This window comes from Bidens hawaiensis, unplaced genomic scaffold, assembly GCF_021521415.1.
Source record: "Bidens hawaiensis isolate Kalapana, Puna unplaced genomic scaffold, B.hawaiensis_p1.1 tig00000978_1, whole genome shotgun sequence".
Taxonomy (NCBI): domain Eukaryota; kingdom Viridiplantae; phylum Streptophyta; class Magnoliopsida; order Asterales; family Asteraceae; genus Bidens; species Bidens hawaiensis.
The window spans coordinates 757,623-829,711 of record NW_027491058.1 but is presented as its reverse complement, the minus strand read 5'-3'; the positions used below and the strand labels follow the sequence as shown (position 1 = coordinate 829,711).

General features: G+C 34.5%; 4 protein-coding genes and 3 long non-coding RNA genes across 8 annotated transcripts; 5 read left to right on the top strand and 2 right to left on the bottom strand.

Moving 5' to 3' along the window:
• The first annotated feature begins 20,275 nt into the window (after window positions 1-20,275).
• On the top strand, window positions 20,276-22,551 carry LOC143550178 (uncharacterized). The gene is made up of 4 exons (XR_013138280.1): window positions 20,276-20,322; window positions 20,408-20,473; window positions 20,613-20,738; window positions 22,476-22,551. It is a non-coding gene; the product is annotated as an uncharacterized LOC143550178 (long non-coding RNA).
• LOC143550168 (G-type lectin S-receptor-like serine/threonine-protein kinase SD1-1) lies at window positions 22,331-25,419 on the bottom strand. Its single transcript, XM_077040872.1, has 7 exons — window positions 24,534-25,419; window positions 24,165-24,302; window positions 23,916-24,073; window positions 23,494-23,701; window positions 23,162-23,399; window positions 22,923-23,073; window positions 22,331-22,755 (listed from the first exon to the last, which is right to left on the bottom strand). The coding sequence occupies exons 1-7, from the start codon at window positions 24,703-24,705 to the stop codon at window positions 22,450-22,452; spliced, it is 1,371 nt and encodes a 456-aa protein (XP_076896987.1). The 5' UTR covers window positions 24,706-25,419; the 3' UTR covers window positions 22,331-22,449.
• LOC143550184 (uncharacterized) lies at window positions 22,707-23,126 on the top strand. Its single transcript, XR_013138281.1, has 2 exons — window positions 22,707-22,792; window positions 22,908-23,126. It is a non-coding gene; the product is annotated as an uncharacterized LOC143550184 (long non-coding RNA).
• Window positions 25,420-28,522: 3,103 nt separating the features above from the next.
• Window positions 28,523-61,996, top strand: LOC143550258 (G-type lectin S-receptor-like serine/threonine-protein kinase At4g27290). The gene is made up of 8 exons (XM_077040945.1): window positions 28,523-28,548; window positions 57,832-59,549; window positions 60,088-60,258; window positions 60,350-60,501; window positions 60,577-60,784; window positions 60,898-61,135; window positions 61,222-61,375; window positions 61,451-61,996. The coding sequence occupies exons 2-8, from the start codon at window positions 58,250-58,252 to the stop codon at window positions 61,742-61,744; spliced, it is 2,517 nt and encodes an 838-aa protein (XP_076897060.1). The 5' UTR covers window positions 28,523-28,548; window positions 57,832-58,249; the 3' UTR covers window positions 61,745-61,996.
• LOC143549724 (G-type lectin S-receptor-like serine/threonine-protein kinase At4g27290) lies at window positions 28,834-32,624 on the top strand. Its single transcript, XM_077040562.1, has 7 exons — window positions 28,834-30,217; window positions 30,756-30,926; window positions 31,018-31,169; window positions 31,245-31,452; window positions 31,566-31,803; window positions 31,890-32,043; window positions 32,119-32,624. Exons 1-7 carry the CDS (start codon window positions 28,918-28,920, stop codon window positions 32,410-32,412), a joined length of 2,517 nt encoding a protein of 838 aa, XP_076896677.1. The 5' UTR covers window positions 28,834-28,917; the 3' UTR covers window positions 32,413-32,624.
• LOC143550241 (uncharacterized) lies at window positions 44,338-51,796 on the top strand. Of its 2 annotated transcripts, none has more exons than XR_013138293.1 (5): window positions 44,338-44,424; window positions 46,447-46,552; window positions 46,625-46,697; window positions 46,785-46,850; window positions 46,972-47,370. It is a non-coding gene; the product is annotated as an uncharacterized LOC143550241 (long non-coding RNA). The 2 variants fall into 2 exon arrangements; XR_013138290.1 differs by lacking the exons at window positions 44,338-44,424; window positions 46,972-47,370 and adding exons at window positions 49,491-49,616; window positions 51,355-51,796.
• Window positions 52,010-54,746, bottom strand: LOC143549158 (G-type lectin S-receptor-like serine/threonine-protein kinase At4g27290). The gene is made up of 6 exons (XM_077040134.1): window positions 53,855-54,746; window positions 53,043-53,180; window positions 52,794-52,951; window positions 52,372-52,579; window positions 52,051-52,277; window positions 52,010-52,018 (listed from the first exon to the last, which is right to left on the bottom strand). The coding sequence occupies exons 1-6, from the start codon at window positions 54,711-54,713 to the stop codon at window positions 52,010-52,012; spliced, it is 1,599 nt and encodes a 532-aa protein (XP_076896249.1). The 5' UTR covers window positions 54,714-54,746.
• Window positions 61,997-72,089: the final 10,093 nt, after the last annotated feature.

Below are 72,089 nucleotides of genomic sequence, written 5' to 3'. Positions count from 1 at the left end.
TCAAGGTTGTGTCCCTTTATGGGGCATTCCATACAGAGGTGAACATTCACCTACGAAGCCTTAAGGACTCCACCTATACCTCGGACAACATGTGGGAAAGGATCATGCCCTCTCGGACTCCAGAAGAGAATCTGGTGGATGTATATCAGATATGAATCTGATGGTAGGAATTAGCTGGTAATAATTTGTAATTAGTTTTTTTATATACTAATGTAATATAAATTAATAATTAACTATAAATATATTTAATATATTTTGGTTATTCTATTAATTGTGTTGATGATGTTGTATTTTATATTTGTTGCTTTTTTGGTTTCAGCATTGCACTTGATGTTTGAATGTGTGTATTAATTAATTAGTTAATGTTTGTTTGAACTTAACCAAATGAAATAGACTAGGGGTGCAAACGAGCCGAGCTGCTCGCGAGGTACTTGAGATCGGCACGTGAAAAAGCTCGATCGAGCCGAGCTTAAACAAGCCTGATACCGAGCTCGAGCCTAAAAGAAAGCTCGTTTAATAAACAAGCCCGAGCCCGATCTTTAGTTATCGAGCACGAGCCGGATCGCGAGCCTAAACGAGCATGTCATTATATATATATATATATACATATATATATATATATATATATACATATATATACATATATACATATATATACATATATACATATATATATATATATAAAGATCCTACGTGCCGCGATGTAGTCGCTCCCCCTTTTTAGGAGTCACCAGATTTGCTTGATTTTTAAATGGAGGCTTCTCATTAATTTGATCCGAATTCACGAGTATGGGTCTCACCAAATCCAGATATTCCTTAAACGAGTTATAACATCTCATTAAATTAAAAACTATGCTCACGAAATTATTTATGTGAAAATCCTATAAAATAGGATATACTAAAATTATTATATGATTTTTTTAAGAAAAGACATTATTTATAAGAAACAATTTTATAGTAAAAAGAATAAGCGGGTCTTAGATCTCAACAAACCCAGATAACTTTTAAACCGGGTTATAACATCTTAGTTATTTGTGAACCCCTTTTATCATCAAATTTCAAGTATATTATAAATTTCTTTACAATAAATAAATAAAATTAAACTCTAAAAAATATATTAATATTAAAAACGAATAATATAAAACAGCCCCGTAATACACGGGATAAAAACTAGTATATATATAAACGACAGCATAAAAATCTTACGTGTCGCGATGTGGTCGCCCCCCACCCCCCTTTTGACGTCACCAGATTTGCTTGATTTTTAAATTGAGGTTTCTCATGCATTTGACTCGAATTCACTGGTATGGGTCTCACCAAACCTAGATAATTCTTAAACGAGTTATGACATCTCATTAAAATTAAAAACTAGTCTCACCAAATATTTTATATAAAAATCCTATAAAGTGGGGATATACTAAAAATTAATATATGATTTATTTAAAAAAAGATATAAATTATTTATAATTACAAACCAATTTTATAGTAAAAAAATAAATGGGTTTTGGGTCTTATCAAACCCATATAGTTTTTAAACCGGGTTATAAAATCTCATTTATTTGTGATACAATTTATCATCAAACCATAAGTATATTATTAACTTTCATACAAAAAAAATTCAAAAAATAAATAAATATTAAAAACAAATAATATAAAACAACCCTCACAATACAGGGGATAAACACTAGTATATATATATATATGTATGTATATGTATATGTATATAGTTTTATGGAAAATAATAACTAAATAACATATATTATTGTATATATAAATTGATTATGAAAATAAATATACAAATATAATCATAAATTTATATGTTACACATAATCGTCATGTTCACAGATTTCTTATGAAACGGGGCAGCTGCAACCCTTGGTATTTTACTGTTGTTAAAACTTTTAAACATTGGGTACTCGAGATTGGCTCGTGAAAAAGCTCGATCGAGCCGAGCTTAAATGAGCCCGAGCCCGAGCTCGAGCCTAAAAGAAAACTTGTTTAATAAACGAGCCCGAGCCTGAGTTTCAGTTATCGAGCTCGAGCCGGTTCGAGAACCTAAACGAGGCTGTCATTTATATATATATATATATATATCATTTTATGGAAAAAAATAAGCAAATAACATATATTATTTTATATATAAATTTATTATGAAAATAAATACACAAATATAATTATAAATATATATGTTACACATAATCGTTATGAAACGGGTCAGCTGCAACCTTTGGTATAAGTTAAACGAGTTTAGCTCGGGCTTGACTCGGCTCGTTTGCACACCTAAAATAAACATGCACTTCTATTTGAACAAACCGGCATATATAAGTAGTAATAGTGTTAAAAACAACCAGTATTTCGTTACTTAATAAATAAGTACAAAGTAAAGATTGGTGATATCATGTATCACTACTAAATTTAAACATTATTGACATCTAACTAGGCAAACAAACTACCGCGTCAATACACACATTAATGCTCATGTTTGAAAATAAATGCTTGTCAACAACCCCGACATCGGTGTCCATCGCCATAATTTGTCTTCTGGAACCCTCAGTTATTGTAAACCAGCAGTTCTTTGCAGGTGCTCTCTGATGATCAACGACCTCACCAGCAAATCTGTAACAGTAGACAGAACTGCTGGTTTTGAATCAGCAGTACTATGCAGGGTTTAATCTCCATTACGAATAGTTGTAGGCTTTTCCTTGGGCCTCCAGTAATCATCTGGGGACTCATTACGAAGCAGTTGATTTGGTTGTACACGTGACAATCTATTACCCTCATGAGAGAAAGTTACTGTACTAAATTCCTCATCGACCTCGTCATATGAATGTCTATAATTCTTGGGTGGAGTCATGAGGACAACATGCTTTTTTCTATCAAGCTTATCTTGAACATAAAACACCTAGTGTGACATTCGTCAAATTTGAGTCTTGTTTTATATTCATTTTGTAATCTGTAACATGTATATTTTTTTCGCGTTTTATTTAATAAAGTATCCTTCGTAGTTATGGTTAAGCTTGTAAAACCGAACCAGCATTTTGTCAAATTATTGATGTTATAACTCTAGCGTGTGTGGGATTTGTCAGTATACAGTTATTTGTAATTTATGAGCTCGGTTAAGTAAACGTTAGGGACTAAAGTGGATTTCTTTAAAGCTATACAATTTTTAAATCAGTTTTAACTAAATATCAAACATGAGGGCCAGAGTTAAACATTTATAAACTACCTATATAAACAAAAAAAAACCTAACCCTAACCATTTATAAACCGAGCCGCCACCTGCCGTTTTCCGGTGAACTTGATGTTCCGGCAAGAAGCCGGCGACGCCAAACACCACCGACGCGCGCCACCGACCTCCGACCCACTCACCCTAACCCCTTAATCCAGCCCCGTCCCTCCTTTTCTTCCGTTTTTTCTGCGACGCCACCACCATCTCGGCCGTCTTCCTCCCCTTCTTCCGACATCGGCCACTCCCTATCCTCTCCGCACGATTTTCCGGCACCACCTCCCTTCCCCCGTTTTTCCGGCGACCGGAAAAACCCGGCCCTCTCTATGCTCCGTCACTCTCTCTCTCTCTCTGTTCTCTCTTCGTCACTCTCTCCCTCTCTGTACTCTCTCCGTCTCTCACCCCCCCTTCTCTCTCCCCGTCTCTCTCTCACTCTCTGTTTTGTTTTTCCGGCGCGGCTCCGGTGACACGGTATAAAGCACGGTGGTGGTGACCCACCACGTCTCTGGCAGCCTTCATCTCCCACGACTCGTGAACATCTAATAGGTAAATAAATTAAGGCTTCGGTTTGTTTTGTTAACAAAATTATCCAAGTTAATAGTATTATTATTAATATCATATTTATTATCTAAATTATATTATTATTATTATTATTATTTTTAACTATTTGTACTACTAATGTCATATTTATTAATTGATTTTTAATATGGTGAACTCGTTTAGAAACCGAACCAAAATTTAGTATGGTATCATTATTATTGTCAATACTACTTAATAATGTTATTATTAACAATTAATAAAGCAAATTAATATTATTATTATTAATCCCTATGAATATTATTACTTTTGGATACACATATTATCTACTTGTTTTATTGAACCGAAATCCATGTCGGGCCTAGTTACCATTTAACGTCATCGTTACTCGAGTTATATTTTTATAACTAATACTATTATTATTAAAATGTTATAAGTAAGTTACTATCATTAATATGGCATATATAATTATAATAATAATAATTATTATTAGTAAGATTCATAAATCTATTAATAATGTATTCAACAACAAAAGTAATTACTATTATATTTATTATTATTATTATTATTATTATTATTATTATTATTATTATTATTATTATTAGTTTTTAACAACAATTCTCGATTGGTATTATATTTATATATTATTATCATAATTATTTTTTATATATATATAACATATTTTTTTTAAAGTCATTATTATCCTTACTATCCTTATCATTAACAACATTATTATAAGCTTTATTACCAAATTTATTTTTATAAAACCGAACTCTTGATTTAAACCCGTCTTGTTTTTAGTTAATATTGGGTTAGCTATTTAAAAGCCCAATAAAATAATATTTTATTATCAATTAAGTACGAGTCCCTAATCGTTAATGAATCAACCGGTAACCCGATTAACAATCGAACTTTCTCGTTCAATGTTTCAAATGTAGTTTCAACTAAAAGTTCAAGATCATTAATAAGATCATTAATATTTTATTTATTCATTTTTAATTAGCTTTCAAGTTGGATTCGTTCGTTTCGTTCACAAGCTTTCTATATGTCGATCACTTATTAGTTCTCAATTCGTCAATAGAGGTGAGTACTTTCATACTCCGTTTTCCATCTTTCGTTTTGGGGTGACATTTCTTACTTATCAAACTAAATTCTTTATTTACTTTAATCTTAAACCCACAAAACGTGATTGTATACCTTACTTAAATAATTGCTCGATTTGGTGTTCTATGCTTACATGCTTATGTGTTTATCGTTTTTGGATGGTGGAACTATAAATCCTAGACCATTTGGCAACCCCTCATGGCAAGGTGTCGTTAACGTAATGCAATTAACGATAACTATAAAATCCTAGACTACTTGGCAACCCCTTATAGCTAGGTGGCGCTAATGTGTTTAGCGATTGTCTATTTATCCAAATCTAGTGCTTTTATCTATTGTTTTGTATACAAGGTTTGTGGCTTTTCTTACTATATACTATTGTTGCTCAAACTTATGAATTGCTCACCAACCTTTGTGTTGACAAACTTTATTTTATGAAATGTTACAGGTTTGACTTTTGTTGACTCGAGGACTTGACGAAAAACGTTACCAAGACAATTAGGGTATTAGTAAAACCAACAATATAAATGTTACTTGTATTCAATTTGTTTGTGTGAACGATATGTGTTGATTGTTGATTTATGAAATAAATGAGATGATTAAATATTGTCAGTTTAAATAGTATCTTGTATTTTTGGGCAATCCGTTGCACCCCGGCATGTTTCGCCGCCTTTGGTTGGGGTGTGACACCTGGCGTGCTTGCGAGGCCAATATGAATGGATCATCCTTGGGGCAAAATTTGTTTAGGTCGACTGACGTGTAACCAAGAATATCATGTTTGACATGTTTACGGTCAACTTATCGGCACATGAAGACCGGAATTCTTTTAGTATGATAATCTAGGACCCATATCGCTTGCAAAACCCCAAAATAAAAGTTTTATCCATAGGTCACCATCTCTTTTTTTATGTGCATGTCATCCGCCTCTACACCAACCCCGCTATTCTGGAAAACTCTACCATCATGAGATTTTGTACGAAATGCAAAACCGTTGATGTTGTTTGTATACGTTGCGGTGTACTCTGTGTGCAATCCACTTTATGGTTTCCGATATAGAACCTTGGGAGACCACTAGCTCTCTTTGAACCTGAATTTCATTACAAGGATTAGATTCACCTATATTGCAGAAACTTTAAAAGATTTTTAAAAATTATAGAAGACTTAATAAATTGATCTACCTTGCCGTGTAACCAGTCACCAAACTTTAAGGTATGCTCCTTCTCCAGCAATGCTTGTCATTTACCAGGCATTTGGTTTTTCAAAGAGGTCTTGTGTTGTCTGCAAGTAGGAGTATAATATATTAATAATTTAAAGTATATATGTTAGTAATACTTACTCGATATACGACGCTATTTCTGACATATTCTGCAGCACATAGAAATGTGCTCTCTTGAAGAGATCGAGAGAAATTTCAACTGTTTTAGTGCCTGTGACAGGAATTGTCTCCCCATTATCATCATGCTTATCATGTGGAATACCAACAGTACTCTTGATGTTTTTTTGGTATTCGCTGAGAAACTCGATTGTTTCTTCCGCAATGTTCTCCTCAGCAATGCGCCCTTTTGTAAAAGTTTTGTTTCGTACATGCCCTTTGATAACCTTCATACACCTTTCAAAGGGATAAATCCAACGAAAGCATGGTGGCCCACTGTAACACCGCGTCTTTTACCCTCTTTAATTTAAGCCTAAATCTACTAACTTAGAAAGTATAGAGACCAAAAGTGTAAATTCTGAAAATGTTGTCCTATCGCGGTACGCTACGGGGTAACACTCAATCCATTGCGTAGCGCGACGGGCTTGGTGAGTCAACTGACACGTGCCCAACACCGTGTCAACACATGGCACAATATGACAGGCCACGTGTCACCATCGCATAAGGCGGCATAAAATTGCGGCGCCGCGGTACGCGACAGGTCCCAAAGAACCGGTCGTGTACCGCGACGGGGCCCAATTTTGGCTATAAAAGGGGGGTGACGGGCATGAGCTCCATTCATCCTAAAATACACCTCTCTTTACACACACATAGCATTGGAAAGCGTGCCCCATTGCCGTAACAAGCCGACGTGTTGTTTTCTCGTATTTCGTGCAAGAAACGAAGTTATAATCAAGTAGCAATCACTTAAGCGGGTAGATCAAGATCCTACCTTTTTCTTATTATCAATCTAAGCATCCGAATTAAGGTAGGAGTTATGTTTAAGTTATTTGAATTATAGCTTAGACTATCAATCGAGGCTATGACCTTTAATCTTGATCGTATTTTACAAATCATTCACAATCATGTTTTAATAAACGTTACCTCATGATGAAGTAATGTTAAACAAAAGAGATATTTTGACGGGCATGTAGTAACTGGAAGGGGGATATCATTAGCAGTAAGTTTCTTGCCTAAGGAAAAGTAATTCGCATAAATCCCAATCAACCGAGGGACCCGTTTACTTACCTGGAGAAACTTACCAACGTGATAGAACCTATTTGGCCAAAGCATGCTATATCAAACGTCACATAAAACAAGTGTTTTCATTCACAATCAAAGATAAACGATTTCAAGGTTAAGTTTACCATCGTAGCTTAACATTATTCAAAACATTCATACAAACCTATTTATGTATAGGTTAAGTATCATTCACAATCAATCAATCAATCAAGGTTTCCAAACACCGACGGTACAGGTGAATACGTTAACCTTTTCAATCAGTCAAAACATATTTATACTTGATAAGATGAACGGGAGTTTGTCTTAAACAAGTCAATCAAATGCCTACATGAGATAATGTGATCTCTAAAACGTTATAATACAAAGTAGAGAATAAAATCAACTCAGACCGAATACGCATGTGTATGGATCCAAACATAACTGTTAAGCCCAATCAATCAGTCAATGGCCAGGTAGGTCGTAAGGGCTAAACGGTCATGACCAGTTCTCTGTTCAGGGCTGTGTGGCTCGGAGAATACCGTTGTGTGTGTAGGGCAGTGGTACATATACCGGAAGTAGTAAGGCTTCCGCTGAGTTTGTCGAGAAAACTATGTTTGTATTGTAATGTCATTCAAAATGTTTTATCGAGTCATACGTGTTCACCAGCATATAGCTGACGTATTTTTCCAACCCATTGCAGGTAATTAAGCATAAGTAGCATTAACAAGGATTGGAGTCTTATTGAAGATAGAAGCGCGTACAAGATGGCTCCGTTTTTGATATAAAATCCTTGTAATATGAAAACATATCATTTTGTAAATCAATACTCGGGTATTTAATTCCCGAGTAAATTTTCAATGTAAATTAATATTATATTCACTTAAAGTCTTCCGCTAAAATTTACCCATAAACTCTGATATATTTACAAAACAGGTACCAACTTGCGGTCACACGCCTAGGCCCTAAATCGGGGTGTGACACCCACATAATTTTATCTCTTTGACAAAGTGCACGGTGAAATTATGACTATTGGTGACGTAATTGGTACTTTTGTTGTTTGGCAATAAAACCTAATCTCATGTGACTAAGAGGTTTGTTCCCTTTTATTTCTATTCAAGTACAAATAGTCAAATATCACAAGAAGCATATCTTTTGTGACACGAATGTTTGTTCCTATTTTGTTCTATTCAATTACAAAATATGACATTAATTATACATATTTGTTTTTCATATTTTGTTGTTCCAGCTACCACCACTCCCATCCTAAAAAAACCCAGAGAGCTAGCAAGAAGTCAAAGGTAAAGTACACAACGATAGACATGGTGAACAAACAGAAGACAATGAGTTGTGCCAAGAAAGCCGACGCCTTAGCTAGTATATAAGCTGGTCGTTATTATGTAAATATAGATTTGCTTATATAGATTTCCTTAAGTGAATATTATTGTTAATATAATTTGTTTGTTATTTTGTTTTTCATGCTTGTTTACAACTGTTTTATACTATTGCGCAAAAAATAAAAATAATTATATATTGCCTAATTACACAGTATTGGGCACATAGAAACACATTAAATAGGTATGGCCAAAATTAAGACAATAGCCACACTTCAAATTACAAAAATTCGAGTCTATAAATAACCATTAGCCACAACACAAACATTGTTGTGTGACGGAATGATAACAAAGTTGATTGAGATAACAAGTTATGTGTGGCTAAAAGTGTGACATGTCCACACCGAAAACACAAAAATTTGTGTGGCTATAAATAACCATTACCCACACCATGCTTGCTTTGTTTTTTGTGTGTATGACGAAATCATATCAAACGTCATATAAAAAAATCATTAAGGGTATGTTTGGTTGAAAGGAATGGAATAAAGGGGGAATGGAATGGACAAATGAATGAAATGGATCATTACCATTCCTTTGTCTTGTTTGGTTAACATATGGGAATGAAATGAATAATTACTTTATGTTGTTTGGTATCCGAAAAAAATTTTAGGAATGAAATAGAAATAATAAAAATATTCTTATCCTAATATATATATTTTTTTAGAAAATAAAAACTGAAATGGCGACGGTGGAGGTAGCTCTGGAGATGAAAATGGTGGTGGCGGTGGCGACGGTGGTGGTGGCGATCAGGCGGCGGGGGTGGTGGTTGTGGTGGTGGTGGTTAAGCGATGGTAGCATTAGTAGTGATGGCGGTGGTAGGGTGGTGATGACGGTTGTGGTGGCCAGGCAGTGATAGTGGTGGTGACGGTTATAGTCGGGTGGCGATGGTGAAAATGGTTGTCGTGGTTATGACGACGATGGTGGCGGTGGTAGCTTTGGTGTTAAGGTGGTAGTGGTTGTGGAGGTGGTGATGGCGACGGTGGCAGTCAGGTGGTGGTGGCGGCGACAGTGGTGGCGGCGGAGGTGGTGGTGACGGTGGCGGTGGTGGCCAGATGATGGTGGTGGCTATGGTAGTGGTGGTGGTGGCGATGGTTGTTGTTAGATGATGGTGTAGTTGAGAAAGTAGGTTGAAGGAGGAATGGAATGAAAAAAAAGAAGGAGGATGGGAAGGAATGGTTTTGATGGAATGGGATTCCATGTGTAATGGATGATTCCATTTCATTGTGCAACCAAACACCTCTTATTTCATTCCCACGTAATGAATCATTCCATTCCGCCTGTCATTACTGCATAACAAACGCTACCTAAGTGTGACTAAATGGCATAAAATAACCACTCTACATATTTTCGTGTGTCCATCACTAGCCATTGGCCACATTTTCATCACTTGGTTTTTGTTTGTGTGGCGGAACGAGATGAAATGTTATTGGAAAAATCACTATGTGTGACCAAAAGTATGATAATAGCCACACTTTATATTACAAAAACATTATATGTGACAAACGGTAAGACAATGGCCACACCACAAACTACAAAAGACTGTTTGAGTGGCAAGTTCACATTTTTAGCCACATTGACGATAACCTTCAGTGTCTATATGATATGATTAGCCACACAATACATCACTATGTGTGACGAAAAGTTTGACAATAGGCACACTTTAAATTACGAAAAGCATTATGTGTGGCAAACGGTAAGACAATAGCCACACTATAATCTACAAATGAGTGTTTAGTGGCAAGTAAACATTTTTAGCCACATTTAATGTAACATCCAGTGTCTATATGATATAATTAGTCACACTATTATTAAATTCAAGTTGCTATTGCTTTGCTATAGCCACACAGTATAGGTCACAATGCTCGCTTACCACAACCCTATTGACCACATTATTATAAAATTCATGTGGCTTTATATATGCAATGGTCACACCTAGTAAATAGTCATGTGACCATTTCTACCGTTTAGCCACACTTATCGGAGAGGCTTCTTGATGGCCAGCAACTAATGCTGGTACCCTTTAGCCACATTTCTAACAACATAAGGCCACTAAAAACTGTGTGTGGCCATATCGATGTCACGACCTTTGGTCACACATGACCTGAACCAGACGTGTGTAGCTAAAGGCCTACGACCACACTTTTTTCGTGTGACCAAAAGTCATTTTTCACGTAGTGGAATGTAAGATGAAGCTCATAGCTTTCAGGTGTATTGGCGAGCCTCCTTGAACCTAAGTTGAAGTCCATACATTAGCGATCAGGTTTCTCAACTCCTTGAAAAACCTCGTGAGCCGTGACCTTAAAATGTACATGTAAATTTACTTGCAACATTCACTAAAATCGTATCACACTCCCCTATTGAAATCGGAATTAATATTTTATTCATGTATAGATAAGCACAATAAAAGATACAATCATCAAAATCGTGAAGGCCTAATGGTGCGTTTGTTTCACGGAATAAATGGAATTGGAATTGGAATTTGCAGAGGAATTGGAATTTAAAGAAATTTGAATTGGAATTTAAACATTCCCATAACCAATTCCATCTAACGTGTTTGGTTGGCCAATGAGTCGGAGGCAATCACTTTGACCCACTCTACCGACGACCCACAACGTTTTTTGACGATCCGGCCCGCTGATGATCCGAACTGCCTCCACCCGACACGACCCGGCCCGCTTTCGTTTTTTTTGTTTCATTATTTTTTCCAGTTTCATTTCGGTTCATTTTTTTTGCTTCAGTTGGTTAGTTTACTGGGTTTTGTTCGGCTCGGTTTCGATTTTTTTGGTTCATTTAGGTTGGTTTTTCATTTTCTGTTTTCTTCGAGTTTGTTTTTTTTTTTTTTGTTCAGTTTTTTGGGTTTCGGTCCGTTTCGGTTTTTTTGTTCATTTAAGTCGTTTTTTTCTATTTCTGTTTGGTCCAAGTTCTCTTTTTTTTTTGCTTATTTTCTTCATTTTTTTGGGTTTCGGCCCGTTTTAGTTTTTTTGGTTCGTTTATGACGTTTTTTTTCGGTTTATGTCTGGTTCAAGTTCGTTTTTTGCTTATTTTATTCAGTTTTTTTGGTTTCGGCCTGTTTCGGTTTTTTTGGTTCGTTTATGTCTTTTTTTTGTTTGTTTCCGTTCGGGTTTAATTTCCCTTTTTTTGTTTCATTTAGTCGGTTTACTCGGTTCAGTTTAACTTTTATTTTGGTTAGTTTTTTTTGTTCGGTTTATGTTTTTTTTCTTTTTCGTTTTGGTTAGTTCGGTTTTGTTTCATTTTCGTTTCTATTCTTTGTTTCGTTTTGGTCCATGAAATGGCCGAGGCGTCGGCGGACCGGGTCGGGTTGAGCCGAACTGACCCTGCGTCAAACCGAACGCAAACTGACGCGGGGCGCCGAACTGAATGCGAGCTGACCCGGGGCGTTGACCCAAACACGACCCGACCCGGAGCACTGAGCTGAAAGCGCTAAGACTCAGTGTGTCGACCTGAATGTGAACACACCCGAAATGTCGACCCGAACGTGACCATGTTAGTCGCCCAATTGAAGATTCCATCAAACTTACTTGAATTCATTCACATGATGGAAGGATTTAGAATCCCTTTGTTTAAAGAAATTTGAAGGAATTGAATTCCAATTTCAATTCCTTGTCAACCGAACACACCAAAATGGAATTAAGATTCCAATTCCAACGAAACGAACACGCCATGTCATGGGATTTTAATTCCAATTCCTTTGAATTCCCACGAATTATGTGAAACAAACGCGCCCATAGTTTTCTCCAAAATTCAAATTAGCATTATATTCATATATCAATTAAAAGATACCATCAACAAAATCATGAAAGCCTAATATTTTTCTCCATGTTGATTTTTCTTCCAGGTTCATTGGCATGTTATATGCCATATCAGGGTAAAGTTAAAATACAAAGGACAACAAAAATGAAAAGGGTGAGAAGAAATCCAATCCATTGATCTTAGATTTGAATGGCTGAGGTTAATTTAATAAATAAAAATTGATGGAAAGGGCATGAAGGTAATAACACACCTTTGTTGACTTTCTCTCTCTACATGCAAGGCACATGTCAATTCCCCCATCATTTTAAAATGTCCATAACTTTTTCATACGACATTATTTTTTTAAATTATCATAATAATAAGCGTTTTTTTATCTTTAATATGAGTATCATATTGTTATATAAAAATAAAAAAAAATTAATGGGTTTTGTTAATTGTGTACTTTTGTTGTTCATTGTGTCTTTTAGTTGAGTTTTCATATGAATTGTATTATAGATTTTGAACATTATATTTTTCAATTGGTACTCATATTAAAGACAAAAATTAAAACAAATATTACGTCATTGTGTCGTTTTGTTCGTCACTAAATTTTAGTCATTGTGTAATACGTTCATTGTCTTTTATTCGGATTGACATATGACAAATTCATTTAATTTGAGAAAAATAGTATTGCGTTCATTGTATATTACGTTCAAGTCATTGTGTAATATGTTGTTTCCATTGTGTTTTACATTTCAAGTCATTGTGTTATATATATTCACCATTGTGCCTTACGTTTTAGGTCATTGTGTTATACGTATTCACCATTGTGTCTTATGTTTTAAATCATTGTGTTATACGTATTCACCATTGTGTTTTACGTTTCAAGTTATTGTGTAACATGTATTAATCATTGTGTTTTATGTATTAGATAATTTGTTGTTATTTTATCATTATTTTTACATATTATTATTACACAACAGTGTTATTAGTATTTAAAAAAAACATAATGATGAGTTGAAATACACAATGAAGAAAAAACACAATGACGAAAAAAGACACAATGATAAGCGAAAAGACACAATGGTGTGCGAAAAGACACAACGACGAAATAAGACACAATGATAAGCGAAAGACACAATGGTGTGCGAAAAGACACAATGACGAAAAAAGACACAACGATAAGCGAAAAGACACAATGGTGTGCGAAAAGACACAATGATGAAAAAGACACAATGATGTGTGAAAAAACACAATGACGTGATTTTTGTTTTAAATTTTATATAACAAAAATCATGCTCATTAATGATAAAAAAACGCTTGTTATATTGATGATTTTTTTAAAAAAAAAATATCATACGAAAAAGTTATAAACGTTCTAAAATGATGGGGGTATTAACATGTGCATTACATGTGGAGAGAGAAAATGTGTACAATTACCTCTATACCCTTTTTCTTTTGGTCCCCACTTGACACATGTCAATTATTTATGGCTTCTCACACTTCTCATTTTTGTTACCCTTTGTAGAATAACTTGACCCTCCCATATAGATGCCAAATAGGCTCTATTTTCGTGGGACTAGGTAAAATACGATAAGAACTGCAAAAATTCAATACCCAAACATGAAAAAAAAAACAAAATATCATGTCAAACATATGAACTCAAACACAAAACAAATATATACGAGTTTTGCAAAAAAAAAATGACCACTATTGTTTACTTAGTAATACTTAAAATTACAATAAAAAGGATACTAATTTATATAAAACAATATTTTTTAGAACGACGACTTTCTTGTGTTTAGGCCATCACATTTCTTAAATTTGGTGAGTTATATTCCCACTCTGGCCAGACTATGTTATCTTAACTAGACCCACGTTGTCTTCAGAGTTTGGCTTGGCGTCCTATGGGAAATCATACCGCCGGCTACCACTTGACAGTTGTTGTGCCACCACAAAGACTGAACTATCTAACGTAACACACGATACACGATGAGGCGAAAACTAGGACGTTCGAGATTCAGACCGACAACCTTACATAAGGCTTTACTCAAATATTTTATTATCTTAATCCTCCAAAAGTGATGATTCAACTTGAATATCTAGTTCACCTCTGGAAAAACTGTTATGCCTTCTACTTGTAGGTTGCAATTTATTTCAGTCAAAGGGTAAAGTTAAAATACAAAAAAAAGACAAAAATGAGAAGTGCGAGAAGGATTTGTGACACATAAAAAACCCCTTAAAAATAAATTAAAAAAATAATAAAAAATCATAACTTAAAATATAAAAAAAACGAAAAATTTATAAAGATTAAAATGTTTCCCTCGTCATTTGCGTTAAAAAATCGACGAAAAAACACAATGACGAAAATGAACAAAACGCACAATTATAACTAAAACAATACACAATAGGTCACAAAATTTAACACAATGCCGAACAAAATATAACACAATGTTGAGTAATATAATACAATATTAAGAAAAAATACACAATCAATGACGAAAATAAACACAATGATATACAAAAAGACACAATCATCTTTTTCACTCACAATTGTTTTTTTTAGAACAAGAAAGACGATTGAAACATTTTTGTGCTTTTACTTTTTTAGTTTTTTTAATTAAATTTTGAGTTATGATTTTAAAACTTTTTTTAAGGGGTTTTTTTATGCGGCTACAAATCCTTCTTATTCTTCTCAGTTTTGTTCCTTTTATTGAATAACTTGACCATTCAGTTAAATGCTATGCTATTTATATTATAACTATTAATTCTTAACATAAAAGTTATTTTTTTAACTGTAAACTTTTATAAATAAAGCGACAACAGCCGCACCACACCCGCCACAACACGGAGGGAGTAGCCCACCGAACAACAAACTACATGAACTAAAACTTACACCAATTCTCCCACTCTATGCTTTTACAATTAGAATGGTTTTTAAACCAACGAAAACCTAAAGATTTAATATCTCCTACAATCTCTTCAATCTTCACTTCCTTACCACCATGCATTTTGTCATTTCTCGCTTTCCATAGTCTCCAACAAGCTATAATAATGATACCGTGAAAAACCTCCTTCTCACCCGTCTCAAGTTAACGGTACTAGATAGCTCAAGAAAGTCTCTAACCTTAAAATCAAAAGTTGGAGGCCTTAAAATCAAAAGTTGGAGGAACCTTACACCATCGACTTATAAACTCCCAAACGACCGCCGCAATTGCGCAACCCGTAAAAATTGATCCGCCATCTCCCTTCTCACCTCACACAAAATGCATGAATTGTTATCAATCGAGATTTGTCTTTTTTCTAACTCCATCTTGGTCGGAATCCTATTCATCTCTGCCAATGTTGCATTTCATTGGAACTCATTTTCTCCACTTCACAATGTAATTATTACTATTATCAACACCTTGAACAAGCAAACTCTTAACAGCTGGAAGCACTTCCATTCCTCCCTTTCATTTAATGATCTAGGAGATCTCCACCACCCCTTACTTAACATAAAAGTTATATCTTAATTTTTCTACTTAAAATAAAACATATTTTTTTTAAATTAAAATAAATAAAAAGAACATATATAAGGGTAAAGTTAATATACAAAGGACAACAAAAATGAAAAGGTTGAGAAGAAATCTAATCAATTGGTCTTAGATTTAAATGGTGGAGATTGATTTAAAAATAAAAATTGATGAAAAAGACATGGAGCTAATAACCCACTTATGATGACACTCTCTCTCTCTCCACATGCAATGCACATGTCAATTCCTCTATCATTTTAAAACATCTATAACGTTTTCATACAACATTTTTTTAGAATTTTTTTTTACCATAATAACAAGCATTTTTATCTTTAATATGAATATCATATTGTTATATAAAAATAAAAAAAAGGTTGGTGGGTTTTTTTATATTATGTTATTTAGTTGTCAATTGCGTTTTTTTATTGGGTTTTCTCTATGCATTGTGTTATATATTTTGGTCATTGTGTTTTTCAATTGATACTCATATTAAAGATAAAAATTAAAACAAAGATTACGTCATTGTGTCTTTCGTTTGTCATTGTGTCTTTGTGCTCAGCATTTGCTTTATACTTGTCTTTGTGTTTTAGTCATTATGCTCAATATTCACTTAATTTGAAAAAAAAATTACTATTATGTTGATTGTGTATTACGTTCAAGCCATTGTGTAATATGTAGATTCCTTTGTGTTTTACGTTTCAGGTCATTGTGTTATATGTATTTACCATTGTGTCTTACGTTTCAGGCCATTGTGTTGTTATATGTATTCATTATTGTGTTTACGTTTCAGGTTATTGTGAAATATGCATTTATCATTGTATTTTATGAATTAGATAATTTGTTGGTATTTTTCATATTATATATATATATATATTATTACACAACGGTGTTATTAGTTTAAAAAAACACAATGATCAGTTGAAAGACACAATGACGAAAAAACACAATAACAAACAGAAAGATACAATGATAGGCAAAAAGACACATGAGGTAAATTATTTTTATTCTTTTATAACAAAATTATACTCATATTAAATGTAAAAAAACGTTTGTTATTATGATGAAGTTTATTTTAAAAAAACATATCATATGAAAAAGTTATAGACATTTAAAAAATGATTGAAGAATTAACATGTAACTTCATGTGAATGGAGAAAATATACAATATTACTTTTATCCCTTTTTCTCTTTTTCTTTAATCTCTACTTATTAATTATTATGGCTTTTCAGCCTCTTCATTTTTGTTTGACTTGTATATATACAGGCTAAACATGTTAATCCGTGAACAATTGGGTTAACATTACACCTTGTATATTATTACTAGCTGGGATTGCTTATTTTACTTCCTTATGACTTATAATTTTCATAAAAAAGTCATATGGTGTTTGACAAAATTGAAAGTTATAAGAGAAATAGATTATAAATTACACTTTTGTAACTTATAACTTATGAGAATAAGTTACAAGGAGGTGGAAATAAGGAATCCCAAACACCCATGTTTTGCGTTTTGACCTGATTATACCTGTTCTTGGGTTCGTCTCATGTCTGTCTCTTGTATTCTCAATTCTACAGTCGCTACCAACGTCAATCATCAGGTTAATTATCTTTCTTTCTTTTCAATTAAGTTCAATTGTTTTGAATCATGATTTGAATCATTTACTAATCCTATTGACTCCAATTTTATGTGATCTTAATTGATGATAAAATTATTTAGCTTCTTTACAACTTTCACCTATTGACATTGTGTGTATTTGGTGCGTTGTTTCTGTTTCAATTCTAACCAACAATACTGGTTTTGATTAATTGTTTGCTTTCTTAAAGTAATTACCACTAAATTAATAAGTTGAACAAAACTAGATAATAGGTAGGAGCATAAACTGAAATATTCTGGAGCTACAAAGATAGTTATTAAATCGTTAGCACCGCATAAAAACATTCCTCCTATAGTAGTTGTTAATACGAATAAGAGAAACTCTGTTATAGCCATTTCTATACATTCATTGTACTCTACGGATAGAGGAATACATAGAGTTGAACATAGTAAAATAAGAAATTGAAAGATTTCGTTGAAATTGTTCGTTTGGAATAACTGGGGGATGCACTGCAAATACTAACTTGGGTCATTATTGCCGAGATAATGGCCTACTTCTTCACATCCACCGTGCAATGCATGCAGTTATTGATAGACAGAAGAATCACGGTATGCACTTCCGTGTACTAGCTAAAGCGTTACGTATGTCTGGTGGAGATCACATTCATTCCGGTACCGTAGTAGGTAAACTTGAAGGGGAAAGAGACATCACTTTGGGGTTTGTTGATTTACTACGTGATGATTTTATTGAAAAAGATAGAAGTCGCGGTATTTATTTCACCCAAGATTGGGTCTCTCTACCAGGTGCTCTGCCTGTAGCTTCGGGGAAACTACAAGATCTAAAAGAATATCCCAATCCTAAGGATCCATAGGATTCATTGTGGATCCAATACAAAAATAGAAAGATTTGAGTTGTTTAGTCTTCGAGTTTTTATTTGAAATTTTCTATATCTATATAAGTATGTAAAATATATGCATGTTGGATTCGGCCCAATCTTTTTAGTAAAGATTGGGCCGAATTTCATTGAAATTCAATTAAGAGAACGAACGTTATATCTTCTTATCCTTATCCAAAGTATCCGTTGCTTGGAATTTAATCAATAGTATCCACTACATCGAATTCAAATTTGATCTCCTTCCATACTTCACAAGCAGCAGCTAGTTCAGGACTCCATTTGGTAGCCTCACGGATAATTTCATTACCCTCAATAGCAAGATCGCGTCCTTCATTACAAGCTTGTACACATGCTTCTAGAGCTACTCGATTAGCTACAGCACCAGGTGCATTTCCCCAAGGGTGCCCTAAAGTTCCTCCACCGAACTGTAGTACGGAATCATCCCCAGATATCTCGGTCAAAGCAGGCATATGGGATGGTGAGAAGATATATTTTACATCCGGGGGGGGCTATAATTGGAGATACCATTGTTTTTGGTACAGAAGTTCCTATAAAAATGGGAAATGCCCTACCTTTGAGTGCGGTTTGAACTATTGATTTACGTAATTGGAAGTAACCAATTAGGTTTACGACGAAACCTGAAAATCGATCACTGATCCAATTTGAGAACCTCTACAGGATAGACCTCAACAGAAAACTGAAGAGTAACGGCAGCAAGTGATTGAGTGTTTTTTATGTTTATGGAAACCGATTGCAATGGTCAATTAATTTATTTTCAATTAAATAAGCCTCTGTTTAATTTATATTTTATTAGATTAGTTTTAAGGTTGAATCAGTTAGTTTATATGCTTATCCTAAAAGATATGCATTATTTTTAAGTTTGTTTTGAATGATCTGTTAAAAATATAATTTTTAACTAATTTACTATCCTAATTACCTTTTTAACATCTTGAAGGTTGTTTATGTGGTTTAATTTGACCATTTGGTATACAATTTGTAATTTTTAAAGTCTGATAGCTAAACTTGCAATAGACTATGATTCAAATTTCTGTTTTTTAAAGTTGTTAGTGTTCTGTCACATAAGCTTCTTACGACTGTAAAGTTGTTAGCTAAACTTCATTATTCTTTCAGAACCTGCAATCGTTAGGTGGTGTTAACATTCTTGAACCATGCATGCATAAGAAAGGATGAGAAAACACAATGAAATAAATATTAAAATGTTTCCCTCGTTATTTCCGTTAAAAAAAATCGATGAAAAAACACAATGATGAGATTAAAGACAAAATAACGAAAATGGACAAAATACACAATTATAACTAAAAAAAACACAATAGGTCACAAAATCTAACGCAATGCGAATAAAATATAATACAATGCTGAGTAATATAACACAATATAAAAAAAGACACAATCAATGACAAAAATAAACACAAAACAAAATGATAAACAAAAAGAAATAGTGATCTTTTTCACTCACAATTGTTTTTTTTTTTTTTTTGAGAACGAGAAAGACGATGGAAACATTTTTGTGCCTTACTTTTTTAGTTTTTTTACTTAAATTTTGAGTTATGATTTTTAAAATTTTTTAAGGGGTTTTTTTTATGTAACTACAAATCCTTCTTATTCTTCTCATTTTGTTCCTTTTATAGAATAATTGACAGCTGGCTAAGATTGGTGACGCATTATTTTGGTATAACAAAGAGTATCTTTAAAAAAAAATGGATTCTAAACACACTGGAGAGATACTAAGGTAATGTTTTCTGAATTTCTTTCTTCCTTGTGTTATTAGCATTATTACATGATATTTATCTTTTATGTGTAGACACTTGGAGAAGCAGGATGAACTCTTTATGGATATTGGATGTGTATAGATCAATGTCACATGAATTACATAAACTTCAAGTAATACTTCTGCTACATGTTTTGTTTTAATTTATTTTTATCATTTTTTTTGTCAACTATTAATGGTTTTTTAACCTCTCTTTAGGTCGAAGAAGAAATGTTAATGCGCGCGTTTTATGATCTCATGGAGGCTCAAGGTCTGACCAAGAAGGTAGGGTTATACATTACTGCACTTAATCATACATATATATATATATGTATATATATATTATTTTTTCATGTTAATTGCATAACTTGTCATGTTCGGATTTTTAATGAACTTTGAGTATATCATTTTATATTTATTGCAGAAACAAAATAGAACTGATGTTTCAGAAAAAAGTGAGCCGCCCCAATCAAAAGTGTTGGTTAGTGTGGATAGCTTAGAAAAATAGTGAGGATGTCAAATACGGTTATGGCCATGTACTTTTTAAGAGGTAAATCTGGCTTGAAGTTCGGTTTTGGATAGCTACTTATTTTTATCAACATGTATAGAAAGCGTGGCTTGAAATGAGTTTTCAACTTTAGATTTTGACCCCAAAATGTTAACATATTGTTAGGACTTGAGTTATATATATAGGTGGTAAGATGAGTGGGTCGGGTAACGGGTCTAAACGTGGTGTGCTAATACAACTTACAAGTCATTTCAACGGGTCAGGGGCCTGGTTTGATATATGTTGATTTAAGATTGGACCAAAGAGTGTAAATGTCATACAATAATGTACTTGTCTGTGATTTTGTTTTAGTAAATAGCTTTTTAATCCCTTTTTGGTAAAAGAATAAGTTGGTCTCCAAAAGACCATATTGCCCTTATATGAAGACCGTCTGTTACACAAACCTGCCGCCAAAAGACCATATTGCCCTTATGGAATCCATGTAATCTCTTTTAAGTTTTGACACTTTGGACCCCTAAAGTTTGTTTACTTTTGCATTACATTATTAACACAAAGACTAAGGTTCCCTAATTACTTTTCAAGGGTTAAAGCTCTTTAAATTTCTATCCATCCAATCACTTTTAATCGTGAAATTCTTCTTTTCTCTCTCATGTAAACAAATAGAGGTGCACAAAAACTCGAATCCGGAACCGGACCCGAAATAAAATCCGGAACTGGTTTTTTCAATACCCGAGTTTTTAATACCCGAACCCGTACCCGACCCTACCCGTAGGGTACGGATAGGGTATGCATTTTGATACTAAAACCCGAACCCGAACCGGAAGCGATTTGTACCCGGTAATACCCGAAAACCCGAATCGGTTGCATACCGGAACCGAGTTTTTCCAATACCTGAAACCGGGTATTTCAAATACCTGATGTATACCCGAAAAATACCTTAATAATACCCGGAAAATATCCCTAAAAAGCAAAACCTTTTAAAAAATTCAATCTATACCCGGAAAAAAGCACAAAAAACCCACAAATAGGGTTTTTTCAATACCCGAAATTAGGGTATTCAAATACCCGGTTTCAGAATACCCGGTTCTATACCCGACCCAAACCCGACGCATAGGGTATGGTTTTTAGAGGCAATACCCGGACCCGAACCCTACCCGGTTTTTACCAATACCCGATTTTCCAATACCCGGTTATACCCGGACCCAGTTTCATACCCGAACCCGGGTATTTGAAAAACCCGATTTGTACACCTCTATAAACAAATGATGTATAATATTTTTGAATACATTAAACTTGTTGAAATACTGAACTGAATAATAGGTATAAAATTAACATTGTCGTTACAAAGTTATTTTAACATTAAGTTACTAAAACTATGTTTAAAGTTAACAGTATCACTAAAGAAAGATCACCAAATGACACTCATATTTTCTTAGTATTGTCATTCAAAGTGATACTTTAAATTTGATTTAGCCCTCCAAATCATTTGACAAGGATACATATTTGAGGCATATGTATTTGTTACCAGGATACATAATACCTATAAAATAAAAATAAAGAACATAAATGTGTATATAAAGAGTAAATACTAACGACACAGCTTTTCAACAGCAATGGTTGGCACGATCATCTAGAGAAAGTATAATTGCAACATACAAACTATTTTTGTGTTGCAAAAAAATCGATTATAGTTCAATTCTCTTTATTAAATCGAGCTTGTATCCAAATAGCATATGATTTAGTTATTTTTCCTCTAACGACCATCTAATAATGTAATAGTGACACAACCAACTGATGGCGATGATACCATTGATGGTATAGAGTTGAGTTCAACCGGTGTTTTCTCACAGAAGAAGGCTGGTTGTTTAGGCGGTGGCAATGGCCCGTCATTGCCCAACATTGATACCACTGATGACATAGTCGGTCTATCTTCCGCTTGATCTTGGACACATAACAAACTAATATGTATGGTTCGGAGTACTTCAAAGTCAACACATGAGTTGCACAAAGATGCACTAAGTAGCTCAAGAGACTTCCCTGCTTTATAGAGTCTCCATGCCTGAATCATAAGTTACACAAGGAGAAACAGTATTTGAGTAATCTCATATAATGGTTTATGAACAAGGATATATAAACTTTATTCAAATATTCTAAATTTTCAAACACCCAAACACTTGAATATCTTATTAGCGCAACTGATTATATGATCAGGTTTGCCAAACTTACATGTCCAAGAAGATTATCATTATGATCTTGATGAGTGAATCCTCTGTTTTTCTTCCCACTCACCATCTCCAGCAACAAAACTCCAAAGCTGAACACATCCGATTTTATGGAGAAGAGTCCATTTGCTGCATACTCTGGAGATATGTAACCCCTGAGTTGATATAAAGACCCTATAAGCTTATGTAATTTTAAGAAATGTGACATCAGTTCAAGTGTCCTAATAGTTTGTAAAATCTTACAAAGTCCCGACTACTTTGTTAGTATTTGCTTCATTCTCTTGTCCACGAAACCTTCTGGCCAGACCAAAGTCAGATATCTTGGGATTCATGTCATGATCAAGCAAAATGTTTCCAGCCTTCAAATCTCTATGAATAATTCGAAGGCGGGAATCTTGATGCAGATAAAGAAGCCCTCTAGCAATTCCATGGATAATGTGGAAGCGACTAGGCCAATCAAGCATCAAACTTTTCACTTCATCTGCATAAAGATCATCTAAAACATGAAGTGTGCAAATAGTAGTTACATGTTCAATTAAGAAATTGTGATAAAGATCATGTAAAGAGAATCGGACCAAATATAAATGAATTGAGGCTTTTGTTGGGCATGTACTCATAAATTAACATGAATTCGTCTCCTTGAATGCAGTAGCCAAGAAGCTTCACAAGATTTCTATGCTGAAGTTTAGCTATACATCTTACTTCATTTTTGAACTCGTCAAACCCTTGGCTTGAAGTTTTTGACAGCCGCTTTACAGCAATTTCTCGTCCTTCTAACACACCCTAACGATTATATACGGGTGGTAAGATTAATGTCACAATATTACATAGCTCAAACAGTTTTGACAAATTGTAGTGGCAAATTTAACGGGAAAGGAAGTCATTTTTATTTAATACTTTGCTTAAATTTGAATTTATTTTGGAGATCATGTAGAGGAATTAGCTGCATATAGTTGGGACAGAAAGACTACTGCTTGGTCTGACATAAGTTAATTACCTTGTAAACTGGACCAAAACCACCTTGTCCGAGCATGTTGTTGATGGAGAAGTTATTAGTAGAATTCACAATTTTTGAGAGGCTGTAAGATGGTAACTCTGCAGGTTCCTTCTGGCTTTCATTGGTATAATCTTCCTCGAGCATCTGTGCCTGTGTACCTACAAAGCTATTTATAATTAGCCTTCCTTCTAGTAAACCTCCTGCTGCTCACTGTTTATAGAAGTACAAACATGACTCAATACTCCTAACCTATTCTAAGCATAGTGGATCGTTTCTTCTTTCTCCAAATATATAAAGCTAGAATCAGGCACGCCACAAGCAAAGTAATTGAAGTTGACAAGACCACTTTGATTACCTTCTTGTTCTTGGACTCATAGCTCGGGGAACCTGCAGTGGTTTTATATAATATCAGCGAAAACTTGTTAGTACGTTTTATGTTATATCATATCTTTATTTGAAACAATAGCCAATTATTTTCCCTATCAACTAGCAAATGCAATGATAAAACAGAGGAAACAAATACTGGTTCATCATAGAAATAAACATTAAAAATATAAAAATATATATCTTCATCCAGTGACTTCATAAGGTTGAAGACAAGTTAAGGTCAATCCTTACCTTCTAATTCAGAGGCGGTCAGTCTTACATATAGTTCTCTTCCTCCACCATTCTCTCTCATGTCTTCAAGATCACCAAACCATAGCAAGCATCCGCTCTGGATATCTCGAATTGCATAAGCTGTACAAGAGCAATTCCTTTCACAGGCCGTCTGACATTCTTCAAGTGTCATACTCACGTTGTACCATGAACTCCGTGTGTCTGGCAATTTGATACCTGAAATTTTCCTAAAAGCATCCTTAACACAATCTAATGGCTCTATTCGTCTACACCCACTTGACCAATTTGTTAATCTCCATTCTTCTGGCCATCTTGGTTCAAAACCTGATAAACAACTACACACAGGAGAGTTGTTGCTGTTACAGGTTCCACCCGGGCCACAAATTCCAGAACGGACACAAACGTCATAATTCGGGTTACTTTGCCATATGACGTTTTCCTGGTCATCCCTCAAAACAAGATTCCCAGTATCCAAAAGCTGTGCCACCGGTCTAATAATATTGGAATCTGGTTACCCAGATGCCCAGATCACAATATCACCACTTATGAGAAGCAGTAACCTCCCATCACTACTGAGTTTCAACACACCCGAAGTATCGTTAATTGGATTTCCGGCGTTGGAAACCCACATATACTGACGAGGAGGTGATATCGTCTTGGACCAGATCCCCAAGAAACGATTATTTGAATCGTTAGGACTAAAAAACCCCAGTTCAAAATTACCATTAGCTGATACTATCATCTCCCAATTTCTGATGGTCTGGTTTACTGTTAAGGTGTCTACTGCAGCACAAACTGTGTGGAGGGAGACTATAATACCTGCACATATTAAAAGTTGGTTAAGCTTTAGCTTCCCCATAATCGTGTCCTTGGCCTCTGATCAATGAGTTAGTTATTCAATGATAAATTTCTCAGTAGATTTTTCATATAAAATTGACTCAGTCAGTCAATATATGATTATGTACTATAATATCGTGGTTCGCTTTTCTTTGACAACCTATTTATTTGTTCGTTCATTCACAACTATATCTACATTATTGTCTCTTATGTCCTTTAGGAGGTATGAGATTATGAAATCAGAACCTTTAACGTAATGTTTATTACTACATGATCACAAGAAACTAAACTTTTATTTTACCCAAGTACAATAAATCTACTCAATAATCATTTCCAAAAACATACACGTACCAATTGATAGAAGGGCATGGCCGTGATTTAAGGGTGTAAATTACTCATTAGCTATTTGAGTTTGGCTTGCTAAAACCTCGAATAGAGCCAGACTTAAGTGAGCTCGAGTCTAAAACAAGTTTTTTTTTTTTAATAAAGTAGCCTGGGCTCGAACTTAAACGACATTCATTTTTTTTATTTTTTTTATTTTAAGACTTTTATAAAGGTTTGAAATGATAGACACATGATCGAGGCTAGTCGGGACAAGTTACTCATTAATAAAATTCTAAGCTTGAGCATTGGAAGGTCACCAGTTGACACATTTGACCTTTCGTATAGTACAAAAAGTCATGAGATGATAAGTGTCCTTGGTTTGAACCAAATAGCAAAATGTGACACGGCACTCCACTACATGCATTTGAATTTTTCTATTTCTTGCAATAAATAAATGGTTAATTTGTGATTTATATATTGTTCCTTACTACAGATGTCACAAAATGTACATATTTATCATCTATAGCAATAGAATATAATAAAACTATTTAATGTTGTTATTACAATTTTGAGTAAAATGCCAAAATCTTCCACGAGTTTTGGTTAATAATGTGATTTTCGTTTATGACATTTTTATGTATTTAGATCATCGATGTTTTCTACTTCTTGATAATTACGTTTAAATTGTTAACTCTATTAATCATTAAGTTATAGGTAAAATTTTCTTTTATTTTTTTTTACTTATTTATTATTCTAATCACTTTTAACTCATATTTCCACATGTAGGTCCCAAACGTCCGGATATAACGCACGAACGGATTTTACATTTGATAAACGTTCGAGACGGGTGTGTGACATCATACGATCGGACAAACAATATAAAGATAATATAGATAACGAATGATCCCGTAATCGATAAAAAGATTAGTGGATCAAACGAACCGACCACACCCAAGGTGAGCTCCCCTTGGGTGGGAGATTTACACCATAGAAAACACCCACATACAATAATACATAAATCCCCTATTTAAAGCCTAACACCATATCTCCTAGAAGCCGTTTCCCCATTGAAGCTAATCGCGCGTACCAAATCCATCGTTTCGTGTCCGGTTTCTCGCCGACATAAATTATTAACTTGATCGTAAATATATAATGGGCTTCGTAATTTAATATTGCAAGTCACAACATTTTATCCTTACACCACAACCACTTTAAATGATGTAAACTCTATTAATTTGCAGCAACGGTTCACCGACCACCATCAACCGACCACAATAAGCAACAATCACCGCCACTAACAGCCACCATACCCTACTTCTAATTTTGGGGAGTCCAAGAACCACCATAAATAGATTAGAGACGGCATGATTAACAAGTTTAATCATGTCTTAAACATGTGCCATATTACCCTCCCAAACTCTAACAACCACTCCATCTTCGTATTATGAATCCGTAAATTGGTGGTGAAATCCCACCAACTCCTTGCATCTCACTTAATCCGTAGTTTATTTTGACTTATGGTCAACCGGATATATGAGCAGGGGAGGCCCGGGGATGTGCGAGCCGCACCTCCGGCTGGGGCACACAATTTTTTCGGGGGGCAAAACTTTTATATATGTGTATATATTTTTCAATAAAGAATCCCGAGTCGATCGACATCGTCAATCAGTTGATTCGATCATTAATTCTGGTGTTTAAACACGCCGAAAATACTCTCACCGTAATATCTTTGCCGGAAATCAAGCGACGTTAATGTGGAGAAGATGACTTAAGTTTAAAGAATGGCAAAAATAATTCATGCTCTATATTTATAATTAAACCTATTAGTTATATATTCACCCTTTTTAGTTTTACTTTAGTTACACTTCACTCTTAACATAATAACTTTTATTTTTACAACATACCAAATCCTTTTATTAAGTTCAAAAGATTATTTTATATTAAAATAATATATTAATTCTCATAAATTTTGTATTAATAAATCATATAAGTATTTAATTTTAGAGTTTCGAAAATTGGGGTATTACGTTAATACTATATATATTTTATATGTTTTTAGCTATAACATTATCATCATTTATAAAAAAATATCCTGTATATTTCGTTATTAATTAAAGCTTGTGGGCCTTTATATTTCAGCTCGGCCTAGGTACTAAAAATCACGGAGACGGCCCTACATATGAGTTCCACCGCCTCCTTTGAGGCATCGAAGCCTAATACACGATGTGGAGCTACTGTTGGTGGCCGTAAAGGTCATAGAGGTTTCAAAATCAAAAGTGTTCGTAAGTCTAAAGGTGTTGTACAGTGTAGCCCTATGTTACTGAACCTTATGGTTCCCGGATTTGACGAAGAAATTGTTGCAAATGATGTTTTCGTAAGCCGTTGCCCATGGATGAGCAACGTACCAAGGTTGGCGACTACTGTTGGTGACTGGGCAAGAAAAAAAGGCATGTTTGGGTGGCGGGTATTAGGGGGGGGGGGGGAGTTTTTCCAGACGAATGTTGGTGGGAAAAAAAAACATGTCACCAACACCATTTTGCTAAATATTTTAATGAACATATTTTTGGTAAACATTTTCCACACTAACACTCTTTTGGTAAAAAAACTACAAAAACAAGTATTTAATTTGCATGTGTTACGGCGTGTTAAATCACGAAAAACCATTAACATTCTCAAAAGTCTATAAAATTGAGGCTTGACCCATTCAGAGAAAGTCACTTGCAACATTCAAACCTGGGTCTCTTGCCCCCAACAACAAGCTAAGTGGGATTGATAAGTTTCAAAAGTTTCCTCTGGTTAAGGGAAGACAGATTTCAGTTGGCCAATTCTTCGATATATTTATGGAGCTTTGGACGTGTGGATGGGAGGGGGCATTGATCTTGACACCTGGTTTGATATTTGCCAATGACATTAGGCAAAAACATTTTTTTTTATTTTTTTTATGTAACTCAGGACGACGTTGATTCATTTGTGGTACATGTGACATTTGAGTTAGGTGTATTGGTCCCGAATATTCATTAGAGTTAATGAAGGAGGTTCAGGTTTGAGAGAACATTAAAGGATATATGGCTATTCTCGGTCTCTTTTATAGTAAACTATTAGTTTGCATTTATTTGGGGAATCTTCATTCCTGGACAATGAAATTTGGTTTTATATATGTGATGTACCTATAAATTTTCAATAAGGTGGTGAGGAAGAAACTTGAAATAATCCGTGCATCGATATGAATCAAACCATAATATTACTCCCTTCTATTACCTTCTTTTTTCTCATGCTAAGTAATTCTAGTTTATCATTAGATACCATACCTGTGAATCAAAACTTCTTAGATGGTGAGACCATTGTTTCACCGAATGCAAAATTCGAGCTAGGTTTCTTTAGTCCAGGCAGTTCCAAATATCGATATCTGGGCATATGGTATAAGAACACAATACCTCATACGGTTGCATGGGTTGCTAACAGGGAAACACCACTTACAGATTCCTCTGGTATGGTCAACTTGGACAGCCAAGGGATCATGTCTCTTTTTAATAGTGGCGGTGCTATCATTTGGTCATCCAACTCCTCGACGTCTGGTATAAATGTCAATCCCGTAGCACAACTCTTGGATACAGGTAATCTGGTAATTAAGAATGAAAGTAAAACCAACAAGAATATTCTCATTTGGCAAAGTTTTGATTACCCTGGAGATACCTACTTACCAGGAATGAAGTTGGGGAAGAACTTCGTAACAGGACGAGAGATGTACATGACATCATGGAGGAGTGTGGATGATCCTTCCCCAGGGGAGTATACAATCAGGTATTCAATGGTTAAGGGTAACTATCAGCAAGTATATATTAGGAAAAGCTCTGTTACTGAAACAAGGTTTGGGCCGTATAATGGCATAACGTTTGCCGGCCAGCCAAGTTATAAAGCTACCCCGGTTTATATATTTGACGCTCATATGATTGCCAACGAGAATGAGATGTATTTTAAATTAACTTTTATGAGCAACTCTTTGATGTTAAGGCTGATATTGACTCCGGGTGGGAAGTATGAGATCTGGCATCTGGACATGCATAACCAAGAATGGACGCAGGATTTCTCATATCCCTCGGATAATTGCGATAGTTATGGACTATGTGGCCCATATGGAATTTGTAATGCTATCAGTTTTTCGAATTGTGGGTGCTTTAAAGGGTTTGAACGAAACTATAAACAAGAATTGACTCCTTATAATAATTGGAGTAGTGGTTGTAGACGAACCAAATCTTTGGATTGTTCGCCCAAGGAGGGATTTCTAAAGTTGTCAAGCATGAAATTGCCGGACACTCAGAATGCTGTGTTTCATACCAATGTGAGCCTTCAAGGATGTGAGATGGCTTGCAAGAGTAACTGCTCATGCACCGCCTTTGCAAATCCAAACATGACTGCTGGTGGAGTTGGATGCTTGTTATGGTTTGGTGATCTGATTGATATGCGAGTGTACCAACTAAATGGGCAAGATCTTTATGTTAGACTGGCAGCCTCAGAATTATTAGGTAAGCTAATACATTACTTCAGGTTTATGCGAAAGCATTTTAGTAACTACTAGAAAAAGAGATGTTTTTCTACATCTGAATTCGTAGGAAATTTGTTGGAAAATTCAGTTTCTAACAATTTTCCAACAAAAAGTTACGTTGGAAAAACACATGCTTGAAAATCGTTTTCAACCGTTTTCCAACAACTTTTCTTACAAAATTGCTACAAAAACATGTGGTTGTAAACTTCCTACAACTTTCCTACAAAAACTATTTTGACTTAACATAATGTTTATTAGATAATGTTGTAGCAAAGTTGTAGCTTATTATTTTTGTTGGAAATCTGTTGAAACTACTTATCGTAGGAAATTTGTAGGAAAGTTTTGTGAGAAAATGACTTGTTTTCTAGTAGTGAAGCTGATTATGTTGTTATTTAATCTTTTGAAGCTTAGAGGTCTTGTTTTTGGATTTTACAAACTAAATGAACTGAGGTTACATGTGTTCTTTGTACTGAAAATTTGACAGTATTTTGTTTGTTATAACTTTTTAATTGTTACAGCTAATTCGTCAACTGTGGTTAATGATGGAAACCGTGGAGTTCATTCTAGATTTTCTAGAGAAAGACGAGTAGTTATTACAATCAGTTTGTCAACATCAGCAGGGTTGTTTGTGATATTAGCAACTTGCACTTGGATTAAGAGAACGAGTAGAGCAGATGTCGAACAAGAAGGCAAGTGAAAATTTTCTAATCAATACCATAAAATCAGATTTTTTTAAAAAATATAAGTTTTGTCTCAACCTACTATAATTTCTACATGCAACAGTAAAGGTCCTTGAAAAAGATCACAAATGTAGCAGAAGGAAGGGAAGCATAGAGTTGCCAGTGTTTAGTTTATCAACAATTTCTAGGGCAACCAATAAGTTCTCTATCGATAATAAGCTTGGAGAAGGGGGATTTGGTCCAGTGTATAAGGTAACAGGGCATGACTATAAGCATCAACTGCACGGGTGAAAAAACTGTATGCCTAATAATGCTAAAATCATCCAGGGTGTGCTAGAAGGACAAGAGATTGCTGTAAAGCGTCTTTCAAAGGCATCTAAACAAGGGCTTGATGAATTCAAGAATGAAGTTATATGCATTGCTAAACTTCAGCATAGGAATCTGGTCAAGCTCTTAGGATACTGCATTCAAGGCGAGGAGACAATGCTGGTTTATGAATACATGCCTAATAAAAGCCTAGACTGGTTTATATTTGGTTGGGTTCTCTTTCAAATCAACAGAAGTAATTTATATAGTAGAGAAGAAAAACAATTCAAATAATATACTAAATCAAGCTTCTTTGTTTTTCTTTTTTTTAATATTCTTTAGATGATTTAAGGAAGTCATTACTTAACTGGCCACAACGTTTCAACATTATTCATGGGATTGCTCGAGGTCTTCTTTATCTTCATCAAGATTCCCGACATAGAGTGGTTCACAGGGATTTGAAAGCAGGAAACATTTTGCTTGATCATGACATGAATCCAAAAATATCAGACTTTGGTTTGGCTAGAATGTTTGAAGGACATGAGAGTGAAGCAAATACAAAAAAAGTGGTGGGAACATTGTAAGAATCCTTCAACTTTCTATTCTATTTTATTTCATTTGTCTTTTGCCTATTTATCATTTTCCTGGCGTGTACCTTCTACACAGGGGATACATATCTCCAGAGTATGCAGCAAACGGTCTGTTCTCAGTAAAGTCTGATATTTTTAGCTATGGGGTTTTGGTGTTGGAGATTGTGAGTGGAAAGAAAAATAGAGGTTTTGTTCATGAAGATGACGATGATATTAACCTTCTTGGGCATGTAAGAGTGTTGAATACGGTTATTTCATTGACGAATTGAACTGATCTTTGTTGGTTACTAATTTAATTGTTTTAGGCTTGGAGACTATACAAAGAAGGCAAGTCTCTTGATCTAATTGACACATCATTAGGTGATTCGTGGTCTACTTATGAAGTGTTGCGATCAATACACATTGGTTTATTATGTGTACAACCTCGAGTGGAAGATAGACCTTCCACAGCGGGAGTGGTTTCCATGTTGGCCGGTGAAGGATCACTACCTTCTCCGAAAAAACCTGCTTTCTTCTTTAAAGGAAGTGAAATTGATTCTGTTTCAATTTACCCATCATCGATTAATGGAGTGACACTAAGTGAAATAGACGCTCGGTAATGAGATGAAGTGGAAGATGTAATTCTTACGCCAACCTCCAGAGTAGCATCAGACTTGCCTTTTAAGTTGTATTGTAATAAGTACTCTGGTTTAAGATTCTCTAATCGTGTAACAGGTTGTCTTTACATGTGCTTTCATTCATCACAACATAATAGATATTGGATCACGTTAATATAAGAGTATTGATGAATCAGAATCCAGTTGAAGCTTCTTTATCTTCTGATTCGACCTTGGAGAAACGAAACAAAGGATTGCAACTGATTTGAGCTATCTATTCTTGGATTACATGAACATTCAATCCAATTTATTTTAATTGTCATGTTTCGATTTCACATCAAAACAAACAAAAAATAATTGAACTTCATCTCTTATATTATATCCAAACGTCATTTTGGGTCTTATACATGTGTACAATCAGTTTATACCGGCCATTGGGCATTAATGAACATTGCCATGTGTTAGTGAGCAGCTTTGGCTACATAAACCCACATTAGGACTAATTAGGTCATTACAAATCATTTTTGGGGCTCATGGTACATGTGTATGATTACTATACACTTTTGGGTCTTAATGGGGCTTGAAATGTGTTAATGAGTTATTTTGGGTACACAACTCACAAATAGTTCATAACAAGTTATTATGGCCCTCATGATACAAGGTATGTTTATTTTACATTATAGGGCTTTGAAAGGATTTTCATGTGCGAGTGAGTTGTTTTGGATATAAAAACCAGGTCATATAATTGTCATATTTGGCTTCATTATTCACGCGGAAGATTACATTTACACTCTTGGGTTTTAATGTGTCTTATCATGTGTTGGCGTTGTTTTGGCTACGCAAACCACATTAGGTCATAACACAAATGCATGATTACTTTGCACAATTGGACCTTCATGGCCATGCACTGGTGAGTTGTTTTGGCTACACAAACTCACACTGTGTCATTATAGGTCATTTTAAATCTCATTATACCTGTGCATGATAACTTTACACTATAAGTCTTTCCATGTGTTATTGGGTTGTTTTGTCTCCTCTACACATGGCAAGACCCAATAGTGTAAAGTTATCATGCACTTGTATGAAATCCAAGATGACCTGTTATGACAGTTTAAAACAACCCACTAAATACAGTGATATTGTAAGGCATTTAGACGACCCACGATGCGAAGGGATAATCGATCACCTTGTTGGCAGCTGTATCATCCGCACGCATGGCAAGCAGTGGTGACGGAGGTAGCATCCCGAACCCGCACTTGTGTGCATGGACGAATAGTCAAGGTAGGCCCGACTCACTATTAAAACCCCTTTGTTTTCTTAATCTTATCGGTAACAAAAAAAAAATATAAAATTAAGTTTTGTTTTATTGTTTTTAAGTCTTAATAGTAATATCTAAAATAAATAATTTTAATAAGTAATAGTCGGTTTTTATGAAAAACCATCGATAGCAATATTTAACTACCTCCTCCTACTTCTAATTTTATTTTCTATGTTAAGTTTTATTTGTGTATTTTTTTAATGTAATGCAAGCTTATCTATTTATTTCTATTTTGTTTAATAATTTTTCGATTAACTGAATTATTAGTTTACTAAAAAGAATATAAATTTGTTAAGGGATATTGGTTTTTAATACTCTTAACTTTAACTCATTGGATGATAACACTTCCAACTAACGATTTGTCTCCCACAACTCCTAATTTTAACTTGTTTTCTTCTGTCACTCCTAAACTTAACGGATCCTAACATCGATAGTTTTTTTTTTCTGACGTGACATGTTTTTACTGATGTGTCAAATATGTTATGAAATAAAAGAAAAACCCTAACCAAAAAACAAATAATACACACACATACATACAGACACAAGCACCACCACCACCATTTGATAGCCACGGTCTGCACCACCACCACAGACCTCCACCACTTACGGCCTATATCGCCACCTTCACCACTACCGCCGGCGTCACCGCCTTCACCACCACCACCAACAGCTCCCACCGCCACCACGTTTTTACAGTGAGTTCCGCCGTTAACGATGGGGTAGCGATTCGAGGTAATAAACATTGTGTTATTCTCGTTTCTTTATTCCGATCAAAAGCTCTATTCTAATGTATTCAAACTGTAAACAAGAAGATTGAATTTTAGCAAAGTAAATTGGGCTAGTCTAGGGTTTGGATGTTGATGTAGCTGCTTACGATAGTGGCGGTGAAGGCCGGTGGTGATGGCGAAGGTGAAGGAAGTGGAGGCTGGTGGTGGTGGAGGCCAATGTGGTGGTGCAGATGGTGGTGATGGAGTGCTGGTATATGTAATGGTGTATATATGTTTGCATATATATATATATGTATGTATATAATATATATATTGGTAAAAAGTAAAAACCCGTGCGATACGGCGACACCAATTTACAATACGATACACTGGTGAGCTTTCATAAATTTTATGTGTTTATATATATATATATATATATATCGATCCTTTCATGATATTATTTCAAAAATTCTACAAAATATTGTTGGTACATCAAAATATTCTCGATTATCAACACTAAATATAGTCACAACAAAATATATAAAAGTTTGACTATTTAGTTTTTTGGGTTCAGGTACTAGGTCAAGCACTCAAGTTAACCTAACCGGCAAGACGGGTCAAATCTGGTCATGGTAACAGACCAAGACGGGTCATATTTAATCAAACCAACAACAATATTTTATATGTTTGAAAAACTAAACGTAAAACAAAATATCAACACTATCTAACAAACAATGATTAGGCCATTAAAATAGCGAAATAAGTAAAGAAGACAATTTTAACACATTTATGTATCAATAGTTATTTAGGGTTGTGGTTATAGCAGCTCCATTAGTTGATATAAATTTCATTTCCATAAACACAAATATATCAAAACTTTGAAATATAGTATAAATGGATCTGCATCATTAGATTTTTATTAAGAATCTTAAATCAAATCAAAAGCTCAAAGCTAAGCCACCCAAAGAAATTTAACACTAAATAAACTAAAAAAAAAATGGATTTGCTTATATAGATTTCCTTAAGTGAATATTATTGTTAATATAATTTGTTTGTTATTTTGTTTTGTCATGCTTGTTTACAACTGTTTTATACTATTGCGCAAAAAATAAAAATAATTATATATTGCCTAATTACACAGTATTGGGCACATAGAAACACATTAAATAGGTATGGCCAAAATTAAGACAATAGCCACACTTCAAATTACAAAAATTTGAGTCTATAAATAACCATTAGCCACAACACAAACATTGTTGTGTGACGGAATGATAACAAAGTTGATTGAGATAACAAGTTATGTGTGGCTAAAAGTGTGACATATCCACACCGAAAACACAAAAATTTGTGTGGCTATAAATAACCATTACCCACACCATGCTTGCTTTGTTTTTTGTGTGTATGACGAAATCATATAAAACGTCATATAAAAAAATCATTAAGGGTATGTTTGGTTGAAAGGAATGGAATAAAGGGGGAATGGAATGGACAAATGAATGAAATGGATCATTACCATTCCTTTGTCTTGTTTGGTTAACATATGGGAATGAAATGAATAATTACTTGATGTTGTTTGGTATCCGAAAAAAAATTTAGGAATGAAATAGAAATAATAAAAATATTCTTATCCTAATATATATATTTTTTTAGAAAAAAAAAACTGAAATGGCGACGGTGGCGGTAGCTCTAGAGATGAAAATGGTGGTGGCGGTGGCGACGGTGGTGGCGGCGATCAGGCGGCGGGGGTGGTGGTTGTGGTGGTGGTGGTTAAGCGATGGTAGCATTATTAGTGATGGCGGTGGTAAGGTGGTGATGACGGTTGTGGTGGCCAGGCAGTGATAGTGGTGGTGACGGTTATAGTCGGGTGGCGATGGTGAAAATGGTTGTCGTGGTTATGACGACGAAGGTGGCGGTGGTAGCTTTGGTGTTAAGGTGGTAGTGGTTGTGGAGGTGGTGATGGCGACGGTGGCGGTCAGGTGGTGGTGGCGGCGACAGTGGTGGCGGTGGAGGTGGTGGTGACGGTGGCGGTGGTGGCCAGATGATGGTGGTGGCTATGGTAGTGGTGGTGGTGGTGGTGGCGATGGTTGTTGTTAGATGATGGTGTAGTTGAGAAAGTAGGTTGAAGGAGGAATGGAATGAAAAAAAAAGAAGGGGGATGGGAAGAAATGGTTTTGATGGAATGGGATTCCATGTGTAATGGATGATTCCATTTCATTGTGCAACCAAACACCTCTTATTTCATTCCCACGTAATGAATCATTCCATTCCGCCTGTCATTACTGCATAACAAACGCTACCTAAGTGTGACTAAATGGCATAAAATAACCACTCTACATATTTTCGTGTGTCCATCACTAGCCATTGGCCACATTTTCATCACTTGGTTTTTGTTTGTGTGGCGGAACGAGATGAAATGTTATTGGAAAAATCACTATGTGTGACCAAAAGTATGATAATAGCCACACTTTATATTACAAAAACATTATATGTGACAAACGGTAAGACAATGGCCACACCACAAACTACAAAAGACTGTTTGAGTGGCAAGTTCACATTTTTAGCCACATTAACGATAACCTTCAGTGTCTAGTGTCTATATGATATGATTAGCCACACAATACATCACTATGTGTGAAGAAAAGTTTAACAATAGGCACACTTTAAATTACGAAAAGCATTATGTGTGGCAAACGGTAAGACAATAGCCACACTATAATCTACAAAGGAGTGTTTAGTGGCAAGTAAACATTTTTAGCCACATTTAATGTAACATCCAGTGTCTATATGATATAATTAGTCACACTATTATTAAATTCAAGTTGCTATTGCTTTGCTATAGCCACACAGTATAGGTCACAATGCTCGCTTACCACAACCCTATTGACCACATTATTATAAAATTCATGTGGCTTTATATATGCAATGGTCACACCTAGTAAATAGTCATGTGACCATTTTCTACCGTTTAGCCACACTTATCGGAGAGGCTTCTTGATGGCCAGCAACTAATGTTGGTACCCTTTAGCCACATTTCTAACAACATAAGGCCACTAAAAACTGTGTGTGGCCATATCGATGTCACGACCTTTGGTCACACATGACCTGAACCAGACGTGTGTAGCTAAAGGCCTACGACCACACTTTTTTCGGGTGACCAAAAGTCATTTTTCACGTAGTGGAATGTAAGATGAAGCTCATAGCTTTCAGGTGTATTGGCGAGCCTCCTTGAACCTAAGTTGAAGTCCATACATTCAAGTGTATTAGCGATCAGGTTTCTCAACTCCTTGAAAAACCTCGTGAGCCGTGACCTTAAAATGTACATGTAAATTTACTTGCAACATTCACTAAAATTGTATCACACTCCCCTATTGAAATCGGAATTAATATTTTATTCATGTATAGATAAGCACAATAAAAGATACAATCATCAAAATCGTGAAGGCCTAATTGTGCGTTTGTTTCACGGAATAAATGGAATTGGAATTGGAATTTGCAGAGGAATTGGAATTTAAAGAAATTTGAATTGGAATTTAAACATTCCCATAAGAATAGAATTTGCTTGAATTGGAATCCCAATTCCATCTAACGTGTTTGGTTGGCCAATGAGTCGGAGGCAATCACTTTGACCCACTCTACCGACGACCCACAACGTTTTTGGAGTCGGAGGCAATCACTTTGACCCACTCTACCGACGACCCACAACGTTTTTGGACGATCCGGCCCGCTGATGATCCGAACCGCCTCCACCCGACACGACCCGGCCCGCTTTCGTTTTTTTTGTTTCATTATTTTTTCCAGTTTCATTTCGGTTCATTTTTTTTGCTTCAGTTGGTTAGTTTACTGGGTTTTGTTCGGCTCGGTTTCGATTTTTTTGGTTCATTTAGGTTGGTTTTTCATTTTCTGTTTTCTTCGAGTTTGTTTTTTTCTTTTTTTTTGTTCAGTTTTTTGGGTTTCGGTCCGTTTCGGTTTTTTTGTTCATTTAAGTCGTTTTTTTCTATTTCTGTTTGGTCCAAGTTCTTTTTTTTTGCTTATTTTCTTCATTTTTTTGGGTTTCGGCCCGTTTTAGTTTTTTTGGTTCGTTTATGACGTTTTTTTTCGGTTTATGTCTGGTTCAAGTTCGTTTTTTGCTTATTTTATTCAGTTTTTTTGGTTTCGGCCTGTTTCGGTTTTTTTGGTTCGTTTATGTCTTTTTTTTGTTTGTTTCCGTTCGGGTTTAATTATTTGTTTTGTTTTGTTCATTTCCCTTTTTTTGTTTCATTTAGTCGGTTTACTCGGTTCAGTTTAACTTTTATTTTGGTTAGTTTTTTTTTGTTCAGTTTATGTTTTTTTTTCTTTTTCGTTTTGGTTAGTTCGGTTTTGTTTCATTTTCGTTTCTATTCTTTGTTTCGTTTTGGTCCATGAAATGGCCGAGGCGTCGGCGGACCGGGTCGGGTTGAGCCGAACTGACCCTGCGTCAAACCGAACGCAAACTGACGCGGGGCGCCGAACTGAATGCGAGCTGACCCGGGGCGTTGACCCAAACGCGACCCGACCCGGAGCACTGAGCTGAAAGCGCTAAGACTCAGAGCGTCGACCTGAATGTGAACACACCCGAAATGTCAACCCAAACGTGACCATGTTAGTCTCCCAATTGAAGATTCCATCAAACTTATTTGAATTCATTCACATGATGGAAGGATTTAGAATCCCTTTGTTTAAAGAAATTTGAAGGAATTGAATTCCAATTTCAATTCCTTGTCAACCGAACACACCAAAATGGAATTAAGATTCCAATTCCAACGAAACGAACACGCCATGTCATGGGATTTTAATTCCCATTCCTTTGAATTCCCACGAATTATGTGAAACAAACGCGCCCATAGTTTTCTCCAAAATTCAAATTAGCATTATATTCATATATCAATTAAAAGATACTATCAACAAAATCATGAAAGCCTAATATTTTTCTCCATGTTGATTTTTCTTCCAGGTTCATTGGCATGTTATATGCCATATCAGGGTAAAGTTAAAATACAAAGGACAACAAAAATGAAAAGGGTGAGAAGAAATCCAATCCATTAATCTTAGATTTGAATGGCTGAGGTTAATTTAATAAATAAAAATTGATGGAAAGGGCATGAAGGTAATAACACACCTTTGTTGACTTTCTCTCTCTACATGCAAGGCACATGTCAATTCCCCCATCATTTTAAAATGTCCATAACTTTTTCATACGACATTATTTTTTTTAAATTATCATAATAATAAGCGTTTTTTTATCTTTAATATGAGTATCATATTGTTATATAAAAATAAAAAAAATTAATGGGTTTTGTTAATTGTGTACTTTTGTTGTTCATTGTGTCTTTTAGTTGAGTTTTCATATTAATTGTATTATAGATTTTGATCATTATATTTTTCAATTGGTACTCATATTAAAGACAAAAATTAAAACAAATATTACGTCATTGTGTCGTTTTGTTCGTCATTAAATTTTAGTCATTGTGTAATACGTTCATTTTCTTTTATTCGGATTGACATATGACAAATTCATTTAATTTGAGAAAAATAGTATTGCGTTCATTGTATATTACGTTCAAGTCATTGTGTAATATGTTGTTTCCATTGTGTTTTACATTTCAAGTCATTGTGTTATATATATTCACCATTGTGCCTTACGTTTTAGGTCATTGTGTTATACGTATTCACCATTGTGTCTTATGTTTTAAATCATTGTGTTATACGTATTCACCATTGTGTTTTACGTTTCAAGTTATTGTGTAACATGTATTAATCATTGTGTTTTATGTATTAGATAATTTGTTGTTATTTTATCATTATTTTTACATATTATTATTACACAACAGTGTTATTAGTATTTAAAAAAACATAATGATGAGTTGAAATACACAATGAAGAAAAAACAAAATGACGAAAAAAGACACAATGATAAGCGAAAAGACACAATGGTGTGCGAAAAGACACAACGACGAAAAAAGACACAATGATAAGCGAAAGACACAATGGTGTGCGAAAAGACACAATGACGAAAAAAGACACAACGATAAGCGAAAAGACACAATGGTGTGCGAAAAGACACAATGATGAAAAAGACACAATGATGTGCGAAAAAACACAATGACGTGATTTTTGTTTTAAATTTTATATAACAAAAATCATGCTCATTAAAGATAAAAAAACGCTTGTTATATTGATGATTTTTTTTAAAAAAAAATATCATACGAAAAAGTTATAAACGTTCTAAAATGATGGGGGTATTAACATGTGCATTACATGTGGAGAGAGAAAATGTGTACAATTACCTCTATACCCTTTTTCTTTTGGTCCCCACTTGACACATGTCAATTATTTATGGCTTCTCACACTTCTCATTTTTGTTACCCTTTGTAGAATAACTTGACCCTCCCATATAGATGCCAAATAGGCTCTATTTTCGTGGGACTAGGTAAAATACAATAAGAACTGCAAAAATTCAATACCCAAACATGAAAAAAAAACAAAATATCATGTCAAACATATGAACTCAAACACAAAACAAATATATACGAGTTTTGCAAAAAAAAATGACCACTATTGTTTACTTAGTAATACTTAAAATTACAATAAAAAGGATACTAATTTATATAAAACAATATTTTTTAGAACGACGACTTTCTTGTGTTTAGGCCATCACATTTCTTAAATTTGGAGAGTTATATTCCCACTCTGACCAGACTATGTTATCTTAACTAGACCCACGTTGGCTTCAGAGTTTGGCTTGGCGTCCTATGGGAAATCATACCGCCGGCTACCACTTGACAGTTGTTGTGCCACCACAAAGACTGAACTATCTAACGTAACACACGATACACGACGAGGCGAAAACTCGGACGTTCGAGATTCAGACCGACAACCTTACATAAGGCTTTACTCAAATATTTTATTATCTTAATCCTCCAAAAGTGATGATTCAACTTGAATATCTAGTTCACCTCTGGAAAAACTGTTATGCCTTCTACTTGTAGGTTGCAATTTATTTCAGTCAAAGGGTAAAGTTAAAATACAAAAAAAGACAAAAATGAGAAGTGCGAGAAGGATTTGTGACACGTAAAAAACCCCTTAAAAATAAATTAAAAAAATAATAAAAAATCATAACTTAAAATATAAAAAAAACGAAAAATTTATAAAGATTAAAATGTTTCCCTCGTCATTTGCGTTAAAAAATCGACGAAAAAACACAATGACGAAAATGAACAAAACGCACAATTATAACTAAAACAATACACAATAGGTCACAAAATTTAACACAATGCCGAACAAAACATAACACAATGTTGAGTAATATAATACAATATTAAGAAAAAATACACACACAATCAATGACGAAAATAAACACAATGATATACAAAAAGACACAATCATCTTTTTCACTCACAATTGTTTTTTTTAGAACAAGAAAGACGATTGAAACATTTTTGTGCTTTTACTTTTTTAGTTTTTTTAATTAAATTTTGAGTTATGATTTTAAAACTTTTTTTAAGGGGTTTTTTTATGCGGCTACAAATCCTTCTTATTCTTCTCAGTTTTGTTCCTTTTATTGAATAACTTGACCATTCAGTTAAATGCTATGCTATTTTATATTATAACTATTAATTCTTAACATAAAAGTTATTTTTTTTAACTGTAAACTTTTATAAATAAAGCGACAACAGCCGCACCACACCCGCCACAACACGGAGGGAGTAGCCCACCGAACAACAAACTACATGAACTTAAACTTACACCAATTCTCCCACTCTATGCTTTTACAATTAGAATGGTTTTTAAACCAACGAAAACCTAAAGATTTAATATCTCCTACAATCTCTTCAATCTTCACTTCCTTACCACCATGCATTTTGTCATTTCTCGCTTTCCATAGTCTCCAACAAGCTATAATAATGATACCGTGAAAAACCTCCTTCTCACCCGTCTCAAGTTAACGGTACTAGATAGCTCAAGAAAGTCTCTAACCTTAAAATCAAAAGTTGGAGGACTTATAAACTCCCAAACGTCGCAATTGCGCAACCCGTAAAAATTGATCCGCCATCTCCCTTTCTCACCTCACACAAAATGCATGAATTGTTATCAATCGAGATTTGTCTTTTTTCTAACTCCATCTTGGTCGGAATCCTATTCATCTCTGCCTTCCAAACATGATTGTTGCATTTCATTGGAACTCATTTTCTCCACTTCACAATGTAATTATTACTATTATCAACACCTTGAACAAGCAAAATCTTAACAGCTGGAAGCACTTCCATTCCTCCCTTTCATTTAATGATCTAGGAGATCTCCACCACCCCTTACTTAACATAAAAGTTATATCTTAATTTTTCTACGTAAAATAAAACATATTTTTTTTTAAATTAAAATAAATAAAAAGAACATATATAAGGGTAAAGTTAATATACAAAGGACAACAAAAATGAAAAGGTTGAGAAGAAATCTAATCAATTGGTCTTAGATTTAAATGGTGGAGATTGATTTAAAAATAAAAATTGATGAAAAAGACATGGAGCTAATAACCCACTTATGATGACACACTCTCTCTCTCCACATGCAATGCACATGTCAATTCCTCTATCATTTTAAAACATCTATAACTTTTTCATACAACATTTTTTTAGAAATTTTTTTACCATAATAACAAGCATTTTTATCTTTAATATGAATATCATATTGTTATATAAAAATAAAAAAAAGGTTGGTGGGTTTTTTTATATTATGTTATTTAGTTGTCAATTGCGTTTTTTAATTGGGTTTTCTCTATGCATTGTGTTATATATTTTGGTCATTGTGTTTTTCAATTAATACTCATATTAAAGATAAAAATTAAAACAAAGATTACGTCATTGTGTCTTTCGTTTGTCATTATGTCTTTGTGCTCAGCATTTGCTTTATACTTGTCTTTGTGTTTTAGTCATTATGCTCAATATTCACTTAATTTGAAAAAAAAATTACTATTATGTTGATTGTGTATTACGTTCAAGCCATTGTGTAATATGTAGATTCCTTTGTGTTTTACGTTTCAGGTCATTGTGTTATATGTATTTACCATTGTGTCTTACGTTTCAGGCCATTGTGTTGTTATATGTATTCATTATTGTTTTTACGTTTCAGGTTATTGTGAAATATGCATTTATCATTGTATTTTATGAATTAGATAATTTGTTGGTATTTTTCATATATATATATATATATATATATATATATATATATATATATATATATATATATATATATATATTATTACACAACGGTGTTATTAGTTTAAAAAAAACACAATGATCAGTTGAAAGACACAATGACGAAAAAACACAATAACAAACAGAAAGATACAATGGTAAGCAAAAAGACACATGAGGTAAATTATTTTTATTCTTTTATAACAAAATTATACTCATATTAAATGTAAAAAAACGTTTGTTATTATGATGAAGTTTATTTTAAAAAAACATATCATATGAAAAAGTTATAGACATTTAAAAAATGATTGAAGAATTAACATGTGACTTCATGTGAATGGAGAAAATATACAATATTACTTTTATCCCTTTTTCTCTTTTTCTTTAATCTCTACTTATTAATTATTATGGCTTTTCAGCCTCCTCATTTTTGTTTGACTTGTATATATACAGGCTAAACATGTTAATCCGTGAACAATTGGGTTAACATTACACCTTGTATATTATTACTAGCTGGGATTGCTTATTTTACTTCCTTATGACTTATAATTTTCATAAAAAAGTCATATGGTGTTTGACAAAATTGAAAGTTATAAGAGAAATAGATTATAAATTACACTTTTGTAACTTATAACTTATGAGAATAAGTTATAAGGAGGTGGAAATAAGGAATCCCAAACACCCATATTTTGCGTTTTGACCTGATTATACCCGTTCTTGGGTTCGTCTCATGTCTGTCTCTTGTATTCTCAATTCTACAGTCGCTACCAACGTCAATCATCAGGTTAATTATCTTTCTTTCTTTTCAATTAAGTTCAACTGTTTTGAATCATGATTTGAATCATTTACTAATCCTATTGACTCCAATTTTATGTGATCTTAATTGATGATAAAATTATTTAGCTTCTTTACAACTTTCACCTATTGACATTGTGTGTATTTGGTGCGTTGTTTCTGTTTCAATTCTAACCAACAATACTGGTTTTGATTAATTGTTTGCTTTCTTAAAGTAATTACCACTAAATTAATAAGTTGAACAAAACTAGATAATAGGTAGGAGCATAAACTGAAATATTCTGGAGCTACAAAGATAGTTATTAAATCGTTAGCACCGCATAAAAACATTCCTCCTATAGTAGTTGTTAATACGAATAAGAGAAACTCTGTTATAGCCATTTCTATACATTCAATGTACTCTACGGATAGAGGAATACATAGAGTTGAACATAGTAAAATAAGAAATTGAAAGATTTCGTTGAAATTGTTCGTTTGGAATAACTGGGGGATGCACTGCAAATACTAGCTTGGGTCATTATTGCCGAGATAATGGCCTACTTCTTCACATCCACCGTGCAATGCATGCAGTTATTGATAGACAGAAGAATCACGGTATGCACTTCCGTGTACTAGCTAAAGCGTTACGTATGTCTGGTGGAGATCACATTCATTCCGGTACCGTAGTAGGTAAACTTGAAGGGGAAAGAGACATCACTTTGGGGTTTGTTGATTTACTACGTGATGATTTTGTTGAAAAAGATAGAAGTCGCGGTATTTATTTCACCCAAGATTGGGTCTCTCTACCAGGTGCTCTGCCTGTAGCTTCGGGGAAACTACAGGATCTAAAAGAATATCCCAATCCTAAGGATCCATAGGATTCATTGTGGATCCAATACAAAAATAGAAAGATTTGAGTTGTTTAGTCTTCGAGTTTTTATTTGAAATTTTCTATATCTATATAAGTATGTAAAATATATGCATGTTGGATTCGGCCCAATCTTTTTAGTAAAGATTGGGCCGAATTTCATTGAAATTCAATTAAGAGAACGAACGTTATATCTTCTTATCCTTATCCAAAGTATCCGTTGCTTGGAATTTAATCAATAGTATCCACTACAGCGAATTCAAATTTGATCTCCTTCCATACTTCACAAGCAGCAGCTAGTTCAGGACTCCATTTGGTAGCCTCACGGATAATTTCATTACCCTCAATAGCAAGATCGCGTCCTTCATTACAAGCTTGTACACATGCTTCTAGAGCTACTCGATTAGCTACAGCACCAGGTGCATTTCCCCAAGGGTGCCCTAAAGTTCCTCCACCGAACTGTAGTACGGAATCATCCCCAAATATCTCGGTCAAAGCTGGCATATGGGATGGTGAGAAGATATATTTTACATCCCGGGGGGCTATAATTGGAGATACAATTGTTTTTGGTACAGAAGTTCCTATAAAAATGGGAAATGCCCTACCTTTGAGTGCGGTTTGAACTATTGATTTACGTAATTGGAAGTAACCAATTAGGCTTACGACGAAACCTGAAAATCGATCACTGATCCAATTTGAGAACCTCTACAGGATAGACCTCAACAGAAAACTGAAGAGTAACGGCAGCAAGTGATTGAGTGTTTTTTATGTTTATGGAAACCGATTGCAATGGTCAATTAATTTATTTTCAATTAAATAAGCCTCTGTTTAATTTATATTTTATTAGATTAGTTTTAAGGTTGAATCAGTTAGTTTATATGCTTATCCTAAAAGATATGCATTATTTTTAAGTTTGTTTTGAATGATCTGTTAAAAATATAATTTTTAACTAATTTACTATCCTAATTACCTTTTTAACATCTTGAAGGTTGTTTATGTGGTTTAATTTGACCATTTGGTATACAATTTGTAATTTTTAAAGTCTGATAGCTAAACTTGCAATAGACTATGATTCAAATTTCTGTTTTTTAAAGTTGTTAGTGTTCTGTCACATAAGCTTCTTACGACTGTAAAGTTGTTAGCTAAACTTCATTATTCTTTCAGAACCTGCAATCGACAGCTGGCTAAGATTGGTGACGCATTATTTTGGTGTATCAAAGAGTATCTTTTTTAAGAAAATGGATTCTAAACACAGCGGAGAGATATTAAGGTAATGCTTTCTGAATTTCTTTCTTCCTTGTGTTATTAGCATTATTACATGATATTTATCTTTTATGTGCAGACACTTGGAGAAGCAGGATGAACTCGTAATGGATGCGTATAGATCAATGTCACATGAATTACATAAACTTCAAGTAATGTTTCTGCTATGTATTTTGTTATAATTTATTTTTTATCATTTATTGTCAAGTATTAATGGTCTTTTAACTTTTTTCTTTTAGGTCGAGGAAGAAATGTTAATGCGCACATTTTATGATCTCATGGAGGCTCAAGGTCTGACCAAGAAGGTAGTGTTATAAATTACTGCACTTAATCATACATACCCTGTTTTCTTTCATGCAAATTGCAAAGCATTTCATTTTTGGATTTTTAATGAAGTTTGAGTATATCTTTTTATATTTATTGCAGAAACAAGATGGAACTAATGTTTCAGAAAAGAGCGAGCCGCCCCAATCAAAAGTACACTTCTTTACCATTGTTGATTAAGCATGTCTAACTAATTTAATTGTATTTAAGAAATACATCTCATCCTTTTCGTATGCATGCATGGTTCAAGAATGTTAACACAATAACACCACCTAACAAATTCTGATATTATTCTTGTAGAATAAGCGGATGTTTTTAACAACATAAATTATACTTAAGTAAAGTTGACTTTATACAAATCATTGCTAAAAATGATTAAGCTGAGATGAAGCCAACATCTTATATATTTAAATACTACACACCTACTTAAAACAACAAATTACAATGTTGAATGAAACTATTATATTTACATTGAACTAATTGACTTTGGTGATTTTGGAGCCTGTGAACTAGTATTTAAAGCAATCTCCATGCACCACATCCAACACACACAACCTGATTCATAATCCAAAAAGAAAAACATTAACAAAATCATGAGCTTCTCCACTCCCTCCTTTATCACCATCTTCTCCTTTTAGTTCTCTTACTTTGTACCCCACCTTATCCTGCTGCAGCTGCTGGTGGATCATGGTCTGTCATCCTGCCAAGCATAGGCATTTCAGCCATGCACATGTAGTTACTTCTCAATGACCGTGTTGTAATGTATGATCGTACGGACTTTGGAACCTCCAACATCTCTCTTCCTAATGGCAAATGCCGCCCTAATTCCACCGATTGCTCTACCCACTCAGTTGAGTATGATGTTGGTTCCAATACCATACGTCCACTCATGGTGCTCACCAATGTGGCCGTCAAGCATTAATGTTCCCGAAGAACACCACACATTAGTGAGCACCATGAGTGGATGTATGGTATTGGAACCAACATCATACTCAACCGAGTGGGTAGAGCAATCGTTGGAATTAGGGCGGCATTTGCCATTAGGAAGAGAGATGTTGGAGGTTCCAAAGTCCGTACGATCATACATTGCAACACGGTCATTGGGAAGTAACTACATGTGCATGGTTGAAATGCCTATGCTTGGCAGGAGGACAGACCATGATCCACCAGCAGCTGCAGCAGGACAATGTGGGGTACAAAGTAAGAGAACTAAAAGGAGAAGATGGTGATAAAGGAGGGTGGTGGAGAAGCTCATGATTTTGTTCATGTTTTTCTTTTTGGATTATGAATCAGGTTGTTGTGTGTGTTGGATGTGGTGCATGGAGATTGCTTTAAGTACTAGTTCACAGGCTCCAAAATCACCAAAGTCAATTAGTTCAATGTAAATATAATAGTTTCATTCAACATTGTAATTTGTTGTTTTAAGTAGGTGTGTAGTATTTAAATATATAAGATGTTGGCTTCATCTCAGCTTAATCATTTTGAGCAATGATTTGTATAAAGTCAACTTTACTTTAGTATAATTTATATTAATACCATCTGCTTATTCTACAAGAATAATATCAGAATTTGTTAGGTGGTGTTAACATTCTTGAACCATGCATGCATAAGAAAGGATGAGAAAACACAATGAAATAAATATTAAAATGTTTCCCTCGTTATTTCCGTTAAAAAAAATCGACGAAAAAACACAATGATGAGATTAAAGACAAAATAACGAAAATGGACAAAATACACAATTATAACTAAAAAAAACACAATAGGTCACAAAATCTAACGCAATGCGAATAAAATATAATACAATGCTGAGTAATATAACACAATATAAAAAAAGACACAATCAATGACAAAAATAAACACAAAACAAAATGATAAACAAAAAGAAATAATGATCTTTTTCACTCACAATTGTTTGTTTTTTTTTTTTTGAGAACGAGAAAGACGATGGAAACATTTTTGTGTCTTACTTTTTTAGTTTTTTTACTTAAATTTTGAGTTATGATTTTAAAAATTTTTTAAGGGGTTTTTTTATGTAACTACAAATCCTTCTTATTCTTCTCATTTTGTTCCTTTTATAGAATAATTGACAGCTGGCTAAGATTGGTGACGCATTATTTTGGTATAACAAAGAGTATCTTTAAAAAAAAATGGATTCTAAACACACTGGAGAGATACTAAGGTAATGTTTTCTGAATTTCTTTCTTCCTTGTGTTATTAGCATTATTACATGATATTTATCTTTTATGTGTGGACACTTGGAGAAGCAGGATGAACTCTTTATGGATATTGGATGTGTATAGATCAATGTCACAAGAATTACATAAACTTCAAGTAATACTTCTGCTACATGTTTTGTTTTAATTTATTTTTATCATTTTTTTTGTCAACTATTAATGGTTTTTTAACCTCTCTTTAGGTCGAAGAAGAAATGTTAATGTGCGCGTTTTATGATCTCATGGAGGCTCAAGGTCTGACCAAGAAGGTAGGGTTATACATTACTGCACTTAATCATACATATATATATATATGTATATATATATTATTTTTTCATGTTAATTGCATAACTTGTCATGTTCGGATTTTTAATGAACTTTGAGTATATCATTTTATATTTATTGCAGAAACAAAATAGAACTGATGTTTCAGAAAAAAGTGAGCCGCCCCAATCAAAAGTGTTGGTTAGTGTGGATAGCTTAGAAAAATAGTGAGGATGTCAAATACGGTTATGGCCATGTACTTTTTAAGAGGTAAATCTGGCTTGAAGTTCGGTTTTGGATAGCTACTTATTTTTATCAACATGTATAGAAAGCGTGGCTTGAAATGAGTTTTCAACTTTAGATTTTGACCCCAAAATGTTAACATATTGTTAGGACTTGAGTTATATATATAGGTGGTAAGATGAGTGGGTCGGGTAACGGGTCTAAACGTGGTGTGCTAATACAACTTACAAGTCATTTCAACGGGTCAGGGGCCTGGTTTGATATATGTTGATTTAAGATTGGACCAAAGAGTGTAAATGTCATACAATAATGTACTTGTCTGTGATTTTGTTTTAGTAAATAGCTTTTTAATCCCTTTTTGGTAAAAGAATAAGTTGGTCTCCAAAAGACCATATTGCCCTTATATGAAGACCGTCTGTTACACAAACCTGCCGCCAAAAGACCATATTGCCCTTATGGAATCCATGTAATCTCTTTTAAGTTTTGACACTTTGGACCCCTAAAGTTTGTTTACTTTTGCATTACATTATTAACACAAAGACTAAGATTCCCTAATTACTTTTCAAGGGTTAAAGCTCTTTAAATTTCTATCCATCCAATCACATTTAATCGTGAAATTCTTCTTTTCTCTCTCATGTAAACAAATAGAGGTGCACAAAAACTCGAATCCGGAACCGGACCCGAAATAAAATCCGGAACTGGTTTTTTCAATACCCGAGTTTTTAATACCCGAACCCGTACCCGACCCTACCCGTAGGGTGCGGATAGGGTATGCATTTTGATACTAAAACCCGAACCCGAACCGGAAGCGATTTGTACCCGGTAATACCCGAAAACCCGAATCGGTTGCATACCCGGAACCGGATTTTTCCAATACCTGAAACCGGGTATTTCAAATACCTGATGTATACCCGAAAAATACCTTAATAATACCCGAAAAATATCCCTAAAAAGCAAAACCTTTTAAAAAATTCAATCTATACACGGAAAAAAGCACAAAAAACCCACAAATAGGGTTTTTTCAATACCCGAAATTAGGGTATTCAAATACCCGGTTTCAGAATACCCGGTTCTATACCCGACCCGAACCCGACGCATAGGGTATGGTTTTTAGAGGCAATACCCGGACCCGAACCCTACCCGGTTTTTACCAATACCCGATTTTCCAATACCCGGTTATACCCGGACCCAGTTTCATACCCGAACCCGGGTATTTGAAAAACCCGATTTGTACACCTCTATAAACAAATGATGTATAATATTTTTGTATACATTAAACTTGTTGAAATACTGAACTGAATAATAGGTATAAAATTAACATTGTCGTTACAAAGTTATTTTAACATTAAGTTACTAAAACTATGTTTAAAGTTAACAGTATCACTAAAGAAAGATCACCAAATGACACTCATATTTTCTTAGTATTGTCATTCAAAGTGATACTTTAAATTTGATTTAGCCCTCCAAATCATTTGACAAGGATACATATTTGAGGCATATGTATTTGTTACCAGGATACATAATACCTATAAAATAAAAATAAAGAACATAAATGTGTATATAAAGAGTAAATACTAACGACACAGCTTTTCAACAGCAATGGTTGGCACGATCATCTAGAGAAAGTATAATTGCAACATACAAACTATTTTTGTGTTGCAAAAAAATCGATTATAGTTCAATTCTCTTTATTAAATCGAGCTTGTATCCAAATAGCATATGATTTAGTTATTTTTCCTCTAACGACCATCTAATAATGTAATAGTGACACAACCAACTGATGGCGATGATACCATTGATGGTATAGAGTTGAGTTCAACCGGTGTTTTCTCACAGAAGAAGGCTGGTTGTTTAGGCGGTGGCAATGGCCCGTCATTGCCCAACATTGATACCACTGATGACATAGTCGGTCTATCTTCCGCTTGATCTTGGACACATAACAAACTAATATGTATGGTTCGGAGTACTTCAAAGTCAACACATGAGTTGCACAAAGATGCACTAAGTAGCTCAAGAGACTTCCCTGCTTTATAGAGTCTCCATGCCTGAATCATAAGTTACACAAGGAGAAACAGTATTTGAGTAATCTCATATAATGGTTTATGAACAAGGATATATAAACTTTATTCAAATATTCTAAATTTTCAAACACCCAAACACTTGAATATCTTATTAGCGCAACTGATTATATGATCAGGTTTGCCAAACTTACATGTCCAAGAAGATTATCATTATGATCTTGATGAGTGAATCCTCTGTTTTTCTTCCCACTCACCATCTCCAGCAACAAAACTCCAAAGCTGAACACATCCGATTTTATGGAGAAGAGTCCATTTGCTGCATACTCTGGAGATATGTAACCCCTGAGTTGATATAAAGACCCTATAAGCTTATGTAATTTTAAGAAATGTGACATCAGTTCAAGTGTCCTAATAGTTTGTAAAATCTTACAAAGTCCCGCTACTTTGTTAGTATTTGCTTCATTCTCTTGTCCACGAAACCTTCTGGCCAGACCAAAGTCAGATATCTTGGGATTCATGTCATGATCAAGCAAAATGTTTCCAGCCTTCAAATCTCTATGAATAATTCGAAGGCGGGAATCTTGATGCAGATAAAGAAGCCCTCTAGCAATTCCATGGATAATGTGGAAGCGACTAGGCCAATCAAGCATCAAACTTTTCACTTCATCTGCACAAAGATCATCTAAAACATGAAGTGTGCAAATAGTAGTTACATGTTCAATTAAGAAATTGTGATAAAGATCATGTAAAGAGAATCGGACCAAATATAAATGAATCGAGGCTTTTGTTGGGCATGTACTCATAAATTAACATGAATTCGTCTCCTTGAATGCAGTAGCCAAGAAGCTTCACAAGATTTCTATGCTGAAGTTTAGCTATACATCTTACTTCATTTTTGAACTCGTCAAACCCTTGGCTTGAAGTTTTTGACAGCCGCTTTACAGCAATTTCTCGTCCTTCTAACACACCCTAACGATTATATACGGGTGGTAAGATTAATGTCACAATATTACATAGCTCAAACAGTTTTGACAAATTGTAGTGGCAAATTTGACGGGAAAGGAAGTCATTTTAATTTAATACTTTGCTTAAATTTGAATTTATTTTGGAGATCATGTAGAGGAATTAGCTGCATATAGTTGGGACAGAAAGACTACTGCTTGGTCTGACATAAGTTAATTACCTTGTAAACTGGACCAAAACCACCTTGTCCGAGCATGTTGTTGATGGAGAAGTTATTAGTAGAATTCACAATTTTTGAGAGGCTGTAAGATGGTAACTCTGCAGGTTCCTTCTGGCTTTCATTGGTATAATCTTCCTCGAGCGTCTGTGCCTGTGTACCTACAAAGCGATTTATAATTAGCCTTCCTTTTAGTAAACCTCCTGCTGCTCACTGTTTATAGAAGTACAAACATGACTCAATACTCCTAACCTATTCTAAGCATAGTGGATCGTTTCTTCTTTCTCCAAATATATAAAGCTAGAATCAGGCACGCCACAAGCAAAGTAATTGAAGTTGACAAGACCACTTTGATTACCTTCTTGTTCTTGGACTCATAGCTCGGGGAACCTGCAGTGGTTTTATATAATATCAGCGAAAACTTGTTAGTACGTTTTATGTTATATCATATCTTTATTTGAAACAATAGCCAATTATTTTCCCTATCAACTAGCAAATGCAATGATAAAACAGAGGAAACAAATACTGGTTCATCATAGAAATAAACATTAAAAATATAAAAATATATATCTTCATCCATAGCCCTGCTTGCGGTGCGCACATATGATGTATATATGTGTGAACCCTCGGGTGGGCAAAAGTGAAATTGCACTAATTTTGACGTTATTTTACTAATCTCGTGAAAATAACGTTAAAAGTGACGGACGGTTAATCAGGCATCATGTAGTGGCGTTGATAGCTGAAAGATAAGGGTACATGCACCGATCAGCCGGTGTCCCGATGATTGAGTGCTATGTGCCTTATGTCTAAGGCTTGATGCAAAACTACTATCGAGCCGGGGGTCTCACCGGAAGCAGCCTCTCTATCCCTATGGGGTAGAGGTAAGGCTGCCTACATCTTACCCTCCTCAGACCCTACCATAGCTTTGCTATTGGTGGGATATACTGAGTACGATGATGATGATGATGATGATGATGATGATATCTTCATCCAGTGACTTCATAAGGTTGAAGACAAGTTAAAGGCTCAGCTACATTAACTGCTTATTCAAGGTCAATCCTTACCTTCTAATTCAGAGGCGGTCAGTCTTACATATAGTTCTCTTCCTCCACCATTCTCTCTCATGTCTTCAAGATCACCAAACCATAGCAAGCATCCGCTCTGGATATCTCGAATTGCATAAGCTGTACAAGAGCAATTCCTTTCACAGGCCGTCTGACATTCTTCAAGTGTCATACTCACGTTGTACCATGAACTCCGTGTGTATGGCAATTTGATAGGTGAAAATTTCCTAAAAGCATCCTTAACACAATCTAATGGCTCTATTCGTCTACACCCACTTGACCAATTTGCTATTCTCCATTCTTCTGGCCATCTTGGTTCAAAACCTGATAAACAACGACACACAGGAGAGTTGTTGCTGTTACAGGTTCCACCCGGGCCACAAATTCCAGAACGGACATAAACGTCATAATTCGGGTTACTTTGCCATATGACGTTTTCCTGGTCATCCCTCAAAACAAGATTCCCAGTATCCAAAAGCTGTGCCACCGGTCTAATAATATTGGAATCTGGAAACCCAGATGCCCAGATCATAATATCACCACTTATGAGAAGCAGTAACCTCCCATCACTACTGAGTTTCAACACACCCGAAGTATCGTTAATTGGATTTCCGGCGTTGGAAACCCACATATACTGACGAGGAGGTGATATCGTCTTGGACCAGATCCCCAAGAAACGATTATTTGAATCGTTAGGACTAAAAAACCCCAGTTCAAAATTACCATTAGCTGATACTATCATCTCCCAATTTCTGATGGTCTGGTTTACTGTTAAGGTGTCTACTGCAGCACAAACTGTGTGGAGGGAGACTATAATACCTGCACATATTAAAAGTTGGTTAAGCTTTAGCTTCCCCATAATCGTGTCCTTGGCCTCTGATCAATGAGTTAGTTATTCAATGATAAATTTCTCAGTAGATTTTTCATATAAAATTGACTCAGTCAGTCAATATATGATTATGTACTATAATATCGTGGTTCGCTTTTCTTTGACAACCTATTTATTTGTTCGTTCATTCACAACTATATCTACATTATTGTCTCTTATGTCCTTTAGGAGGTATGAGATTATGAAATCAGAACCTTTAACGTAATGTTTATTACTACATGATCACAAGAAACTAAACTTTTATTTTACCCAAGTACAATAAATCTACTCAATAATCATTTCCAAAAACATACACGTACCAATTGATAGAAGGGCATGGCCGTGATTTAAGGGTGTAAATTACTCATTAGCTATTTGAGTTTGGCTTGCTAAAACCTCGAATAGAGCCAGACTTAAGTGAGCTCGAGTCTAAAACAAGTTTTTTTTTTTAATAAAGTAGCCTGGGCTCGAACTTAAACGACATTCATTTTTTTTATTTTTTTTATTTTAAGACTTTTATAAAGGTTTGAAATGATAGACACATGATCGAGGCTAGTCGGGACAAGTTACTCATTAATAAAATTCTAAGCTTGAGCATTGGAAGGTCACCAGTTGACACATTTGACCTTTCGTATAGTACAAAAAGTCATGAGATGATAACTTGATAAGTGTCCTTGGTTTGAACCAAATAGCAAAATGTGACACGGCACTTCACTACATGCATTTGAATTTTTCTATTTCTTGCAATAAATAAATGGTTAATTTGTGATTTATATATTGTTCCTTACTACAGATGTCACAAAATGTACATATTTATCATCTATAGCAATAGAATATAATAAAACTATTTAATGTTGTTATTACAATTTTGAGTAAAATGCCAAAATCTTCCACGAGTTTTGGTTAATAATGTGATTTTCGTTTATGACATTTTTATGTATTTAGACCATCAATGTTTTCTACTTCTTGATAATTACGTTTAAATTGTTAACTCTATTAATCATTAAGTTATAGGTAAAATTTTCTTTTATTTATTTTTACTTATTTATTATTCTAATCACTTTTAACTCATATTTCCACATGTAGGTCCCAAACGTCCAGATATAACTCACGAACGGATTTTACATTTGATAAACGTTTGAGACGGGTGTGTGAAATCATACGATCGGACAAACAATATAAAGATAATATAGATAACGAACGATCCCGTAATCGGTAAAAAGATTAGTGGATCAAACGAACCGACCACACCCAAGGTGAGCTCCCCTTGGGTGGGAGATTTACACCATGGAAAACACCTACATACAATAATACATAAAACCCCTATTTAAAGCCTAACACCATATCTCCTAGAAGCCTTTTCCCCATTGAAGCTAATCGCGCGTACCAAATCCATCGTTTCGTGTCCGGTTTCTCGCCGACATAAATTATTAACTTGATCGTAAATATATAATGGGCTTCGTAATTTAATATTGCAAGTCACAACATTTTATCCTTACACCACAACCACTTTAAATGATGTAAACTCTCTTAATTTGCAGCAACGGTTCACCGACCACCATCAACCGACCACAATAAGCAACAATCACCGCCACTAACAGCCACCATACCCTACTTCTAATTTTGGGGAGTCCAAGAACCACCATAAATAGATTAGAGACGGCATGATTAACAAGTTTAATCATGTCTTAAACATGTGCCATATTACCCTCCCAAACTCTAACAACCACTCCATCTTCGTATTATGAATCCGTAAATTGGTGGTGAAATCCCACCAACTCCTTGCATCTCACTTAATCCGTAGTTTATTTTGACTTATGGTCAACCGGATATATGAGCAGGGAAGGCCCGGGGATGTGCGAGCCGCACCTCCGGCTGGGGCACGCAATTTTTTCGGGGCCAAAACTTTTATATATGTGTATATATTTTTCAATAAAGAATCCCGAGTCGATCGACATCGTCGATCAGTTGATTCGATCATTAATTCTGGTGTTTAAACACGCCGAAAATACTCTCACCGTAATATCTTTGCCGGAAATCAAGCGACGTTAATGTGGAGAAGATGACTTAAGTTTAAAGAATGGCAAAAATAATTCATGCTCTATATTTATAATTAAACCTATTAGTTATATATTCACCCTTTTTAGTTTTACTTTAGTTACACTTCACTCTTAACTTAATGACTTTTATTTTTACAACATACCAAATCCTTTTATTAAGTTCAAAAGATTATTTTATATTAAAATAATTATATATTAATTCTCATTAATTTTGTATTAATAAATCATATAAGTATTTAATTTTAGAGTTTCGAAAATTGGGGTATTACGTTAATACTATATATATTTTATATGTTTTTAGCTATAACATTATCATCGTTTATAAAAAAATATCCTGTATATTTCGTTATTAATTAAAGCTTGTGGGCCTTTATATTTCAGCTCGGCCTAGGTACTAAAAATCACGGAGACGGCCCTACATATGAGTTCCACCGCCTCCTTTGAGGCATCGAAGCCTAATACACGATGTGGAGCTACTGTTGGTGGCCGTAAAGGTCATAGAGGTTTCAAAATCAAAAGTGTTCGTAAGTCTAAAGGTGTTGTACAGTGTAGCCCTATGTTACTGAACCTTATGGTTCCCGGATTTGACGAAGAAATTGTTGCAAATGATGTTTTCGTAAGCCGTTGCCCATGGATGAGCAACGTACCAAGGTTGGCGACTACTGTTGGTGACTGGGCAAGAAAAAAAGGCATGTTTGGGTGGCGGGTATTAGGGGGGGGGGGGGGAGTTTTTCCAGACGAATGTTGGTGGGAAAAAAAAACATGTCACCAACACCATTTTGCTAAATATTTTAATGAACATCATTTTGGTAAACATTTTCCACACTAACACTCTTTTGGTAAAAAAACTACAAAAACAAGTATTTAATTTGCATGTGTTACGGCGTGTTAAATCACGAAAAACCATTAACATTCTCAAAAGTCTATAAAATTGAGGCTTGACCCATTCAGAGAAAGTCACTTGCAACATTCAAACCTGGGTCTCTTGCCCCCAACAACAAGCTAAGTGGGATTGATAAGTTTCAAAAGTTTCCTCTGGTTAAGGGAAGACAGATTTCAGTTGGCCAATTCTTCGATATATTTATGGAGCTTTGGACGTGTGGATGGGAGGGGGCATTGATCTTGACACCTGGTTTGATATTTGCCAATGACATTAGGCAAAAACATTTTTTTTTTATTTTTTTTATGTAACTCAGGACGACGTTGATTCATTTGTGGTATATGTGACATTTGAGTTAGGTGTATTGGTCCCGAATATTCATTAGAGTTAATGAAGGAGGTTCAGGTTTGAGAGAACATTAAAGGATATATGGCTATTCTCGGTCTCTTTTATAGTAAACTATTAGTTTGCATTTATTTGGGGAATCTTCATTCCTGGACAATGAAATTTGGTTTTATATATGTGATGTACCTATAAATTTTCAATAAGGTGGTGAGGAAGAAACTTGAAATAATCCGTGCATCGATATGAATCAAACCATAATATTACTCCCTTCTATTACCTTCTTTTTTCTCATGCTAAGTAATTCTAGTTTATCATTAGATACCATACCTGTGAATCAAAACTTCTTAGATGGTGAGACCATTGTTTCACCGAATGCAAAATTCGAGCTAGGTTTCTTTAGTCCAGGCAGTTCCAAATATCGATATCTGGGCATATGGTATAAGAACACAATACCTCATACGGTTGCATGGGTTGCTAACAGGGAAACACCACTTACTGATTCCTCTGGTATGGTCAACTTGGACAGCCAAGGGATCATGTCTCTTTTTAATAGTGGCGGTGCTATCATTTGGTCATCCAACTCCTCGACGTCTGGTATAAATGTCAATCCCGTAGCACAACTCTTGGATACAGGTAATCTGGTAATTAAGAATGAAAGTAAAACCAACAAGAATATTCTCATTTGGCAAAGTTTTGATTACCCTGGAGATACCTACTTACCAGGAATGAAGTTGGGGAAGAACTTCGTAACAGGACGAGAGATGTACATGACATCATGGAGGAGTGTGGATGATCCTTCCCCAGGTGAGTATACAATCAGGTATTCAATGGTTAAGGGTAACTATCAGCAAGTATATATTAGGAAAAGCTCTGTTACTGAAACAAGGTTTGGGCCGTATAATGGCATAACGTTTGCCGGCCAGCCAAGTTATAAAGCTACCCCGGTTTATATATTTGACGCTCATATGATTGCCAACGAGAATGAGATGTATTTTAAATTAACTTTTATGAGCAACTCTTTGATGTTAAGGCTGATATTGACTCCGGGTGGGAAGTATGAGATCTGGCATCTGGACATGCATAACCAAGAATGGACGCAGGATTTCTCATATCCCTCGGATAATTGCGATAGTTATGGACTATGTGGCCCATATGGAATTTGTAATGCTATCAGTTTTTCGAATTGTGGGTGCTTTAAAGGGTTTGAACGAAACTATAAACAAGAATTGACTCCTTATAATAATTGGAGTAGTGGTTGTAGACGAACCAAATCTTTGGATTGTTCGCCCAAGGAGGGATTTCTAAAGTTGTCAAGCATGAAATTGCCGGACACTCAGAATGCTGTGTTTCATACCAATGTGAGCCTTCAAGGATGTGAGATGGCTTGCAAGAGTAACTGCTCATGCACCGCCTTTGCAAATCCAAACATGACTGCTGGTGGAGTTGGATGCTTGTTATGGTTTGGTGATCTGATTGATATGCGAGTGTACCAACTAAATGGGCAAGATCTTTATGTTAGACTGGCAGCATCAGAATTATTAGGTAAGCTAATACATTACTTCAGGTTTATGCGAAAGCATTTTAGTAACTACTAGAAAAAGAGATGTTTTTCTACATCTGAATTCGTAGGAAATTTGTTCGAAAATTCAGTTTCTAACAATTTTCCAACAAAAAGTTACGTTGGAAAAACACATGCTTGAAAATCGTTTTCAACCGTTTTCCAACAACTTTTCTTACAAAATTGCTACAAAAACATGTGGTTGTAAACTTCCTACAACTTTCCTACAAAAACTATTTTGACTTAACATAATGTTTATTAGATAATGTTGTAGCAAAGTTGTAGCTTATTATTTTTGTTGGAAATCTGTTGAAACTACTTATCGTAGGAAATTTGTAGGAAAGTTTTGTGAGAAAATGACTTGTTTTCTAGTAGTGAAGCTGATTATGTTGTTATTTAATCTTTTGAAGCTTAGAGGTCTTGTTTTTGGATTTTACAAACTAAATGAACTGAGGTTACATGTGTTCTTTGTACTGAAAATTTGACAGTATTTTGTTTGTTATAACTTTTTAATTGTTACAGCTAATTCGTCAACTGTGGTTAATGATGGAAACCGTGGAGTTCATTCTAGATTTTCTAGAGAAAGACGAGTAGTTATTACAATCAGTTTGTCAACATCAGCAGGGTTGTTTGTGATATTAGCAACTTGCACTTGGATTAAGAGAACGAGTAGAGCAGATGTCGAACAAGAAGGCAAGTGAAAATTTTCTAATCAATACCATAAAATCAGATTTTTTTAAAAAATATAAGTTTTGTCTCAACCTACTATAATTTCTACATGCAACAGTAAAGGTCCTTGAAAAAGATCACAAATGTAGCAGAAGGAAGGGAAGCATAGAGTTGCCAGTGTTTAGTTTATCAACAATTTCTAGGGCAACCAATAAGTTCTCTATCGATAATAAGCTTGGAGAAGGGGGATTTGGTCCAGTGTATAAGGTAACAGGGCATGACTATAAGCATCAACTGCACGGGTGAAAAAACTGTATGCCTAATAATGCTAAAATCATCCAGGGTGTGCTAGAAGGACAAGAGATTGCTGTAAAGCGTCTTTCAAAGGCATCTAAACAAGGGCTTGATGAATTCAAGAATGAAGTTATATGCATTGCTAAACTTCAGCATAGGAATCTGGTCAAGCTCTTAGGATACTGCATTCAAGGCGAGGAGACAATGCTGGTTTATGAATACATGCCTAATAAAAGCCTAGACTGGTTTATATTTGGTTGGGTTCTCTTTCAAATCAACAGAAGTAATTTATATAGTAGAGAAGAAAAACAATTCAAATAATATACTAAATCAAGCTTCTTTGTTTTTCTTTTTTTTAATATTCTTTAGATGATTTAAGGAAGTCATTACTTAACTGGCCACAACGTTTCAACATTATTCATGGGATTGCTCGAGGTCTTCTTTATCTTCATCAAGATTCCCGACATAGAGTGGTTCACAGGGATTTGAAAGCAGGAAACATTTTGCTTGATCATGACATGAATCCAAAAATATCAGACTTTGGTTTGGCTAGAATGTTTGAAGGACATGAGAGTGAAGCAAATACAAAAAAAGTGGTGGGAACATTGTAAGAATCCTTCAACTTTCTATTCTATTTTATTTCATTTGTCTTTTGCCTATTTATCATTTTCCTGGCGTGTACCTTCTACACAGGGGATACATATCTCCAGAGTATGCAGCAAACGGTCTGTTCTCAGTAAAGTCTGATATTTTTAGCTATGGGGTTTTGGTGTTGGAGATTGTGAGTGGAAAGAAAAATAGAGGTTTTGTTCATGAAGATGACGATGATATTAACCTTCTTGGGCATGTAAGAGTGTTGAATACGGTTATTTCATTGACGAATTGAACTGATCTTTGTTGGTTACTAATTTAATTGTTTTAGGCTTGGAGACTATACAAAGAAGGCAAGTCTCTTGATCTAATTGACACATCATTAGGTGATTCGTGGTCTACTTATGAAGTGTTGCGATCAATACACATTGGTTTATTATGTGTACAACCTCGAGTGGAAGATAGACCTTCCACAGCGGGAGTGGTTTCCATGTTGGCCGGTGAAGGATCACTACCTTCTCCGAAAAAACCTGCTTTCTTCTTTAAAGGAAGTGAAATTGATTCTGTTTCAATTTACCCATCATCGATTAATGGAGTGACACTAAGTGAAATAGACGCTCGGTAATGAGATGAAGTGGAAGATGTAATTCTTACGCCAACCTCCAGAGTAGCATCAGACTTGCCTTTTAAGTTGTATTGTAATAAGTACTCTGGTTTAAGATTCTCTAATCGTGTAACAGGTTGTCTTTACATGTGCTTTCATTCATCACAACATAATAGATATTGGATCACGTTAATATAAGAGTATTGATGAATCAGAATCCAGTTGAAGCTTCTTTATCTTCTGATTCGACCTTGGAGAAACGAAACAAAGGATTGCAACTGATTTGAGCTATCTATTCTTGGATTACATGAACATTCAATCCAATTTATTTTAATTGTCATGTTTCGATTTCACATCAAAACAAACAAAAAATAATTGAACTTCATCTCTTATATTATATCCAAACGTCATTTTGGGTCTTATACATGTGTACAATCAGTTTATACCGGCCATTGGGCATTAATGAACATTGCCATGTGTTAGTGAGCAGCTTTGGCTACATAAACCCACATTAGGACTAATTAGGTCATTACAAATCATTTTTGGGGCTCATGGTACATGTGTATGATTACTATACACTTTTGGGTCTTAATGGGGCTTGAAATGTGTTAATGAGTTATTTTGGGTACACAACTCACAAATAGTTCATAACAAGTTATTATGGCCCTCATGATACAAGGTATGTTTATTTTACATTATAGGGCTTTGAAAGGATTTTCATGTGCGAGTGAGTTGTTTTGGATATAAAAACCAGGTCATATAATTGTCATATTTGGCTTCATTATTCACGCGGAAGATTACATTTACACTCTTGGGTTTTAATGTGTCTTATCATGTGTTGGCGTTGTTTTGGCTACGCAAACCACATTAGGTCATAACACAAATGCATGATTACTTTGCACAATTGGACCTTCATGGCCATGCACTGGTGAGTTGTTTTGGCTACACAAACTCACACTGTGTCATTATAGGTCATTTTAAATCTCATTATACCTGTGCATGATAACTTTACACTATAAGTCTTTCCATGTGTTATTGGGTTGTTTTGTCTCCTCTACACATGGCAAGACCCAATAGTGTAAAGTTATCATGCACTTGTATGAAATCCAAGATGACCTGTTATGACAGTTTAAAACAACCCACTAAATACAGTGATATTGTAAGGCATTTAGACGACCCACGATGCGAAGGGATAATCGATCACCTTGTTGGCAGCTGTATCATCCGCACGCATGGCAAGCAGTGGTGACGGAGGTAGCATCCCGAACCCGCACTTGTGTGCATGGACGAATAGTCAAGGTAGGCCCGACTCACTATTAAAACCCCTTTGTTTTCTTAATCTTATCGGTAACAAAAAAAAAATATAAAATTAAGTTTTGTTTTATTGTTTTTAAGTCTTAATAGTAATATCTAAAATAAATAATTTTAATAAGTAATAGTCGGTTTTTATGAAAAACCATCGATAGCAATATTTAACTACCTCCTCCTACTTCTAATTTTATTTTCTATGTTAAGTTTTATTTGTGTATTTTTTTAATGTAATGCAAGCTTATCTATTTATTTCTATTTTGTTTAATAATTTTTCGATTAACTGAATTATTAGTTTACTAAAAAGAATATAAATTTGTTAAGGGATATTGGTTTTTAATACTCTTAACTTTAACTCATTGGATGATAACACTTCCAACTAACGATTTGTCTCCCACAACTCCTAATTTTAACTTGTTTTCTTCTGTCACTCCTAAACTTAACGGATCCTAACATCGATAGTTTTTTTTTTCTGACGTGACATGTTTTTACTGATGTGTCAAATATGTTATGAAATAAAAGAAAAACCCTAACCAAAAAACAAATAATACACACACATACATACAGACACAAGCACCACCACCACCATTTGATAGCCACGGTCTGCACCACCACCACAGACCTCCACCACTTACGGCCTATATCGCCACCTTCACCACTACCGCCGGCGTCACCGCCTTCACCACCACCACCAACAGCTCCCACCGCCACCACGTTTTTACAGTGAGTTCCGCCGTTAACGATGGGGTAGCGATTCGAGGTAATAAACATTGTGTTATTCTCGTTTCTTTATTCCGATCAAAAGCTCTATTCTAATGTATTCAAACTGTAAACAAGAAGATTGAATTTTAGCAAAGTAAATTGGGCTAGTCTAGGGTTTGGATGTTGATGTAGCTGCTTACGATAGTGGCGGTGAAGGCCGGTGGTGATGGCGAAGGTGAAGGAAGTGGAGGCTGGTGGTGGTGGAGGCCAATGTGGTGGTGCAGATGGTGGTGATGGAGTGCTGGTATATGTAATGGTGTATATATGTTTGCATATATATATATATGTATGTATATAATATATATATTGGTAAAAAGTAAAAACCCGTGCGATACGGCGACACCAATTTACAATACGATACACTGGTGAGCTTTCATAAATTTTATGTGTTTATATATATATATATATATATATCGATCCTTTCATGATATTATTTCAAAAATTCTACAAAATATTGTTGGTACATCAAAATATTCTCGATTATCAACACTAAATATAGTCACAACAAAATATATAAAAGTTTGACTATTTAGTTTTTTGGGTTCAGGTACTAGGTCAAGCACTCAAGTTAACCTAACCGGCAAGACGGGTCAAATCTGGTCATGGTAACAGACCAAGACGGGTCATATTTAATCAAACCAACAACAATATTTTTATATGTTTGAAAAACTAAACGTAAAACAAAATATCAACACTAACTAACAAACAATGATTAGGCCATTAAAATAGCGAAATAAGTAAAGAAGACAATTTTAACACATTTATGTATCAATAGTTATTTAGGGTTGTGGTTATAGCAGCTCCATTAGTTGATATAAATTTCATTTCCATAAACACAAATATATCAAAACTTTGAAATAAAGTATAAATGGATCTGCATCATTAGATTTTTATTAAGAATCTTAAATCAAATCAAAAGCTCAAAGCTAAGCCACCCAAAGAAATTTAACACTAAATAAACTAAAAAAAATGGATTCTGCCTTTTAATTCTCTTTTTGTCTAACTACAGGCATGCTAAATATTACCAATAAAAACACCAAAAGATCCTTTGGAAAAATAGTTGAGCTTGTGGACACCTAACCACTCACGAGGCATATTTGAAGTTTGGACATATTATCATTGTTACATCAACTGCTATTGCCGATCTAACAAGTTTTACAAAAAAATGAAACATAAAAAAAGTCACAAATATTGGCTCAGATAGTCTTAAAACGGGTAAAACACACATGTTAAACATAAGTACAAGAACAAACCCGAATCATTCTTAGTTAGCTCAGTTTGCCACAAGAACCACAATGCCTGTAAAACAAACAAACTATCATAACCCAGTGGAATGCCACATCAATCCATTTTGAGCTAGAATGTAATGCCACATCCATATGTTCGTATACTCCTAAGAACATCCCAACAAAAGTGTAAAAGAATGGTCTAAGATGTACATCCCAACAAAAGTGTAAAAAAACGGTTTAAGATGTACATCAAAACAAAACTTTATATATAAAACTAGCAAATGTATCATAGCTACTTGCCATTAATTTAGAAATTAAACAAAAAGTAAAAACTTAATAACCTATATCTATTTAAACAACTGCCAATGGATTGTGTTAAACCAGTACCTGAAAACAAATATTTAAACTTTTTTGTGTTTCTTTTAATTATTATTATTATTTATGGCACTAACTTAACTCGCTATATGTTGGTTTATGTTTGTTTGTATTCGTTTAGAAAGTACTCAAACTAACATGAACAAAATCATTTCCTTAACGAACAGATACGAACACAAAATCACATTCCATTGCGTGTTCGTGAACCGTCCATTTTCTGATAATAGCATAATAAATAAACAATAACAAGGCCTCGTTAAAGGCTCTTTCAGTTCAACAAAAGTTTCATTTAAAGATTACAAAATTAAAAAAATTGTTAAAAATACCCATATCCACTAATTGACATTTAACATTAATTTTTTCTTTTTTATTTTTACGTTTTGGCCCGTTTCACTCGTTTTGTGTTTTTACCCTTTCTTTTAAAGTTTGTGACATTTATATCATTCTTTAGAACTTTCATTAGAAATTGAAGGATATATTTACCACATATTCAAAACCATTAGCTATTTCATTTAAGCTGGACACACACAACAAAATAAATGTGCAACTTTATTTATCATAATGTGCAGTTTACATGTGAGTAGCTTATAATCAATAATCTCCACCCCATATGTAATGTCTGCCCCATATGATTTAAGAATAATTTGGATTGAGAATTTTCGGTCGCACCCGAATACCAACCATTGTTGTCTCGTAATTCCTTTGTGTCTACATGAACAACATGAAACCGCTTTGACCCGTTATCTAATCATTCATTTTGGCAACGTTACCTGCTGTATTGCACAAAAGATTGCAAATTGCACAAAAGCTTTACTTAAATTATGAGCTTCCTTACGATGCGGTATTGCCTGATCAAATTCTTGTAATCCATGATACCTTTTATACTCTCCATCCCCCTATGCATATAAATAAGGGTTATATAAAGTTTATTTTCAAAGTCGTAAATTTGGGCTTTCTGAGTGTCAAAGGAGTAATCATTTAAGTTCTACACTGATGACTAAATTTTATTAAGAAATTGTATATTTGCATCAAACAATGTTAAATATATCCCTAAAAATGAAATAAGGGTAATGAAGATGAAAAAAACTTAACAGATCAAACCTAAACATGGGAGATGACCATGTTAATCACTGAAGATCATGGTGGATAAAATGTAACCTGTCCACATTTTGGAAAAGCATAAACAAGATATAATGTCAGCATCAAAACTTTCACCGCAGAATAAGAAATGAAATTAAATGAAATAGCATACCTCCTTTCTAGTCAATATACTATGCACTATGACCAACAGCCATAATCAAGTATGAAAACTTAACTTTGTTCATGGCCGACGGTGGAGATAGAGACTAATTATTAGGACCAGAACCTAAAATCTTCGATAAAGAAATTGAACAACGGTCGTCATCCTCCTCCTCTGCCTCACTCATTCGATAAGCTAACCTACATAGGCAACAAAATCAAAATTTAGAAACCTAAGTAAAGATTGACAAAATCTTAAGTATACACGCTCGATGGCTAACCCTCAGTGTCAAAATCGCGAGACAATCTTGTTGACACATAATTTCTAGTGCTAGGATCTTGTATTTTGTATTTGAAAATAGATTTGAATATGTAAATGGGCCTATATGTTATCTTGGACGTATAAGTACTTATACGGCGGATAAGTCATATCCACCGGATAAGGTCTTATCAGTTCAATTGAAATGTCTATAAATACTAGACATATCCGTCCATATTAAGAGTTGTTCATTCATGTAATGATCTTGATCTGTCATATACTTTGTACCTTTGAAGCTTAAAGGGAAATATAAAGTATATCGGAAAGTGAAATCATCTTGTGTTCTCTATCTCATAATGTTTTCCGCACATTGTGTTATATAGTGGATTGTTTACTCGGTGTTTCGATCCATACGCATTCAAGTTCTTTCAAGTGGTATCAGAGCTTAGGCTCATATCTACTTAAAAGATCACAAGATTGAAGATTTGTGCAAAAATGTCTTTCATATCTACTTGATTTCACAATGCAACAAGTTCTCACCGTTAAAAACAACTTATTTTCACATATTATGGACGCCTACTGTTCGTGATCAATCCTATAAAATTTCAACTCAAAACAAGATCATTTTCATCATCAAAATTGCAAATACATGGATCAAAGTTACTGTAGAGGATAAGTGTAATATGAGCGTATAAATACGTACGGATAAGTACATATCCGTTAACCAGGTTATCTATATAAGTAGTTATCCATTGACCAAGTTATCTATTAACCAGGGTTATCCGTATAAGTAGTTATCTGTTTGACCTGATGTTATCGTTTGACTAGAGTTACCCGTTGACTGAAGGGTTATCCGTTTGATTAAACATATCCGTGTTTGATTAAACATATCCGGACAGTGTTTTTTTTTTAATATGAGAACGATGGATAATTTGAATGCGTTCGTGTCACAACCGTTAACTCTGCTTCAAAGTTTGAATCTTAATAATAGATGGGGACTGCCAATAAGCCACCTAAACTTCTCAGAATGGAAGATTGTCCAAAATTGGCAGATAAGTTTGAGACTCACGTGCAAGCTGGAAACTATGATACTTGGTTGGCTTTAGAAGAGGATTATGTGATCCCTAAGAATGAGAACGGGACAAATTATCATTTGTTACAAGTTGATGAGGTTGACAAAGATTTGTACATAAGACAGAAAAAGATGTTGAATCTATTTTAACAATCTATCAAAGCTGAAATTTTCCAAATGCTTCAACATAATGGGTTTTGTTATTCCATCTGGAGAGAAATGTTGAACAAGGATAGATGTAATCCCGACATGAGAAAGTCTTGTTGGAAAATAACCTAATAATCTACATTAAGTATGGCCTTCTAGATCATTCTCATATTTAATCATAATGATAATAAATGTTTCTATTAAGTATTGCAATTATATGATGGGTGTAATTGCATAATATGAAAAGACTCATAACTCTTGCCCTTTGATGTCTTGTATATGTGTATAAATAGAGATGAAAGTAACACCAATTGATCAATCTCATACACACACTCTCCATCAAGAAAAGGACATCTAAAGGGAAGTAAGGAAGATTAGTATAATGGCTTCATCATCTTCAAAGATGACTATCCCTACAAGTAAGTATGGTTAATAATTCGTTTATCTAAAGTTCATGATTGGGTTTACATGTTAGTAATTCATAATTTTTCTCATGTTCTAATGATATAATCAACAAGTCCAAGATGGCATTTTTGAAGAAAGAATTTGATATCTTTACGTTGGTCAAAGGTGCATCATTTGCCTAGCTGATTAAAAGATATGTCATCTAGCGAATGAGATTAAAAGGATGGAATTGATAAACCTGATTATGAATACATTGATAAATTAGCTGATGCTTTGCTTGTAGAATGGGAGATGTTAGTGCACAGTTTTGCGTCTCGAGTCTCTGTATTTATGTTTTGTATTTTTTAATGAAAGAATTATTTTTATGTAAGTTAGTTCGTTAAGAATTATCTAGTTCGTTAAGGATGTTTAACGAACTAGATGTTAAGTTGAGTTCCCCCTAATTCGTTAAGGATGTTTAACGAATTAGGGAGAAGTTCGTTAAGTCTATTATTATTTATTGTAATGTAACGAAGTGGATCTAGTTCGTTACGGAATGTGTAACGAACTAGAATCCATCTTCTATAGATAGAGGTATTCATCCTCTGTTTAATTTAAGTTTTGGTTTAATCTTATCGAATTGCTGTCTAAGTATTCTCTCAATCAAAGATTCTTATATAACATATTAATATATTACATACACATATATACAACTAATATAACATATAGTTAAAGAGTAATCATAAACTAGATCCTCACAGAATTAGATCTAAGTGTTAATCATTATAGATCTGAGCTAGATCCGTGTATTTACAAGTGGTATCAAAGCTTTCAGGGTTCGATTGCTCTTGATCTATTGATTTAAGTTGTTAATTAAAGGTTAAATCGTATAAGTTTTGTTATATGTTGGTTTCGGTTTGAATTCAATCAAATTCAGTGTTGATTTGATTGTTTCTGGATTGAGTTTGGTTGGATTGTTGTGTGTTAAGGTATTAGGAAGGTTGATGGATTGTAATTGGTAATTGGATTGAGTTTAAGTTGTTTTTGGTTTGGATATGAGATTGACCGAAAACAGGGGATTTTTTTTTGGTTAATTGGATTGGTTAGTGATTGATTTGGGATATGGATTGGTGCGATTGGGTTTCGTGATGGATTTACGAGTAATTTGAGCTGTTGCTTGTATGATTTGGTGTATTATCGATTTTGTATTACGGATTTGTGATAGTCTTTGGTGTTCTTCTTTTTCCAGAAATCTGGGAATTTCATATGAAGATTTGAAGATCTTCATTTGTTGTTGAAGATTCGTTAAAACTTCAACTAATTCGTTAAAGTATTTCGTTAAACCTTCTTAATTCATGTTTAGTTAGTTACATAGTTCGTTAACAGATCTGATTCGTGTCATCTAATTCGTCAGACGTGGTCTGATTCATTAACTTTAAATCTAACAAACTTTTGCCACGTGGCAAAAGTTGTCAGAGTTTGTTATAACCGTTTTAACAAATTGATTCGTTATCAACTGTAGCAAGTTCATTATCTTAATTCGTTATCTTGAATCAGAGATTCGTTACTCTGATTCTTTAAGTTGACATTGTGATTCGTTAATATTTCACTTAGTGATTCGTTACTTGATTCGTTAAGTGAACTCAGAGATTCATTAACTTGGTTCGTTATATTGAATTCAGATTCATTAATCTGAATCGTTAACCTATTTCGTCAAACTAATTAGTCAATTTGACCTGATTCGTTGACTCAGTTTGTGTAATACTGTTCCTGGTTCGTTACTCATATAACTTTCAATTCGTTATAATTGATTCGTTATCTTAGTTCGTTACAAACACTGTTCACAGTTTGTTATATTTACTGTTCCAAGTTCGTTAAATGTATTTTCAAGTTTAGTCCTTGAAGATGGCTGGTTTGTACGCGTTAGCTTCCCAAAATGTACTTATGCAGCAAATGTTACAATTAGACACGAAAATTGGATCTCATTCCAAGTGTCCATGTTTAATGAAATTTAGTGAATTTGCTAAGTGGGAACCTCATTTCCGTGCTCATCTAGGATCGGTTCACCCTGATTGTTCTTATTACTTGGATGAAGTGTATACCGTTCCGATGATTGGATATGAGACTATCAGATTTACATCTAAAGCCATCTCACAATACTCTCAAGAAGAAAAGAAAGCGTTTAGAGATTGAAACGAAAGCATACTCTAATCTTACAACGGCGTTACCTGAAAACATCTTTCATCAAGTCGGTAGCATCAAGATTTGTGCTTCGTTGTTTCAACACATTCGTATGAGGAGTATGGGTAACACTGCTGAAAGCAAGAAGGTGATGTTAAAGTTTCAATTTAGAAACTTTAACTTACTTAAAGGTGAGACTGTCGAAGAAATGATAACACAGTTTAATCATCTGATAGCCGAAATGGACAAGATGAAAATGGAACCTTCTGAATCAGATAAGATAGACACAATTAAGGGTGCTTTACCGAGTTCTTACTCGACTTTATTAATGGTGCTGAAAGAGAATAATTACTTCAACAATGAAGATCTAACGGCCTCTGAATTCATGCAAAAAATCGAAGCACGAGAATATGATCTTAAATGTCAAAAGTCTTCTAAGGATAGTCAAGATCCAGCTTTTTATGGTGGGAGTATGCCCTTGAGTTCAACAATTTCTCTAATCACCGCACTTCTTACACAAAATGCAAGTGATAATGCTACAACTATCTATAGTGATCCACGAGCATGTTTTTACACTACTAGAAGTTCTGGGTCACCTGGTGCTTCTGGTGGATCTGGAAATTCATACACTGCAAATCAATTCTCACCTTCACTAAATGTAAACATGAAGGAAGCTGAACAAAACTTTGCCTTCTTGTCTGCCTTCATGACCTCATATGAGAATCTGGTGAGTAGTAAGATTGCAACGAGTGATTTGACTGATAAAGACTATGATCAAATTGATCATGATGAGTTAGAGCTCATGGATTTGAAATGGAACATGGTGATTATTGTCCGAAAGTTTAAAAGGTTTATGCAAAGAACTGGCAAAAATTTTCCTTCTTTAAACTAGAAGGTTGGGTTCGATAAACTGAACTTTAAATGTTATAACTGCCAAGAGTTTGGACATTTTGAAAAGGAGTGTTATAAACCGAAGAAGGAGTATACTGGTCCTCGTAATCAAGATCAAAGTTCTTTAGCAAAATGAGGCAATGATGCTGATAAGAAACCATCTACTTCTGGGTCACAAGCTATGTTAGCTGATGGAACTGATTGGTCCCAAAGACTGTTGTGCAACAATAATCAAGCTAATCTGGTTATGTTCGAGTCAAATGAAAATTTCCAAGATGCAAGTGGGAGTGATCTGTCTTCTGAAAATGATACTGAATCGGATTCTGATGATTCATGTGACAAGCTTCCAACCACTTTTTCTTGCATGGCTAAAATTAATGAGGTTAGTTCTTCTGCTCCTATCTTTGTCAATGTGTCTGCTAATGTGTCTTGTGTTGAATGTGAGAAAAACAAGCCTAAGTTAGAGTCTTTGGAAAATCATAATGATTGTTTAGTTAGAGAAATTGCTTCACTTAAAGA

Coding starts and splice junctions, on each gene's coding strand:
- LOC143550168 (XM_077040872.1), bottom strand. CDS start 24,705: ATGACACTTGAAGAATGTCAGACGGCCTGTGAAAGGAATTGCTCTTGT. Junction 24,303..24,533: donor GACCGCCTCTGAATTAGAAG/GTAAGGATTGAC, acceptor AAACCACTGCAG/GTTCCCCGAGCTATGAGTCC. Junction 24,074..24,164: donor ATCCACTATGCTTAGAATAG/GTTAGGAGTATT, acceptor ATAGCTTTGTAG/GTACACAGGCACAGATGCTC.
- LOC143549724 (XM_077040562.1), top strand. CDS start 28,918: ATGAATCAAACCATAATATTACTCCCTTCTATTACCTTCTTTTTTCTC. Junction 31,453..31,565: donor CCTAGACTGGTTTATATTTG/GTTGGGTTCTCT, acceptor AATATTCTTTAG/ATGATTTAAGGAAGTCATTA. Junction 31,804..31,889: donor AAAAAAGTGGTGGGAACATT/GTAAGAATCCTT, acceptor CCTTCTACACAG/GGGATACATATCTCCAGAGT.
- LOC143549158 (XM_077040134.1), bottom strand. CDS start 54,713: ATGGGGAAGCTAAAGCTTAACCAACTTTTAATATGTGCAGGTATTATA. Junction 52,580..52,793: donor GTTTTGGTCCAGTTTACAAG/GTAATTAACTTA, acceptor TATAATCGTTAG/GGTGTGTTAGAAGGACGAGA. Junction 52,278..52,371: donor CCTCGATTCATTTATATTTG/GTCCGATTCTCT, acceptor ATCTTTGTGCAG/ATGAAGTGAAAAGTTTGATG.
- LOC143550258 (XM_077040945.1), top strand. CDS start 58,250: ATGAATCAAACCATAATATTACTCCCTTCTATTACCTTCTTTTTTCTC. Junction 60,259..60,349: donor AGCAGATGTCGAACAAGAAG/GCAAGTGAAAAT, acceptor TTCTACATGCAA/CAGTAAAGGTCCTTGAAAAA. Junction 61,376..61,450: donor ATATTAACCTTCTTGGGCAT/GTAAGAGTGTTG, acceptor TAATTGTTTTAG/GCTTGGAGACTATACAAAGA.